The following is a 72,089-nucleotide window of genomic DNA, read 5'->3' on the forward strand; positions in this document are numbered from 1 at the left end:
TTGCTATCTTGTTTGGTTAGTTGTGTTTTTCAACTTGTCCTTTTTTATTTTTTGTTTTGAGAGGTGTTATATTCATAATCACTTTTACTATTTTCATATAAATTATTCTACCGTACAATGTATTAATGTACAGTTACGATGGATGTTATTAAAAAATATAGTGAATATCTCAATGCTTATTTGTTTTGCGTCTTTCATCTTTGAAATAAAAGTGAAAAGAAAATGATTATGAAGGAACCTTCGTGTGGTATGTCCGACAAAACTGGTACCGATTCAATTGAAGAGGATAGAAATATTGGGTTTTTTAATAGTTTCAGGAAGGATGACTCGTTTCCTACCCCGGTAACGGGCGTGAGGATTGGGATTTGGGCGTCAAAGGTTTCTTCTTTTGCAATCGAGAATCGGGGGAGGGGGTAGAAGCTTAATCAGTTGAAGCTTGATGGCGTGGTTGTTAAACCAATTGCTAAGACTCGGAAAGGTAAAGTTAAAGCGGTAGATGGGTAATTTTAGCGTGACTTGGTTACTTTCTATTTTCTTAGTTTTGGTGTATTTTACCTTTTGTTTTGTATGTGGTGGATGTTTATTTCACGTGCACGCTTGTTTCGTGTTTTCCGGTTTTCTAATGCTCGTGCTTAGTTAGCTTAGGACATTTGTTTAGTTTTAGAGATTGTTTACTGTCCTGAGCCTTGGGTTGAATTTTGATCAGTTGTATTGTGTTAGTCTTTTTCATCGATTGATGAAAAGGCTTGGTTTAATGTTAGCGTTATTTTAGCAAAAAAAAGAAGGGAACTTTCGCGTGACTTGAGGCCAGATTGGACGGCTAAGATCTCTCTAGTTGGCTACTATGCACCACTTAAATTCCATTTCATCAATTTACCATATTTTCATTATACTTAAAATACTACTCGTTATATTATTTGAAATAACCCGTCTCACATTGACTACATATTGAAAGTATTGGTCCCTTATAAGCTTAGAGTTGTGATTAATTAGTATCTCACGCCATGGTTTTAGTTGTTAACCCAAGAGACAATTGCCCCTCACAAGCTAAAGCAGTGGACTAACCGGATATATCCAGGTTTCAACTAAAAACCATGGTAGGAGATATTAATTAGCCATAACTTTGAGCTTATAAGGGACCAATACTTTCTTACAATATCCGATGTGGGATGAGGTTGCTACAAACTCCCCCACTTAAATTCCTGACGTCCTCGTCAGGCTGAATCATCATCAATACCCAGGATCCATACCCCATGAGATGTAACGACCCAACCCGTTAATCCTTCCAAAAACGTGACATAAATTTTTTTTCCTGAAACAACATATCTGGACGGCGTCCAGTTATCTAGACGGGGTCCAGCTCTGAAGGACTGGACGGCGTCCAAATGTACTAAAATATTCTGATCAGTTTTTCAAACACGCGCGAGCGGTAAACCCGCTTCCCGACACTTTTAAACCAAAACACTTTCACAATATGTTATAATAATTAAACCTAAGAGTTTTCCACAATAAAACCGAGTTTTACAACACTGGGCCCACATCGACCCATCTTACTACAAAGTGACCATTTCGACCCATTAAGTTTAATTCAAAACATAGACCGAGCATGGTGATTGGGGATACGCTACCCAATCCTAATCGAATCCAAAAGCAAGTCTTCTAAAGCAAACTACGCGAGTCCACTAGTCCCACGCTTACCCGAGCCACCACATCCATGCAATCTATAGAAATGTAAACAACGAGAGGGTAAGCTAACGCTTAGTGAGTGAGAATATGCTACATACATATATATGCATAAAATGGACACGCTACAACAATAAACAAATAACGCATACCGGAGCATCCAAATATAAGGCAAGCTAATCTAAGCATACCGTACGATCACTAAGCAACAAGATAAACAAAAAGTAAGTTCACCAACGACGATGTGAACAACGCCAATAAGCTACACCCGGAGGGTTAGCTACATCACAACAATACATTAATATATATATATATATATATATATATATATATATATATATATATATATATATATATATATATATATATATATATATATATATATATATATATATATATATATATATATATAAACAAAATACAAACGTCCAAGGTTAACCCCTTAACCCAATACCAAAACCGATTACCAATTACCAAAATGAAGATTGGCCGAACTACACGAGCCTTAGTAAATCCGCATCCACACGAGACTACTATCTTCATTACCACAACAACATCGAGGTTGGCCGAACTACACGAGCCTTAGTGAATCCGAACTACACGAGATCACTACCTCAATAAAATGACCGAACTACACGCGTCACCGTGAATCCGCATCCACACGTGATCCACTTCACAACTCAATAAGATGACTGAAAACTACACGCATCATCGTGAATCCACATCCACACGTGACTCACTTCTCAATATCAAAACCCTTCGCCATTGGGGTTATATCATCCACATCACAAACACGTGTGATATCGTACACACAAAGTATGCACCTCGTCAAGGGTGGTCAACGAAAATGCACAACCGTGCCAATTGGACCTATACACAAGTCCACCAAATCCACCTATATGTGAAGTGAGCTCTATAACCGAGAACCACTTCACCCGACCCGCACCCATCCTACACATACATATGCACATAGGATATTAACATTCACCTTGTCGCCTTGATGAACGCAACCGAATAATCCGCAACTCGCCGATGGAATGTACCTATTCCATTATCACAACACAACAACACAATTAGGGTTGACTTACAAACCAACCCAAATGACACTTAGTGCAATTTCAACCCAAATGCACATCCAAGCACAAAACGCGCTCAAACTAACCAATAATCACTAACACAAGTGAAAATGGTCCTAACACACCAATTAAACCCGAACACGAGTGTTAAACACGGGTCTCGCCCATTTTGACACCAAAACCCTAATTTTGACCCATTTCAAAATTAGTCAACCAAATACACCCAAAAGGGTTCCAACACTTCCATAATCACTATACCTAGTGATTAAACCCATTATCAAAGCCTAATCAAGGCCAAATCGTCAACCAACCCAAAACCTGCCAAGTGACAAGAATAACTAGTCACCATAAACCCATTTCATCATCTAAGAGGGTTTCACAACAAACTAGCTCAAAATCCTAAATTGAATATCAAATCTAACAAATGAAATTCGGAGTTTGAGCTTAACAATACTACCACAACGTAGCTAGGAGCGAGATGAACAACTTTAGAACCCGAGCTTTGGTGAGAATCCGACTCCTTCCTCTCCAAATCAAGCTTTCTCTCTCTAAACTCTTACTCTCTCACTAGAACAAGATGAGAGGGTTTGTGTTGGTGAAGATAAGGTTGAATGAGCTCAACCTTTGCCCATTTGTGGCTTAAAACCAGCCACCAAGTGAAAAGACCAACATACCCCTTATTAAAAACTAAAATATCACAGCTGGCCCGACAGACCAACTGGACGGCGTCCCAAATATTGGACGGCGTCCAGATCTTCTTTGCTGGACGGCGTCCCGAATCCTGGACGGCGTCCCGATCAACAGAAATGGAAACAGGGTCTTACAACTCTCCCCCACTTAGAATCGATCACGTCCTCGTGATCTTCGTCACCTACCCAAACGGACCTCACTCAACGGTCCTCAAACACAAGTCCCAATCCGACTTTCCTAGACAACTCTTCCCAATGACTCACCTTTAACAACTAAAATCATCACATGCGATTTATTAAATCACAATTCGAGCACTAAAACCTTCCTCATTCCCTCACATCGGGAAAACTCAACCAATCTCGAACCGAGATAGCAACCCCTAGCATACCATACCAAGTACACCGTTAGTAACCACTGCTCATCAAAATAAAGTCAACCATCTAAACCGACAAAGACCGAATAGAAACGAATCCTTACAGATAACACTCACCACTTAACGTCCCTTGTAGTGCACAACACGACCCATACGCAACTACCGTAACATCATAATCCAACGGCTAAAACCGATTGCGCCCAACAACTATGGCAACGCTAATCCCAAGGTGTACAACATCGACTATTGTCACACCCGTGACAACATGTGAGCAAAACACGGCTATCGCATGACTACTTCCACAACATGGTCCTTACGACCCCACCATTGGCGTATAAAACAACCAATAGATCAAAAAACATGGTCCTTACGACCCCACCATCGGTGTATAAAACAACCGATAGATCAAACAAAATGGTCCTTACGACCCCACCATCGGTGTATAAAACAACCGATAGATCACATATCCAACAACATGAAGGCTGGCCGAAAACTACACGCGCCTTAGTGAATCCGCAACCACACGCGACTCACTACCTCCACTACACAACATTCGAGATTGGCCGAACTACACGCACCCTAGTGAATCCGAACTACACGAGAGTCACTATCCCAAAAGAATGACCGAAACCACACGCGTCACTTGTGAATCCGAACTATATGAGACTCACTCCTCAATACAATGACCGAAACCACACAAGTTATTTGTGAATCCGAACTACACGCGACTCACTTCCACAATACAATGACCGAAACCACACGAGTCATTTGTGAATCCGAACTACACGCGACTCACTTCCACAACAAGATGACCGAAACCACACGCGTCATCGTGAATCCGCAAACACACGCGATCCACTTCCCAATCTCAACACCGGATGAAGTCAGCGGACCCCGACAACGGTCATGCTTCACCGATATAACACCACTCCGATGATGAAGTCAGCGGACCCCGAAGGTCATGCTTCACCAATATAACACTACTCCCATGATGAAGTCAGCGGACCCCGAAGGTCATGCTTCACCAATATAACACTACTCCCATGATGAAGTCAGCGGACCCCGAAGGTCATGCTTCACCAATATAACACTACTCCCATGATGAAGTCAGCGAACCCCGAAGGTCATGCTTCACCAATCAACGCCCTTTTGGCCTCGAACAACGAGTAGCGTAACATCGCGCTCTGTTACGCTATAGTGAATCCTAACGGATACCACTAACCATTCACACAATCGAGCAAGAACTACCTATATCAAACATAGGTACGAAACAATAATTCTCTAGAAGAGAATCCGACACACACATCCCTTAACCGAGGGATTTCACCTTGCTCGCCAAACACGTCCATTATCTCTCAACGAGATTTACCATGTTACCACTTTGGTAATAATTCATATCCAAGATCATAAGTATAATTTAACCGAAATTGTACTCTACCACTAATCGACCAAAACTAGGTTCCAACACAAATTTCGGATCAACTAAAAGCGTCATCCGAAATCTCACACTAAAACCTCCTCGTGCGGGAGTGTAACTCCCCCACTTGGAACTACGTTCCATAACCGCATCTAGTACAACTGTGATAATGCTAAAAATGAATATATATTTCATAGCATTATCCCTCAAGAAAGACAAGCTTTTAGTTGCAATTTTCCTATTTACAAGTGATATTCGTTTAAATAATAAAAGGTGAAGACAAAAGGCAGATTCGACGAATTGAAGACGCAAATGACCAAAAGCTAAAAAGTACAAAGTACAATCAAAGAGGTTCAAATTATTGATGAGAAACGTCTCAAAAGTACAAGAGTACGAGCCACAAAACGCAAAGTTCAAATTATTAAATCGTACAAAAGGACGTTCGAAAAACCGGAACCAGGACATGAACCAACTAATAATGTACGACGCAACGGACTGAAAGTTACAAATTAATTATGTATATAAATATAATATAATATATAATTAATTATGTAAATTATATATATATTATATTTATATATTATAAAAATAAACGTCGGCAGCCTAGGATCCAATTTGTGTGAGCTGGAATGCGAACCTCCGCACTCGCGAAGTTTAGAAGGGTAAAAACTCCACACTCGCGGAGCTGCACAATAAAATGTGGGCCTATAAAAGGCAACGAATTCTGCACAACTAAAACACATCTTTTTATTTTCCTTACTCTATCTCTCAATATATATATTTATATTTATAATTTAATTTTAATTTTAATTTAATTTTAATAATAAGGGTATGTTAGCGAATGTTTTAAGTTTGTAAGTCGAAATTCTGTCCATGTAACGCTACGCTATTATTAATCATTGTTAGTTATGTTCAACCTTTTTAAATTAATGTCTCGTAGCTAAGTTATTATTATGCTTATTTAATGCCGAAGTAATCATGATGTTGGGCTAAATATTAAAATTGGGTAACTGGGCTTTGGACCATAATTGGGGTTTGGATAAAAGAACGACACTTGTGAAAATTAGATTATGGGCTATTAATAGGTTTTATATTAACTTAACGATACCTCGTTAATTTAATATAAAGGTTATAATTTGACGTATCTATAAATAACCACATACGCTTAATCGGGTACGGTGGGCGGGATATCTACAAATACCAATAATTGTTCATTTTACCGGACACGGAACTGGATTAATAGTTAATGGACTAGTTGAAATAAGGGTGGATTACATTCAAGGGTAATTGGTGTAATTGTTAACAAAGTAATAAAACCTTGGATTACACGCAGTCGATAACCTGGTGTATTCATTAAACAAAATATTAAGACCTTGTTACAATTCAAATCCCCAATTACTTAGAATATTTGACTTCGGGTATAAGGATAATTTGACAAAGACTCTCGCACTTTATATTTATGACTGATGGACTATTATGGATAAAATCGTATGGACATATCAAATAATCCAGGACAAAGGACAATTAACCCATGGTACTAAACTAAAAACAACACGTCGAACATCATGATTACGGAATTTTAAATAAGTATAATTCCTTTATTTCATATTTAATTGCACTTATAATTATCGCACTTTAATTTATTGTCATTTTAATTATCGTACTTTTTAATTATCGCAATTTTATTTACCGTCATTTTAATTATCGCACTTTAATTTATTGTCATTTTAATTATCGTACTTTTTAATTATCGCAATTTTATTTACTGTCATTTTATTTATCGCACTTTAATTTATCGCACTTTAATTATTGTCATTTACTTTACGCTTTAAATTAAGTTATATTTATTTTTAATATTTTACATTAGGTTTTAACTGCGACTAAAGTTTTAAAATCGACAAACCGGTCATTAAACGGTAAAAACCCCCTTTTATAATAATAATAATACTTCTTATTTTTATATATATATTTATATACAAATATAGTTTTTAAAAATATAGCGTTAAACTTGGCTAGTTCCCTGTGGACGAACCGAACTTACTAAAAACTACACTACTCTACGATTAGTTACACTGCCTATAAGTGTTGTAGCAAGGTTTAGGTATATCCACTCTATAAATAAATAAATAACTTGTGTAAAATTTTATCGTATTTAATAGTATTTACTAGTAAAATATTATAGTATTTAGTACCCCTTCGCTTTAACATCAAGTATTTTTGGCGCCGCTGCCGGGGAACAACACTTAACGCCGAAGCGAGACGCTATTAAATATAGTTTTTAAGTTATTTTTGTAAAAATATATTTACATAAGTTTTAAATATCATAAATATAAAAAATATAAAAATATATATATATATCTTTAAGTCTTTAAAAAAAAGTATTTTTAGTTATAAAATACTAATAAGTAATTTTTATTCAAAATATAAGTTTTAGTTATATTATAAAACATTTTCTATAAAATAAAAAGAGAAAATTAAAAACAAAACAAAAAAGTAAAATAAGAAAAAAAATAATAAAACATTTGAACCTGCAAATTTTCGATCTGCACCTCATTTAAAACTGTAATCTCCACAATCGCGGAGTTCGGGGGTATCGAAAATCTGCACTCGCGGAGCCCCTCTGACACACATGACCTGGTACAGCATTAATTACAATTTAGGGTTTATAATTATATATAATTAATTATAATTAGGTTTTGGTTTAATATTAATTAGTTTTAAGTTTATTTAATTTTATATTTTTAGTTTTAATTAGTTTTATTAATTTATAAACTTATTACTTTTATAAAATAAAAAAAAATATATATAAAAATAATATTTTTATAAAAATTGTATTTTTTACAACTTTAAGTTTTATTTTTATTTCGTACCTTCTTAATCGTTTATTCGTAATTTGTATTTTTATCGCTTGTAACTAGTTTTAAGATATTGTATTTACCGTAGTTATTTTTAATTCTAGATTTTTAGCCTTTGCTCACGCAATTACTCAACCAGACATTAATGCGCCAGAATATGAAATTAAAGGATAAATCCTACAAATAGTAACTAATCAATGCCAATTTAGTGGTACGCCGAAGGAAGATCCAAATGAACATCTTCGTACCTTTAATTGGATTTGTACTTTATTCAAAATAAGAGAAGTGGAGGATGAACAGATCTATCTCATGTTATTTCCCTGGACTTTAAAGGGAGAAGCCAAAGATTGGTTAAAATCGTTACCTGAAGGGGCGATTGATACATGGGATGTTTTAGTTGAAAAATTTCTTAAACAATTCTTTCGGGCATCTAAAGCCGTAAGACTTCAAGGGGAAATTGTTACGTTCACACAAAAACCGAATGAAACTCTATATAAGGCGTGGACAAGATTTGGAAAGTTGTTAAGAGGATGTCCGCAACATGGTTTAGATACTTATCAAATTGTACAAATATTCTACCAAGGATGTGACATCACTACAAGAAAAGACATCGATATAGCAGCTGGTGGTTCCATTATGAAGAAAACCGCAACTGACGCTTACAAAATTATTGATAACACTGCTTCCCACTCACATGAGTGGCACCAAGAAAAAGATATTGTTAGATCATCTAAAGCAGCTAGAGCCGATTCTAGCCATGACTTTGATTCCATTTCTGCAAAGATAGATGCTGTCGAAAGACGAATGGAAAAGATGACTAAAGATATTCACTCAATACGAATTAGTTGTGAGCAGTGTGGAGGACCACATTTGACAAAAGATTGTCTCAGTATTGAACAAACAATGGAACAAAGAGAGAATGTTTCATACATGAACTAAAGGCCTGGAAATAATTATCAGAATAATTATCAACCGCCAAGACCAATCTACAATCAAAACCAGAATTATAACCGAAATGTTAAACCATACCAATCACCACTTCCTTACCCGAGTAAAATGAGAAAAGAAAGACTTGAAGCCTAGCAATCCAAATTCTTGGATATGTTTAAACAAATAAATGTCAATCTTGCTTTCATTGATGTGATTTCAGGAATGCCTAGATATGCCAAATTCTTGAAAGATCTAATCACAAATAGAAAGAAAATGGAAGAACTCTCGGCTGTTACTATGAATGCTAATTGTTCTGCAGTACTATTAAATAAGATACCAGAAAAACTTTCAGATCCAGGAAGTTTCACAATTCCATATTTTTTGGGTAGTCTAAGTTCAATAGAAGCATTGGCAGACTTAGGTGCTAGTATAAATATAATGCCATATTCACTATACGCTAAACTAGACCTTGGAGAATTGAAACCAACACGAATAAGCATACAACTAGCCGATCGATCAGTAAAAAATTCTATAGGAATAATGGAGAACATGCTAGTTAAAGTTGGTAATTTAGTATTTCCAGTAGATTTTGTTATTCTAGACATGGAGGAAGATTCTCGAGTTCCTCTCATATTAGGAAGACCATTCTTAAATACGGCTAAAGCAATAATAGACGTGTTCGGTAAGAAACTGACCCTAAGTATAGAGGACGAGAGTGTTACCTTTTCTGTTGATAGAGCCATGCAACAACCGCAATCTACAGATGATACATGTTATTATATTCAAACTATAGATTCACATGCAGAATTGTTAGAAGAATTTCCAGAATTACAAGGAACAGGAGAATGTTCTTTAGGAGAAGGAACTGAACCAATTGATAAAACTGAAATGTTAGCCGCACTCATGGCTAATGGATACGAACCAACAACAGAAGAAATTCAAATGCTAAAAGAGGAAGACAGATATCGATATAAATCATTGTAACGACCCTACTCTTTTCGTTATCTTTTACCGTTAATTATTTAATGACCGTTAACTGTTATTCGTGCCACGTCATTTCTATGATATATATTATTATTTTTGTAATAATATATTAATTATTATGTGTTAAATGAATATTTGTATTCATATTTTAAATTGTACGTTTCTACGTGTCGTGGATTTCTATCCGGCGAATCTTTTCGGTTTTCAAACCAACGGTCAAGCTTTTGGGGTTTTTAAGTCCTAATTATTTTAAATATTATATTTTAGTGTCATATGATTATATATAGTGTTTATATATTTTATTCGTCGCGTATTTGTTATCTCTCCGAAAAATCAATCGCGTAGTAGCGTTTTCGCGTTTCGGGCTTCGTTCGAGCATTCGGGCCATAAGGAATTTATCATTGGACAAAATTGGCCCACTAAGGGGCCCACCCTACCCCCATTCAGCTGAAATATCCCAAGGGAGGGGTGTATAGCCTCACTTTTCTCTCATTTTTGTAATTACACTCACTTTTAGCAATTTGTCACAAAACCTAGTTACTAGTTTTCTCTCAAAGTTTTTTCTTCCTCCTCTTTTCTCCCATTCATGGCTGCCACCATCATCATCATATACATCATCATCTTCCATTAAAATCAAGCTTGGAATTTAGGGCTTTTAACATCAACGGATTTCTCTCGTTCTACTTTACACGTTCATATCATTTGATTATTGATTAGGGTATAAACCCTAACCCTAAATTTTTGATTTTTCTTTAATTTTTCTGTTTTTGTATGTTATTTTGATAGTATGATACTTATATGTTATTGTATTGTTGATTGTATGCATAGAATTACTCATAAACACATGTTTTCGGTTTGATTTAATTGGGACAGCAGCTATTTCGTTCTTTTCTGGTATTTTAACTGATATAAAAGTGAAAATAAAGTATCTATATGAGTTCCTCTCATCAAGACATTAATTTTAGACTCCAGATTCATGTCGTTTCGATTCCCGGAGCCCTAGATATGATCAAAGTGGTATTTTGTTAAGATTGAAATGTGATTTTGGTATGAACCTGGTTTGGTCCGACTTTGTGACCATCTTTGGTGACTTTAGGGTGTGTTAGTGTGTTAGGACTGATGGTGGGGCGAACTTTCATGTTCGGGTCATCTCAATCCGAGCCACGAATCACCCGTTACGTCTAAAACACGATTTTGAGTGAATTGAAGTTCCAAGTAGTGTAATGGCTGTACATCACGACTTGTGGACTGTTCTTAGGGTGTTCTTGAGTGTATCAAAGTGTCGGGTGGTTTGCTTAGGCGGATATATATGTAAGGCTCGCCGAAAACCGACACCCGGGGCTCAGGATACGACCCGATGAACTTTTGATTTAAAACTTGTGACTAATTATTAAACTTATGATATAAGTAATGGATTTCATTATCATTTAATTACTTATGATAAAAAAGGGTAATTATTATTATTTACAACTTATGATATATATTTATTATATCATTTAATTAATACTTATGATTTAATTAACATTTTAATTAAACATATGATTAATAATACTTCATTATTAATGGAAAATACTTATGATAAGTATTAAACTTATGTTATAAGATTATTATAATAAGACTTATAATAAGGATTAATTAATTATTTAATTATTATAAGTCTTAGTTATTATTTAATTATAATTTAATTATTAAATACTTATGATTTAATAATTATAATTAGAAACTTATGATGTGATTAATAATTCATTATTAATTAATAATACTTATGATATGATTTAAAATTTATTATTAATTAATAATACTTATATTATGACTAATATTTAATTAATTAGTTAAATACTTATGTTATATTAATTATATCATTTAAACTTATATTAACTTTAATAAATCATTTTAATTTAATTAAACTTATGTTATGACATAATTAGACATATTTAACTTTAATAAACGTTATAACTTATATTATTATTATAACTTACACTTTTAAAATTAACGTTGACTATGTTTGACCAAGGTTGACTTTTGAGTTAACTTTCGGTTGACTTTGACTTTTAGTTGACTTTTGTTGACTTTCTAATTAAGGAAACTTCCCTAACCTAAAAACTTTCCAAAAGTAGAAACTTTCCAAAAATAGAAACTTTCCAAAAATAGAAACTTTCCTAAAATAGGAACTTTCCAAAAATGGAAACCTGCTAAAAATAGAAACTTTCTAAAAATAGAAAGTGTGTGTCCGTCCGCTGTTCCGATCAAACCGATGCATGTTGAGTATTATTCTATGACTACTTGCAACATGTACAATAGCTATCATACTAAGACTTGACCTAAGTTAGTTATTTATATCGACCTGCTTTATTTTTAGGTCGGCGTTGTGATCATTCCTTATCACTTTACTTCATTTGCTGTTCGCATATTTGTGTGGTTACTTCGTTTGCTATTAAGGTGAGTTATAGTCCCATTTTCCTATTTTAAATCTTTTGGGATGAGAATACATGCAATTTATTTTATATTTTGGACAAGTGGAAGTTGGTTTAAATTATTCATTGTGAGTTGAACAAAAATATTTTAACGACCGGTCCTATTCCTCCCGGACGGAGTCATCAACAGTTGGTTCCATTGCGATGATCGACTCCAAATAATCTTCTTATAATGAGCAAATGCACAGCGGAAGACTTAATTCGTACCTGAGAATAACATGCTTTAAAATGTCAACATAAAGTTGGTGAGATATATAGGTTTGATGCTAGCAGCGTTATAACTATGGACCACAAGATTTCATATTTAAAAACATAATACACTCGCAAGTGTATGAAAAGCATTCCAAGCAGTGGGCACCCGGTAACTAGCCTTAACAAGAGTGTGTACCCCTGAGTTATAATAATATGTGCACCGAATCAAGTGCGTTCCGTTAACCTCGAAGTACTAAACACCCGTTCTTCTAGTTTAGTAGTGACTAGAACAACATCTGGGTGGGGGTGTAAAACCCGATAGATCTATCTTTAGGATTCGCGCCTACCAGTTCATAAACCAATAGTTAAAGTTACCAAGCTAGGGGATTTTTGATTCAAACCCATGTAGAACGTAATTTTAGTCACTTGTGTCCATAACATAAATCATTTATAAAAATAGCGCATGTATTCTCAGCGCAAAAATATTTAAAGTTTAAAAAGGGACTATATACTCACCATAATGTATTTTGTAGTAAAAATACATATAACATCATTGAATACGTATAAGGTTGGCCTTGGATTCACGAACCTATATCATTTATATATATTAACACATATAATTGCAATCAAACAAATTTATGAGTAATAATAATTTATTAATTATATTATTAATAACCTATATGTTTCATATATTTATTTTATATATGAAAATATATTAATTTTGTTAGGCAGTATGTATTTAATACATTTTTGTATATATATATATATATCTTTTGTTTATAAAATAATAGTTATAGTAATGCTATAGTAATATTAATAATCAAAATGATATTAATTTTAATACTTAATACTATTTATTAAGATATGAATGGTTATGATTTCATTAATGATAGAAATAATAATAATAATAATAATAATAATATATTTATATTAGTAATAAAAGTTCTAATTTTTATAAAATGATAATATTTATAAGCCGGGTAATAATAATACTTATAATTATAATAATATTATTAACTAATAATCATAAAAAAAATAATAGTGTTAATAATCTTAATAATGAATTTTAATGATGATAACAAGATTAAAAGTAAAGGTGTATATCCTCTTATTACCTTGTCTAAAAAGAATTGTCTCAAATGAGACTCGAACCCGTGACCTCTCGCTAACTCGACACCAAACCACTCAACAGTTTTGGTTTATCTTTTATTTCTCGGATAAGAATTCATTTAACCCTCCATAGCATCATTAGCTAGTTCTTGACCCAACAGAATGAGAGTGGACCTCGGCCCACATTCCTTTCGGCCCAATCTATCACTAAATAAAAAAAAATACACGCTTGGAACCGGGATTGAACCCCATACCTCACGTTCCCTTATACACTCCTCAACCAGTCAAGCTGTCAGTCTTTTCTATTTTATATCTATACTCATTTAAATTTAAACTGTAGCTTATTTGTTTCATAGTTCATCTTCTTCATTCAAGTGTTAATCGACCCATTTCATTAAACTTGTGCTAATATTTATAAAAATAACTTTAGGACTGAATATCCAATACAGAAAACGATTTCTTGTGATTAATCGATTTAAAAAAAAAAATAACATAAATAAGTGGCTGTATCTGCTGCTCGACGCAGCTAGGGAAAAAAAAATAAGTTTTCGATTTTCATTGAGTTTTAAGAAATTGTTATAACATGAATTTATTTGTAAATTGATTATAAAAACTAACGGAATCATCCATTGAACTTAAATCATCAAAACGAGTTCCAATTTCATCAAGAATCGTCCTGTTGACTTTTATTTCATAAACCCTTGACTTCGAAATTATGAATCGATTGAATGAACTTGAACACAAAAATTTGCATATAGTTCAACTACAAGTATCCTAACATATCTGCACTTTTGGATTTTGATAACTGATTCAGCTTTTGATTTTGGCCAAAAAGGATGCGTGACAGGAACCATCGGTTCTTTTTTTTCCATTTATTTCTATATATATATATTTTTTTAAGCTGCAAGAGACACAGATCCTAAAATAGGGTTGCTGAATGGTTTAAGTAAAAGAAAAGATTCGAATTTTTGGAGGAGATTGGGATCCTGGGGACAATAAATCACGAGTGGAGCTAAGAAACAAAAACCAGTTATATCATATCCCTAAAATTAAGCATAAAATATCTAGTTTTCTTTCTTATGAAATAAATAAATAAATATATTAATAATAATAATAATTAATAATAATATTAATAATTAATAATAACAATATCTAATAATAATAATAATAATAATAATATCATAACATTAATAAATTGCATTATTATTTTAGTTTTTTTTTTAAATAATAAATATTAATACTTTTATAAATCTATTATTAAATATAATATTTATGTTAGTAATATTTATTTATAATGATACAAATAATTATTATAATTATGTTGATAATGATAACAGATTGTAAAAATTTCTAATATTTAATACTATAATAATACCAATTATACAACCTTAATATTTAATATAAAATAAAATGAAATAACAATACTGATAATAATATTAATAATTGTGTTAATAATAATATTAAATAGTAGTGATACTAAAAATTATAAGATTGAATATTTAATAATTTTTCTAGTAGCAATAAAATGATAACAATAATAAATTGTAAAATCATAATTTTTATAAATATAATAATTTTTAAGTAACATTATTATTAGTATTATTAATGATTAAAGATAATAACTCTAATAGTAATATTAATAATATAACTATATATATATATATATATAGTATATCTATCTATATACACGCAATGTTCGTGAATCGTTAGGCATGGTCAAAAGGGTAAATAGTTATTCAAATATAGATTTCAAACTTTCTAGACTCAACATTAAGGTTTTTGCTTATCGTGTCGGAGACATATAGAGAATAAGGTTTAAATTTGGTCGAAAATTTCCGGGTCGTTACAGTACCCTCCCGTTAAAGAAATTTCGTCCCCGAAATTTGGTAGAGGTTGTCATAAATAACAATAGGAATGTTTTCATGACGAATACGAGGTAATAATAAAGTTTTGTTATTATTGGAAGATATGAATAAAACGATTCGATCATGTGAAGCGCACGAATGAAGCTATCACAAAAGAATGAAATGAGGGAATATGGAATTGTTTTAACCGATGACGTGAATAGGATCGACTTCCAGAATTTAAGGGATTTAAAGAAAATCTTACGTAATAAGATTTGTTTCTTCGGTGATTTAGGAAACAGGATCTCCTTTGATTTAATGCAGCAAATCTGTTGTGATTTCTTTGTCGGATATTTCACTTATAAAACTACTTCCTTCGTTTCTTCTTCCCATCCTTGAGTCAAGCGAGCAATAGTCCGGAATTCATAAGTATGAGATTTGGAATGAACATAGTTAATGCTCTAAGAAAGAAAAGATATTGGCATGGTTTTGATTTGTTAAATTACCAGAATACCTTGGAAAAGATAGAACTATCAAGACGATATGTTCCTAATACGTTTGGGAATTGGACAGAATGTAAGAGCCATGTAACATGGCACATGATGACGGTACTGTAAATCATCACATTCCATTAGAAACTTAACATGACTTACCGTAATATAATGAAGTTGATCAAGTTTCATTATATTATACTAATTCATGCATCAGTTCCTAACACTACTTCAAAACATTCATATTTTAAATTCGGAGGTTTCAGAATTTAGAAACTAACACAGTTTCTTTTATGATGTGATACAAATAGCGCGAGAAGATAGATGATTTCCGATAAGAATAGTTATAAAAATATCTTCAAAAACATTGAGGATATTTATAATGAAAGATATGATAATATCTTGGAACTTCTAATGCCGAAGGATGATGATGAAGAATAGTGTCAACAAAGGTTTTAGAGTAAGGAGTATGGTATGTACTAAGGATTTCGGCAGGCACTGAATCTTTTAAATTCTTTGAAGTCAAACTTATTCTTTGTGATTTGTCCACGGCTTACTTCATATTTTCGCATAATCCGCTTTTTGGTACAAAATTTTCTATTGAGTGTTTCCAATACTCCGTTCTTTATCATCAACTTTTGGCTATTAAGACCATCTACAACATGCTGCTTCGTCAGCATTCTCAAAGTTAACGGATATGGGTCATCGGTTATCAAACTGAGGTGGTTTCAGGAGAGTTGTGTTTTTAGATGGTTAAACGCTGATGATGGAATATAAAAGATTCTCCGATAACGACAGCGAAAGAATAACGTGTATATATATCGAAACTAACCTTTCTAAGAAGTCGAGGTTAACTTGCTGGAGCTGTGACAAAATTGGCTAATTTGAAAAGGGATTGCAAAGTTATTTTAGGTAATAATAACACTAAAGAAATTAACACTGCTGCGTGTTAAACGTTGACTCAGTCTCCGAGAGTCTTACAGGAGCATAAGTCTTTTCTTCCGTAGATGAAACGCGGTTGGTTCATCCTCTCGATTGAGGGGTTTTCAAGAATCATGAACGATTTGAACACGCATTGTAATTGTCGAGATACAAATGAGGTTTAAGATGAAATCAAGTGGCAAACTTGAAAAATTGTTTAGTTTCATATGTTATTATCAATATTTTAATTCATTTACTTGTCCAAAGCTAGCAGTCTAATAGTCTGATTGTCCAATGATTCAATAGATTCATATATAAATTAGATATATATAATATTCGAATTACTTAATACGTATCGTGACCCGTGTACCGGTCTCGGTGTCGATCATAACTCAAAGTATATATATATTTTGGAATCAACTCCGACCCTGTATAGCCAACTCCCACCTTCACATATAGAGTGTCTACGGTTGTTCCGAAATATTATATAGATGGGTCGATATGATAAGTCGAAACCTTGCATACGTGTCCCGTTATTTATAGTGCGTAAAAGTAAATAACAGAAATTAAATGACGATAAATAAAATTGCGAGAATGTAAATTGCGATAATATAAATGTTAATCAGTTAGCTGGGAACAGTTAGCCGGAACAGTTAGCGTGTAATCCTATCACAATTTCAATTAATTAATTCGTTTGTTTCTAACAAATTTTATTCTGTCCAATGTTTTTTTCATTATGCCACTTGTTGGATTCTGATAGGTCAAAACCCAATATGAAATTTTGAATGGAAATGGTTATTTTGTGGTGAATGGATACATATATTGATGATTGTAAGTAGGATAGTAAATGACCGTTGAATCAGATTTGAAGAATGTACAGTGTAACTTGTTAATGTGAATTTTAAATATTCCTTGGGTACTACCCACCCGTTAAAATATTCTCATCATTAACAGTTTGTACGAAAGAAGTTTTAATTACAATCTTTATGAAAATATACTTGCATATATATTTTCTTCGGATGTAATTATGAATTTAATGAGTCAATAGATTATTATACTCATTTGATTTATTGTTAGAACTTGATTACATGATCTCTAAAACATTAGAGATTACATAACTGCCATGTCGAACGAAGGTAAATAAGGTAGAACAATACGTAGAACGAAATTAATCGATGTAGAACAATATGTAGAACGAAAATCATACTCGATGTACAGATGGTAATATTGAGGCGTGTGATGTTGGTATCCAAGATACAGATCGTAACGTTGAGATTTATGACGTGATTGTGGTTGAGGTGATAAGAGTATTGTCGGCGTTGATGATGATGGTACGGATTATGCTGCTGGTGCTGCTGCTGGTGTCTCCACACCAGATTTTCCAAAGCCATCACTCGATCACGTAGTTCGTTAACTTCTTATATTATGTCGGGATGATTGACGATTGAAACGAGCGGGTGAGTAGATTCGACATATAGGATAATATATAATTGTAACGGGATATTTCTAGAAATGAGAGGTTAAATGGTTTCTCGAACAGGTTCGCCGGTAAGTGCTTTCAGGTTCATCGTCAAACGAGCAGTTTGGTGGATGGAAGGGATCGTCGATGTGAAATGATTTTCGAATATCGGATGATATTCTAGCTATATAGAATATCTATAATACCAAAGATTTCGTAGACTACAGAAGAACCTACGGCATACATCAGGCAAGTCTACAGATGCGCTAAGATATGAATTTTGTCTATACACTATCGATGCACTAAATGCAGTAAGACGTGTCTAGACTTAAGATGATAAGCATGGCTTCCGACAAGATATGATAAGCAAAACTTTTGACATGTAGACACGGTCAAAGTCCAGACTCATTAATGTATTCTAACAACTACTAGTCAGACACACTAATGCAAGACCTGGTTCGCTAAGACCAACGCTCTGATACCAACTTTAACGACCGGTCCTATTCCTCCCGGACGGAGTCATCAACAGTTGGTTCCATTGCGATGATCGACTCCAAATAATCTTCTTATAATGAGCAAATGCACAGCGGAAGACTTAATTCGTACCTGAGAATAACATGCTTTAAAATGTCAACATAAAGTTGGTGAGATATATAGGTTTGATGCTAGCAGCGTTATAACTATGGACCACAAGATTTCATATTTAAAAACATAATACACTCGCAAGTGTATGAAAAGCATTCCAAGCAGTGGGCACCCGGTAACTAGCCTTAACAAGAGTGTGTACCCCTGAGTTATAATAATATGTGCACCGAATCAAGTGCGTTCCGTTAACCTCGAAGTACTAAACACCCGTTCTTCTAGTTTAGTAGTGACTAGAACAACATCTGGGTGGGGGTGTAAAACCCGATAGATCTATCTTTAGGATTCGCGCCTACCAGTTCATAAACCAATAGTTAAAGTTACCAAGCTAGGGGATTTTTGATTCAAACCCATGTAGAACGTAATTTTAGTCACTTGTGTCCATAACATAAATCATTTATAAAAATAGCGCATGTATTCTCAGCGCAAAAATATTTAAAGTTTAAAAAGGGACTATATACTCACCATAATGTATTTTGTAGTAAAAATACATATAACATCATTGAATACGTATAAGGTTGGCCTTGGATTCACGAACCTATATCATTTATATATATTAACACATATAATTGCAATCAAACAAATTTATGAGTAATAATAATTTATTAATTATATTATTAATAACCTATATGTTTCATATATTTATTTTATATATGAAAATATATTAATTTTGTTAGGCAGTATGTATTTAATACATTTTTGTATATATATATATATATCTTTTGTTTATAAAATAATAGTTATAGTAATGCTATAGTAATATTAATAATCAAAATGATATTAATTTTAATACTTAATACTATTTATTAAGATATGAATGGTTATGATTTCATTAATGATAGAAATAATAATAATAATAATAATAATAATATATTTATATTAGTAATAAAAGTTCTAATTTTTATAAAATGATAATATTTATAAGCCGGGTAATAATAATACTTATAATTATAATAATATTATTAACTAATAATCATAAAAAAAATAATAGTGTTAATAATCTTAATAATGAATTTTAATGATGATAACAAGATTAAAAGTAAAGGTGTATATCCTCTTATTACCTTGTCTAAAAAGAATTGTCTCAAATGAGACTCGAACCCGTGACCTCTCGCTAACTCGACACCAAACCACTCAACAGTTTTGGTTTATCTTTTATTTCTCGGATAAGAATTCATTTAACCCTCCATAGCATCATTAGCTAGTTCTTGACCCAACAGAATGAGAGTGGACCTCGGCCCACATTCCTTTCGGCCCAATCTATCACTAAATAAAAAAAAATACACGCTTGGAACCGGGATTGAACCCCATACCTCACGTTCCCTTATACACTCCTCAACCAGTCAAGCTGTCAGTCTTTTCTATTTTATATCTATACTCATTTAAATTTAAACTGTAGCTTATTTGTTTCATAGTTCATCTTCTTCATTCAAGTGTTAATCGACCCATTTCATTAAACTTGTGCTAATATTTATAAAAATAACTTTAGGACTGAATATCCAATACAGAAAACGATTTCTTGTGATTAATCGATTTAAAAAAAAAAATAACATAAATAAGTGGCTGTATCTGCTGCTCGACGCAGCTAGGGAAAAAAAAATAAGTTTTCGATTTTCATTGAGTTTTAAGAAATTGTTATAACATGAATTTATTTGTAAATTGATTATAAAAACTAACGGAATCATCCATTGAACTTAAATCATCAAAACGAGTTCCAATTTCATCAAGAATCGTCCTGTTGACTTTTATTTCATAAACCCTTGACTTCGAAATTATGAATCGATTGAATGAACTTGAACACAAAAATTTGCAGATAGTTCAACTACAAGTATCCTAACATATCTGCACTTTTGGATTTTGATAACTGATTCAGCTTTTGATTTTGGCCAAAAAGGATGCGTGACAGGAACCATCGGTTCTTTTTTTTCCATTTATTTCTATATATATATATTTTTTTAAGCTGCAAGAGACACAGATCCTAAAATAGGGTTGCTGAATGGTTTAAGTAAAAGAAAAGATTCGAATTTTTGGAGGAGATTGGGATCCTGGGGACAATAAATCACGAGTGGAGCTAAGAAACAAAAACCAGTTATATCATATCCCTAAAATTAAGCATAAAATATCTAGTTTTCTTTCTTATGAAATAAATAAATAAATATATTAATAATAATAATAATTAATAATAATATTAATAATTAATAATAACAATATCTAATAATAATAATAATAATATCATAACATTAATAAATTGCATTATTATTTTAGTTTTTTTTTTAAATAATAAATATTAATACTTTTATAAATCTATTATTAAATATAATATTTATGTTAGTAATATTTATTTATAATGATACAAATAATTATTATAATTATGTTGATAATGATAACAGATTGTAAAAATTTCTAATATTTAATACTATAATAATACCAATTATACAACCTTAATATTTAATATAAAATAAAATGAAATAACAATACTGATAATAATATTAATAATTGTGTTAATAATAATATTAAATAGTAGTGATACTAAAAATTATAAGATTGAATATTTAATAATTTTTCTAGTAGCAATAAAATGATAACAATAATAAATTGTAAAATCATAATTTTTATAAATATAATAATTTTTAAGTAACATTATTATTAGTATTATTAATGATTAAAGATAATAACTCTAATAGTAATATTAATAATATAACTATATATATATATATATATATATATATATATATATATATATATATATATAGTATATCTATCTATATACACGCAATGTTCGTGAATCGTTAGGCATGGTCAAAAGGGTAAATAGTTATTCAAATATAGATTTCAAACTTTCTAGACTCAACATTAAGGTTTTTGCTTATCGTGTCGGAGACATATAGAGAATAAGGTTTAAATTTGGTCGAAAATTTCTGGGTCGTTACAAATATTCCCTAGTCTGGTAACTGTAATCACTGGTTTCTACTGGTGAACGCGAATCCTACGGATAGATCTATCAGGTTTGACAACCCCATTTCGAGCTAGTCGCGCTAGCAATTTATAATCGGAATGTTTAGTACTTCGTATTTTGTTGTAGATACACTTGTTCGGTGTATATTATTTATTGTGTTTGGCAAGGGTAAATAAATGGTTAAGTGGTTACCAGGTGGCTCACGGAAAATAGAATACTATTTTTATATGTTTTCTAGCATATAATTTTGTGGTCCAAAAAGAGTTTTTATGTTTTCAAACATAAAATTTTATGGTTTTTATTAAATATTGTTTGCAATATTAAACCTATAATTCACTCAATATTTTTGTTGACAGTTACTCACATGTTTTATTCTCAGGTTCATGATTGATTGCTTCCGCTGTGCTTAGAGAGTCTGCATATTTATGATGGCAACTTTTGTTAAACAATAACTTGCATTCTATTTTGATACATTTAATAGTGGATGTTGTTAACTTTGTTTTGGTCAACTCTTGGTTAAGTATTAATATATGGTTTTTCTAAACTTACATATTTTGGTAGATTTCTTTTATAGGAAATCATTTTTAAATAAAGAATGCAAGGTTATTTATTAAATTCATATAGAGTTATGATCAAGATGTGGGACCAAGATAACGATGGTCGTCAAGTGTACTTTGATGGATCGTTAAAGTTGGTATCAGAGCGTTGGTTGTAGGGAATTAGGCTGCATTGATGGCGTTACCCGAGTCAATAGGGTGCATTAGTGAGTCTAGTCTACAGCCCGACCTATTATATATTATTATATGTGATTATTTGTATCGTATTGCCATGTATATTGTTATCATACATACATCTCTGTTATGTTCTGAATCCGGGAGGAACTCTCGTTCCGATTTAAACGTATTCTCCGACTCATGCGAGTTTATCTTTTATAAGAACACCTCGGATAGTGAAACCGAGGGATGTCATTCTTGACTTTTGAAATTCTCGACATTCCTATGTCATCTATTATGGTTATGTGTTTGACGTTTGAGTTATGTTACGCGAGATGTCATTCTTGACTTCTAAATGCTCGACATTTCAATGTCAGCTATTATGTTTAGGTATATAACATTCTTGTTATATTACGTGCCTTTGTGCCGTTGTGCCTATGTGATTTGGTTTTTGAACCGGAAAATGTCATTCTTGACTTTTAGAGATTCTTGGTACCTCGAAGACATTTTTATGTCATCGTTACTCCTATTCATTACTTTTGATGTTTTGTCTCTTGTGCTATCCTTAGCACATTGTTTAAGAAATCGTTTTAGAGAAATTGTGTGGAAATTTGAGGTTGATCGCGTGTCCTGACCTCATGTAGTGCTATTGGAATGGAACTATGAATTAGTGAAATATAATGGCGTCAGGCCAACGTGATTATATTACGTTAATTCATAAAGAAGTCCCAATATTGTGACATGAGGAATAGAAAGCGAGTATAGAAAATTTTTACACCACTCATTCAGAAATTCCAATGTTACTACATGGGTAAATACTCATTTTCTTATTTGTTGATATACGAGGAGCTCGTTTTAACCAACTACCTATCTCATGCTTTAACCTTTATACCTCACTTGTTAGCAACAACTTCGCACGTGGACAGTTTTGGCCCAAGGACTTGTGTCCTGTTGGTAGTCAAAACCACATTTAACTCATTGGTTTCATGACCTCGTAACATTTGTCTGTCAAATGTCGCACGACGATTCAAGTCCTTTACTCGATCTTCCACGATCTTACTTCAACTTGTAACCTCTAAAATACAGATACTCTGTTTATCATCGGGCGTTTTACACATTTGTTTAATTGGGCGGTTCTCACGAGATTTATGGGCGAGCAGAAGTAATGAAATATTTTGTCATGTATAAAATTTATAAAATCATATATGTACGTATGGATTCAAATGAATAAATTTACCCTTACCTATTTTGGCTAGTATATACTAAATTATACCTACAAAATTATTTTAAGACTACTCATCTATTGAGCTGTTTAACTAAGTCAATTTGTTTTATATAAAATGGTACACGGTGTACATACTTCTAAATTTACTAAGAACTTCGTTCCGTTTATGTTGTCACATCAAACGTTTACAGCCTTTTCAAAACTCCTTTGATTGATTTTATCAAATTTTCGCATTACTCTACAGAGTGTTTGGATCACAGTTCTTCTCAACCTCCGTTTAAGGATGAAACTTACCATTAAGTTCATTGATAGAAACTCTTACACCACTTTGGATGCCGGTTTTATAAAATTTGTTGGAAAGTCTTTGCGCTCATAAAATTTTCCCTCTTATGGTTGGACATGGCCGAAACGCGGACCGGTAAATCAATTTTTTGGGGTACACTCGGTGGTCACCCTATTGTAGAAAAGGCACTAGGTGGGTTTCTACCCCAACTGTTGTTATGGTGGGTATTATGGATATATATTACACTAGACTGTTTGAGGAGTTTCTACTCTCAATATTCGCTGTCAACCGCAACACCCTCGTAAACATCAATCCTAGGATTCAATACTTTGAGATGCACGAAATTATTTTTGGAGATTCATCTCACCTGGAGTCGGCCATTCTTTATAGTCCACGATTCACGTTTCCTTTCATCCGCATATAAGTTTAAGAATATGGATGAATCTTAGATTTCCTCGCTCATTGTAGAAGGAAGTTCACTCTCGTTGAAATATCACACCTTTCGTACGTCTTCCTTTCGAAAATGTAATGAAAATTTACTTTGAAGTCCATGATCCTCGTTATCTCCCTTGAGAGAATTGCCTTATATATCTATGCCACCGATGTGACTACTCTATATATTTCTTCCTTCATTGTTGCAACTATATTTCATTCATCCCAGTTCGTCCCCTTGGGGAGCTCCTGTTTTGTTTATTAAGAAGAAAGATGGTTCGTTCCGGATGTGCATTGATTATCGTGAATTGAACAAGCTTACGGTTAAGAATCGTTGCCCTCTTCCGAGAATTGATGATCTGTTTGATCAACTTCAAGGTTCGTCCGTTTATTCTAAGATTGATCTTCGTTCCGGTTATCACCAACTGCGGGCTAAAGAAACTGATATTCCGAAAGCCGCTTTCCGTACCTGTTATAGTCACTATGAATTTCTTGTTATGTCGTTCGGATTAACCAACGCACCTGCTGTGTTCATAGACCTCATGAACCGTGTGTGTATACCCTATCTGGACAAATTCGTTATTGTTTTCATCGACGACATCCTTATTTATTCCAAGAGTGATGAAGAGCACGAGGAAAATTTGAAGTTAGTGCTTGATTTATTTAGAAAAGAAGAGTTGTACGCTAAGTTCTCTAAGTGTGCTTTCTGGTTAAGAGAAGTTTAATTCCTTGGACATATTGTTAGTAAACAGGAAATACAAGTTGATCCTGCCAAGATTGAGGCAATTGAAAAGTGGGGAATTCCAAAAACTCCTACTCAAATTCGTCAGTTCCTAGGTTTGGCAGGCTACTATAGAAGATTCATTCAAGATTTTTCACGAGTAGCGAAACCTCTGACTGCTTTAACGCATAAGGGGAAGAAGTACGAGTGGAAGAGTGAACAAGAGTCTGCTCTCCAAACTCTGAAGAAGAAGTTAACTTCTGCACCGATATTATCACTACCTGAGGGTAATGATGACTTTTCTTTATCTATTGTGATGCATCGCGCCAGGGCTTTGGTTGCGTTTTGATGCAAAGAAAGGAAGTCATCGCTTACACGTCACGTCAGTTAAAGATCCATGAACAGAATTATACAACCCATGATTTAGAATTGGGAGCTGTTGTGTTCGCACTTAAGAATTGGAGACATTACTTATATGGGGTCAAAATTACTGTGTACACTGATCACAAAAGTCTTCAACATATCCTTGATCAGAAACAGTTGAATATGAGGCAACGAAGATGGATTGAGACGTTGAATGATTATGATTGTGAACTTTTATATCATTCGAGAAAGGCCAACGTTGTGGCGATGTGTTAATTCGTAAAGAAAGGGCTGAACCTCGCAGGTTTAGAGCCTTGAATATGACAATTCGAACAAACCTCGCAAGGCAGATTCTTGAGGCAGAACAAGAAGCCTTGAAGGAGGAGAATTTTGTAACGGGAAGGTTCGAGGCTTGAGTAAACAGTTAAAGGTACGAACCGATGGTACTCGGTATTTTACCGGACGCCTTTGGGTTCCGAAGTTTGGTGATCTGCGACAACTTGTTTTAGATGAGGCTCATAAATCTAGGTACTCTATTCATCCTGGTTCAGGAAAGATGTATCATGATCTTAAGGAGCTGTATTAGTGGTCTAATTTGAAAGCTGATGTGGCTACGTATGTGGCTAAGTGTTTGACCTGTGCCAAGGTTAAAGCTGAACATCAAAAACCGTCTGGGCTTTTGGTGCAACCTGAGATTCCCGAGTGGAAGTGAGAAGGTATTACGATGGACTTATTGCGAAATTACCGAGAGTTGTGGGTGGTTATGATACCATTTAGGGTGATTGTTGACTGACTCACTAAGTCAGCTCACTTTTTGCCGATTAAGGAAACGGATTCGATGGAGAAGCTTACTCGTTTGTATTTGATGGAGATTGTTTCTAGACATGGTGTTCCTGTATCTATTATTTCAGACAGAAACAGCCAATTTGTATCGAGGTTTTGGCGATCCTTACAGGAAGCTTTGGGAACTAAGTTAGATATGAGCACTGCTTATCATCCGCAGACGGATGGTCAGAGTGAAAGGACCATTCAAACATTAGAAGACATGTTGCGAGCGTGTGTTATTGATCTTGGTAATGGGTGGGATAGATATTTGTTGCTAGCTGAATTTTCTTATAACAACAGTTATCATGCAAGTATTAAAGCCGCACCGTTTGATGCTCTATATGGTAGAAAGTGTAGGTCTCCTATCTGTTGGAATGAGGTTGGGGATGCTCAACTCACAGGTCCAGAAATTATTCATGAGACTACCGAGAAGATCGTATAGATCAAAGGAAGGTTAAGAATCGCCAGGAGTCGGCAAAAGAGTTATGCCGAGGTTAGAAGAAAAGATTTAGAATTTCAAGTTGGTGATCTTCTCATGTTAAAGGTATCACTCTGGAAGGGTGTGGTACAATTTGGTAAGAGAGGAAAGTTGAATCCTCGTTTTGTTGGACCGTTTGAGGTTTTTGAGAGAGTTGGACCCGTGGCTTATCGTTTGAAATTGCCACAAGAACTTAGTGCTGTTCATGACGTTTTTCATGTATCGAATTTAAAGAAGTGTTTGGCTGAGGCCGATAAGACTATTCCTCTGGAGGAACTTCATGTTGATAAGCAACTACATTTTATTGAGGAACCTATTGAAATTATAGATCGAGAGGTTAAGACTCTTAAGCAGAGTAGAATTCCTATTGTTTGAGTTAGATGGAATGCCAGACGCGGTCCCGAGTTCACTTGGGAGTGTGAAGAGCAGATGAAGCAGAAGTACCCACATTTGTTCCCAGATGCTGAGTCAACCCCTGCACCTGCTTAAATTTTGGGACGAAATTTCCCTAACGGGAAGGTACTGTAACGACCCTACTCTTTCCGTTATCTTTTACCGTTAATTATTTAACGACCGTTAACTGTTATTCGTGCCACGTCATTTCTATGATATATATTATTATTTTTGTAATAATATATTAATTATTATGTGTTAAATGAATATTTGTATTCATATTTTAAATTGTACGTTTCTACGTGTCGCGGATTTCTATCCGGCGAATCTTTTCGGTTTTCAAACCAACGGTCAAGCTTTTGAGTTTTTAAGTCCTAATTATTTTAAATATGATATTTTAATGTCATATGATTATATATAGTGTTTATATATTTTATTCGTCGCGTATTTGTTATCTCTCCGAAAAATCAATCGCGTAGTAGCGTTTTCGCGTTTCGGGCTTCGTTCGGGCATTCGGGCCATAAATTGGCCCACTAAGGGGCCCACCCTACCCCCGTTCAGCCGAAATATCCCAAGGGAGGGGTGTATAGCCTCACTTTTCTCTCATTTTTGTAATTACACTCACTTTTAGCAATTTGTCACAAAACCTAGTTACTAGTTTTCTCTCAAAGTTTTTCTTCCACCTTTTTTCTCCCATTCATGGCTGCCACCATCATCATCATATACATCATCATTTTCCATTAAAATTAAGCTTGGAATTTAGGGCTTTTAACATCAACGAATTTCTCTCGTTCTCCTCTACACGTTCATATCATTTGATTATTGATTAGGGTATAAACCCTAACCCTAACTTTTTGATTTTTCTTTAATTTTTCTGTTTTTGTATGTTATTTTGATAGTATGATACTTATATGTTATTGTATTGTTGATTGTATGCATAGAATTACTCATAAACACATGTTTTCGGTTTGATTTAATTGGGACAGCAGCTATTTCGTTCTTTTCTGGTATTTTAACTGATATAAAAGTGTAAATAAAGTATCTATATGAGTTCCTCTCATCAAGACATTAATTTTAGACTCCGGATTCATGTCGTTTCGATTCCCGGAGCCCTAGATATGATCAAAGTGGTATTTTGTTAAGATTGAAATGTGATTTTGGTATGAACCAGGTTTGGTCCGACTATGTGACCATCTTTGGTGACTTTAGGGTGTGTTAGTGTGTTAGGACTGATGGTGGGGCGAACTTTCATGTTTGGGTCATCTCAATCCGAGCCACGAATCACCCGTTACGTCTAAAACACGATTTTGAGTGAATTGAAGTTCCAAGTAGTGTAATGGCTGTACATCATGACTTGTGGACTGTTCTTAGGGTGTTCTTGAGTGTGTCAAAGTGTTGGGTGGTTTGCTTAGGCGGAGATATATGTAAGGCTCGCCAAAAACCGACACCCGGGGCTCAGGATACGACCCGATGAACTTTTGATTTAAAACTTGTGACTAATTATTAAACTTATGATATAAGTAATGCATTTCATTATCATTTAATTACTTATGATAAAAAAGGGGTAATTATTATTATTTACAACTTATGATATATATTTATTATATCATTTAATTAATACTTATGATTTAATTAACATTTTAATTAAACATATGATTAATAATACTTCATTATTAATGGAAAATACTTATGATAAGTATTAAACTTATAATATAAGATTATTATAATAAGACTTATAATAAGGATTAATTAATTATTTAATTGTTATAAGGCTTAGTTATTATTTAATTATAATTTAATTATTAAATACTTATGATTTAATAATTATAATTAGAAACTTATGATGTGATTAATAATTCATTATTAATTAATAATACTTATGATCTGATTTAAAATTTATTATTAATTAATAATACTTATATTATGACTAATATTTAATTAATTAATTAAATACTTATGTTATATTAATTATATCATTTAAACTTATGTTAACTTTAATAAATCATTTTAATTTAATTAAACTTATGTTATGACATAATTAGACATATTTAACTTTAATAAACATTATAACCAAGGTTGACTTTTGAGTTGACTTTCGGTTGACTTTGACTTTCAGTTGACTTTTGTTGACTTTCTAATTAAGGAAACTTTCCTAACCTAAAAACTTTCCAAAAATAGAAACTTTCTAAAACTAGAAACTTTCCAAAAATAGAAACTTTCCTAAAATAGGAACTTTCCAAAAATGGAAACCTGCTAAAAATAGAAACTTTCTAAAAATAGAAAGTGTGTGTCCGTCCGCTGTTCCGATCAAACCGATGCATGTTGAGTATTGTTCTATGACTACTTGCAACATGTACACTAGCTATCATACTAAGACTTGACCTAAGTTAGTTATTTATATCGACCTGCTTTATTTTTAGGTCGGCGTTGTGATCTTTCCTGATCACTTTACTTCATTTGCTGTTCGCATATTTGTGTGGTTACTTCGTTTGCTATTAAGGTGAGTTATAGTCCCATTTTCCTATTTTAAATCTTTTGGGATGAGAATACATGCAATTTATTTTATATTTTGAACAAGTGGAAGTTGGTTTAAATTATTCATTGTGAGTTGAACAAAAATATTCTCTAGTCTGGTAACTGTAATCACTGGTTTCTACTGGTGAACGCGAATCCTACGGATAGATCTATCGGGTTTGACAACCCCGTTTCGAGATCGGAATGTTTAGTACTTCGTATTTTGTTGTAGATACACTTGTTCGGTGTATATTATTTATTGTGTTTGGCAAGGGTAAATAAATGGTTAAGTGGTTACCAGGTGGCTCACGGAAAATGGAATAATATTTTTATATATTTTCTTGCATATAATTTTGTGGTCCAAAAAGAGTTTTTATGTTTTCAAACATAAATTTTTATGGTTTTTATTAAATATTGTTTGCAATATTAAACCTATAATTCACTCAATATTTTTGTTGACAGTTACTCGCATGTTTTATTCTCAGGTTCATGATTGATTGCTTCCGCTGTGCTTAGAGAGTCTGCATATTTATGATGGCAGCTTTTGTTAAACAATAACTTGCATTCTATTTTGATACATTTAATAGTGGATGTTGTTGACTTTATTTTGGTCAACTCTTGGTTAAGTATTAATATATGGTTTTTCTAAACTTACATATTTTGGTAGATTTCTTTTATAGGAAATCATTTTTAAACAAAGAATGCAAGGTTATTTATTAAATTCATATAGAGTTATGATCAAGCTGTGGGACCAAGATAACGATGGTCGTCAAGTGTACTTTGATGGGTCGTTAAAATCATCGATAGAAGAACCACCGACATTAGAGTTAAAGCCACTTCCAAACCATTTAGAATATGCTTATTTACATGGTGAATCTGAATTACCTGTAATAATATCGTCTTCTCTTACGGAAAATGAAAAATCTCGACTCATTTCTGTGCTAAAAGCTCATAAACCAGCTATTGCATGAAAGATTCATGACATTAAAGGCATAAGTCCTTCGTATTGCACACATAAAATCCTTATGGAAGAAGGTCATAAAACGTATGTGCAACGCCAACGAAGACTAAATCCTAATATGCAAGATGTTATTAAGAAAGAAATTATTAAACTGCTTGATGCAGAATTAATTTATCCAATCTCTGATGGTCCATGGGTAAGCCCAGTTCAATGTGTACCTAAGAAGGGTGGCATGACTGTCATCACAAATGAGAAAAATGAACTTATTCCTACTAGGACTGTAACAGGATGGCGTGTTCGTATTGATTATAGAAAATTAAATGACGCCACCAGAAAAGATCACTTTCCCTTACCTTTCATTGATCAAATGTTGGAAAGATTAGCCGGGAATAGTTACTATTGTTTTCTTGACGGTTTCTCCGGATACTTTCAAATTCCAATAGCACCCGAGGACCATGAGAAAACCACATTCACGTGCCCTTATGGTACTTTTGCTTACAAACGCATGCCATTTGGACTTTGCAACGCCCCTGCAACCTCTCAAAGATGCATGATGGCGATTTTTCACGACATGATAGAAGAATGCATGGAAGTTTTCATGGATGACTTTTCAGTCTTCGGTGATACTTTTGAATCATGTCTAGTTAATCTTGAACGAATGCTTATTAGATGCGAACAATCAAATCTAGTACTTAATTTGGAGAAATGCCATTTCATGGTTAAAGAAGGCATCGTCCTCGGTCATAAAATTTTAAAAGAAGGAATTGAAGTGGATAGAGGTAAAGTAGATGTAATTGCTAAACTTCCACATCGCACCAATGTTAGAGGAGTTAGGAGTTTTCTAGGGCATGCCGATTTTTACCGACGTTTCATAAAAGATTTTTCTAAAATTGCCACTCCTATGAATAAACTCCTAGAAAAGGATGCTCCATTCATCTTTTCGGATGAATGCATCAAATCTTTTAATATTCTTAAATAAAAACTCACTAATGCTCCGATCATGATAACTCCAAATTGGAATCTAGCATTTGAACTTATGTGCGATGCAAGTGATTTTGCAATTGGAGCCGTTTTAGGTCAAAGGATTGAAAAACGATTTTAACCTATATATTATGCTAGTAAGACATTACAAGGAGCACAAACAAATTACACAACTACTGAAAAAGAACTCCTTGCTATTGTCTTTGCTTTCGACAAATTTCGTTCATATCTCATTCTAGCTAAAACGGTGGTCTATACTGACCATTCTGCTCTTAGATACCTATTTTCGAAACAAGATGCCAAACCACGATTAATCCATTGGATCTTACTCTTACAAGAGTTCGATATTGAAATCTGAGATAAAAAGGGAGCAGAAAATCTCGCCGCTGATCATCTTTCTCATCTTGAAAATCCTGAATTAGAAGTTCTAAATGAATCGGCCATACAAGATAACTTTTATGATGAATATCTATTGAAGATAGATTATAGTGAAATTCCATGGTTTGCAGACTATGCAAACTACTTAGTATGTGGATTCCTTGAAAAAGGGTTGTCGTACCAAAAACGAAAGAAATTCTTTAGTGATATAAAACACTATTTTTGGGAAGATCCACATTTGTTTAAAAGTTGTCCCGATGGAATAATACGCCGATGTGTATTCGGGGATGAAGCTAGTCAAATCTTAAACCGTTGTCACACAGGACCAACAGGAGGGCATTATGGGCCTCAACTCACAGCAAAAAAAGTTTACGACGCTGGATTCTACTGGCCTACAATTTTCAAAGACGCACACCTTCTTTGCAAATCCTGTGATGCTTGTCAAAGGGCCGGAAAAATAAGTCAACGTGATGAAATGCCACAAAATGTCATTCAAGTATGTGAAGTATTTGACGTTTGGGGTATTGACTTTATGGGTCCATTTCCAAAATCTCATAATAATCTCTACATTCTCATTGCTATTGATTACAAGCTCTCCCGACTAATGATGCATGAGTTGTAGTCAACTTTTTAAAACGTCTTTTTGCTAGGTTCGGAACACCGAAAGCTTTAATAAGTGATCGGGGTACTCATTTTTGTAATAATCAACTTGAGAAAGTTCTCAAAAGATATGGAGTAACTCATAAAATCTCAACCGCTTATCATCCACAAACAAGTGGACAAGTTGAAAATACCAACCGAGCTTTAAAACATATTCTAGAGAAAACCGTAGGATCAAATCCGAAGGAATGGTCTATGAAATTGGAGGATGAACTCTGGGATTTTAGAACAGCCTACAAAACTCCAATTGGAAGCACACCTTTTAAACTCGTTTATGAAAAAGCATACCATCTTCCAGTAGAAATTGAACACAAAGTATTTTGGGCTTTGAAGACAAGTAATCTTGATTTACATGAAGCCGGACGTCTACGATTAAGTCAACTAAACGAATTAGAAGAATTAAGACTTAAGGCATATGAAAATTCCTTAATCTATAAGGAAAGAACAAAGAAATGGCATGATAAAAGAATCAGAAGTTCAAAAGAATTTAAGGAAGGAGATAAAGTTCTTCTTTTCAATTCACGATTCAAGTTATTTCCTGGAAAATTGAAATCAAGATGGTCTGGACCATTTATAGTCAAAAGAGTTTTCCCATACGGAACAATAGAGTTAATAAATTCAAATAGTATTGAATTTAAAGTTAATGGTCACAGAGTTAAACATTACATACATGGTCCGATGGAAGTTGTCAATGAAGTCAATCATAATTTCACCACCCAAGAAAACCTTCAAAATGAAAACATAAATATGTTATCAACAACATATGAAGAATCAAAATTGAAAAATGGGGAGGATTCAAATTGGAGTGATGAAGAAGAATTTCTATACAAACCTCCCATTCCAAGAAATGAAGAAAAAGAAGTTCAAATAGAAGTGAAAGAACCAAGAAAAGAACACTCGAAAAAGGTTAACAAACCAACTCGATTTACTAAAGTAGGAGACCCGGGTGAATTTATCATTTCTTGCTTGCTTACTGATGGTGCTATGTATAATGGACTCGCAGATTTAGGAGCAAGTGCAAATATTATGCCTCTTTCCTTATACAAAAGATTAGGTATGGGTAAATTAAAACCAACCAAAATAGGTGTTCAATCATTTGACCTAACCATTAAACACCCGGTTGGAATAGCAAATAATTTACTTGTTAAAGTGGGAAGTTTGACCTTTATTGCAAACTTCATAGTTATTAATATGGAGGAAAACCTTGATATTCTTCTAATTTTAGGTCGCCCATTTTTAGCAACCACCGAGGCATTCATTGATGTAAAAGAAGGTAGAATGACACTTAGGGATGGTGATAAATTGGTCACCTTTATGAACCGAAAGTTTAGATCTCCACCAACCAAAACTGTTGAACCAATAAAAACGCATAAGTGTGGGGAAGATGAAGAAACATTTAATGATGATCCGATAACAAAGAACCCCGTTGATGATACGAAATTAGATGAACCCGTTTTTAACAGTTCAACGAAGAAACTTTATAAACGGATTCACGATGCTAGGATTAAGGGAAATTTTAAGTTATGTAACCGATTAGTATCCAATTTATCGCCAAAAGAAAAGGTAATGTTAGTTGAATTTGTGAAAGTTACAGAGGAAATCAACAATTGACTTGAAGTAAAAGTCAAAGATATACAAGTTGTTGATAATCCAATTGAAAACGAAGTTAATCACAATTTTGACACCAAATCTAACTAAGTGTGGGGAGAATCGAATCTATTTAGGGTTATTTATATTTCTGTTAGAATTAGATTTTCTGTTTTCATGTAGTTTCCAAAAATGGAATCCGTATGGTCTTTCCCTAGCAGACCCTAAAGAACTAGTCTTCTCCCCCCATTTTGAATTTTTATTTTTTTTGGTTTTACGAGATGAAGAATTCCTTTGATCTGAACCATGGTCTAATGCTACACGCTATGATTACTAAACGTAATAATGACACACTTCCGAGTGAACTGGTATCATTCATAAGAGAAAAAATGGACGGAGTAAGAAAAGAACTTAGAAAAGATCATCATAAGATACATTTTGGTAAAGGAAAATCAAAATCCGCAACAAAAAGAAGAGCACGACACCTTGAAAGATGTTATAAATGCGGAAAATGGTCACACGAAGGTAAATGTTCGAACAATCAAACATATTCAAATACCGAATTTGTTACACTATGCAGAGAAGGACCGTTTATATGTTTAGAAGAAAAGATATTGAAGAATCGAGGTTACGCTTATGTAGCTATGGAGAACCAAATAATACGACTCTCCTATGAGTCGGCTAAAACAGGTCTCTGAGAATTCTTTCTCACAGGTAAGAATGTACAGTTTTTATTTTTTTTATTGCTTTTAACCTTTTGATAATAAACGTTGAATCGTTCGCTATAAAGTATTAAATTGGCATTCAATAAAATTAGGTATGCGTAACCGAAATTATTGATATCATATAAAAATTTAGTACATCACTGCGAAATTTACCGTTTATTCATAAGGTATAAATATCTTTAATCAATCAACCCAAAATATTTCAAAAATTCGTCAGGAGTAAAACTAGGTAATATAGCCGAAATTACTTTACCCAAAAGAGGGGCGTATATTTTTGATAATATTTGATTGATTAAAGTGGGATAAAAGACCAAAAAAATTTTTAATTTTATTTTTACCTTGTTTTTAAAATTAATATATAAATATTAAATTAATATTGTAAATCTTTTTAAATCAATATATTTAAGTTTTTAAGTATTTTTAAAAAAATTAATATTTTTTAATATAAGTTTGTATGTATAAAAACAAAAATATAATATAAGTTTGGTGTGAATTTTTAATAATATGAATTTTTAATTTTATGCATTTTAAATTTAAGTTTGGTGTGAATTTAAAAACAAAAATTTACTTTATTTCATTAAGTTAAAAATTTGATATTTAAAATTCGTAGTGAGTTGAAAACTAGGTCGTTGAACTGAAATTGCTTTACCCGAGAGAGGGACGAGAAATTTTATTATCATTATTTTTAATCTTATTGAATTAAAGTATGCCAAAAACATTAAAAAAACTAAAAATCTTTGCTTTTAAAACAAACGCCAATATGTTTGGAAACTTTGGTAAAATTTAATCATTTTTCTACACTAATCACCCTCAATAATTTAAATTGTTACTGATTTCTTGCAAATGAGGGCATTGCAAGATCTTAAGTGTGGGAAGGGGTTAAATTCTATCGGATTTTTAAATTTTTTAACTTATACATTTGGTTACCATTAAAAATACTAGCAACGCAGTAGTTGTATTAGAATCTAGTGCTCTCTGATAATAAAGAACAGCCCTAGTCTTATATACTGACTACCCAATTCTAGTAAAATTTTTCAAAATTTTCAAATAAATGAATTCAAAATCATGTTTATACATATTTATGAGCGATAAAACTAGGTGTTAACACCGAAATTATTGTTACCTCGGAAAGGACATAAATTGAGAAACAACCCAAAATATTAGAATTCATTTAAAATAGAATAGAGGAAAATAAAAAGGAAAAGAAAGGAAAATAAAAGCCAAGTGTGGGAAAAATTTACCAAGTTATTTAAAACATATATCACATATTTTTGTACAAATAATTGAAGATACTTGTTTTGGACAAAAATAACCGTTTTACCCGGTAAATTGTAATTTATTTGAAAGAAAGATGGATCTACACGATGAATCAATTCCATCATTAAAAGGAAGTAAAGTCTTCTGAAAAAGACACGCGCTTCTTGATTTAGTTTAGGAAGTTGTCGCCCAGACCAGTTGTAGAGTCTACGAAAAACCTTGAAAAGTTTTCTCGAAAATCAGCTGAAAATCTATGGACCTCAGCATCAAACAGGGTCGCCAAGTGGCCAGACTTATCCTAACCATGAGAGGATCTGTCTCGTAAAATAGGGAGGGCGCCGTGCAAATTAGCTTGATAAGACTAATGAATCAGATCCCCATAAAGGATAATCTCCTTAAAAGATCAAAAATCAGCTTTTAAGAATGATATTACTCAATCCTTGAGATTGACTTTTAAAGATTGAGAATTCAAACTCATGGAATTCGATGATATCTAAACTCAAGCTTGAACGAGAAAATATTTTGATCAAAATTACAAACCGATTTGTTTTCTGAAAACCCATTTTCAATGCGTTCATTACCATTGAACGTAAAATCCTAGGAATTCACCTAGAATTCATTAGGTCACCTGAACCAAATCGGGTGTCAACCGTAAGAACGGTGGTTGTATAGCATGGTCGAAGACAGGACCTTGTGCCAGACTGAAAAACCATAAGAGCGAACTTTACTATTGCTCCTACAAAGGATAGTAATTGCATCTGACACGATATAGACCATAATCAAAAGCATGTCATTAGACATTGCCTTAACAGTTGCTTGTTCAACGCTTTCCTTTATAACCGGACGGTAGTTTACCGAAAGGTAATATACGGAGCAAGTATACTGGACGTGTTACTTTCCCAATACAAGGTTAGCAAGTGGGAGACACAAAACCGCAAGTTTTGAGCTAAAATTTTTAAATATGAAACCCACACAACCCACAAAAACAATTTGCAAACACCAGTGAAGGGTTATTCCGGAAAACTTATCTAGGGTAAAAGCTAGATTGAATTTTCAAAAGATCAAATGTTTTCATAAAGATCTAATTTCCTAAAGGATCTAAATTTTCATAGTCATGTGGGACTGTAAACCACATCGTTACTATCATTGTTCATATTGCCGTATTGAAATCACTGATATACAAAGTGTGAAGAATGAAGAAGTGATTCAAGTATGTTTTTATTCAAAGTACTATATTGCTTGAGGACAAGCAACGCTCAAGTGTGGGAATATTTGATAATTCTAAAAACGAACATATATTTCATAGCATTATCCCTCAAGAAAGACAAGCTTTTAGTTGCAATTGTCCTATTTAAATAATAAAAGGTGAAGACAAAAGGCAGATTCGACGAATTGAAGACGCAAACGACTAAAAAGCTAAAAAGTACAAAGTACAATCAAAGAGGTTCAAATTATTGATGAGAAACGTCTCAAAAGTACAAGAGTACGAGCCGCAAAACGCAAAGTTCAAATTATTAAATCGTACAAAAGGACGTTCGAAAAACCGGAACCAGGACATCAACCAACTAATAACGCACGACGCAACGGACCGAAAGTTACAAATTAATTATGTATATAAATATAATATAATATATAATTAATTATGTAAATTATATATATATATTATATTTATATATTATAAAAATAAACGTCGGCAGCCTAGGATCCAATTTGTGTGAGCTGGAATGCGAACCTCCGCACTCGCGAAGTTTAGAAGGGTAAAAACTCCACACTCGCGGAGCTGCACAGTAAAATGTGGGCCTATAAAAGGCAACGAATTCTGCACAACGAAAACACATCTTTTTCTTTTACTTACTCTATCTCTCAATATATATATTTATATTTATAATTTATAATTTTAATTTTAATTTAATTTTAATAATAAGGGTATGTTAGCGAATGTTTTAAGTTTGTAAGTCGAAATTCTGTCCGTGTAACGCTACGCTATTATTAATCATTGTAAGTTATGTTCAACCTTTTTAAATTAATGTGTCGTAGCTAAGTTATTATTATGCTTATTTAATGCCGAAGTAATCGTGATGTTGGGCTAAATATTAAAATTGGGTAATTGGGCTTTGGACCATAATTGGGGTTTGGATAAAAGAACGACACTTGTGAAAATTAGACTATGAGCTATTAATAGGTTTTATATTAACTTAACGATACCTCGTTAATTTAATATAAAGGTTATAATTTGACGTATCTATAAATAACCACATACGCTTAATCGGGTACGGTGGGCGGGATATCTACAAATACCAATAATTGTTCATTTTACCGGACACGGAACTGGATTAATAGTTAATGGACTAGTTGAAACATGGATGGATTACATTCAAGGGTAATTGGTGTAATTGTTAACAAAGTAATAAAACCTTGGATTACACGCAGTCGATAAAGGACAATTAACCCATGGTACTAAACTAAAAACAACACGTCGAACATCATGATTACGGAAGTTTAAATAAGCATAATTCCTTTATTTCATATTTAATTGCACTTTTAATTATCGCACTTTAATTTATTGTCATTTTAATTATCGTACTTTTTAATTATCGCAATTTTATTTACCGTCATTTTAATTATCGCACTTTAATTTATTGTCATTTTAATTATCGTACTTTTTAATTATCGCAATTTTATTTACCGTCATTTTATTTATCGCACTTTAATTTATCGCACTTTAATTTATCGCACTTTAATTATTATCATTTACTTTACGCTTTAAATTAAGTTATATTTATTTTTAATATTTTACATTAGGTTTTAACTGCGATTAAAGTTTTAAAATCGACAAACCGGTCATTAAACGGTAAAAACCCTCTTTTATAATAATAATAATACTTCTTATTTTTATATATATATTTATATATAAATATAGTTTTTAAAAATATAGCGTTAAACTTGGCTAGTTCCCTGTGGACGAACCGGACTTACTAAAAACTACACTACTCTACGATTAGGTACACTGCCTATAAGTGTTGTAGCAAGGTTCAGGTATATCCACTCTATAAATAAATAAATAACTTGTGTAAAATTGTATCGTATTTAATAGTATTTACTAGTTAAATATTATAGTATTTAGTACCCCTTCGCTTTAACATCAAGTATTTTTGGCGCCGCTGCCGGGGAATAACACTTAACGCCGAAGCGAGACGCTATTAAATATAGTTTTTAAGTTATTTTTGTAAAAATATATTTACATAAGTTTTAAATATCATAAATATAAAAAATATAAAAATATATATATATATATCTTTAAGTCTTTAAAAAAAAGTATTTTTAGTTATAAAATACTAATAAGTAATTTTTATTCAAAATATAAGTTTTAGTTATATTATAAAACATTTTCTATAAAATAAAAACAGAAAATTAAAAACAAAACAAAAAAGTAAAAAAAATAATAATATTAAAACATTTGAACCTGCAAATTTTCGATCTGCACCTCATTTGAAACTGTAATCTCCACACTCGCGGAGTTCGGGGGAATCAAAAATCCGCACTCGCGGAGCCCCTCTGACACACCTGACCTGGTACAGCATTAATTACGATTTTGGGTTTATAATTATATATAATTAATTATAATTAGGTTTTGGTTTAATATTATTTAGTTTTAAGTTTATTTAATTTTATATTTTTAGTTTTAATTAGTTTTATTAATTTATAAACTTATTACTTTTATAATAAAAAAAATATATATATTTAAATAATATTTTTATAAAAATTGTAATTTTTTTACAACTTTAAGTTTTATTTTTATTTCGTACCTTCTTAATCGTTTATTCGTAATTTGTATTTTTATCCCTTGTAACTAGTTTTAAGATATAGTATTTGCCGTAGTTATTTTTATTTCTAGATTTTTAGCCTTTGCCGTAAAATCCCTTAAGTGCTTTGTCTTTAGACTAAGATTTAAGTGCTTTAGAATTTTACGACGCCATTTTAAGATTTTAGTACTTTTTAAGTTATTACCGTTTTGGATATAGAATTCCTTTTAAGCTTTAATACATTTAGACGTAACTTTTAATTGTAAGTTTTTAGACTTTTTAAGTTTCAACGCGCTACGTTCTTTTTATTATTTTTTTTCGACCTTTTATTTTTCGCCGTTTTTCGACGCACTCTTTTTCTTTCTTATTTTTCGACGTTCTAGTTTTTAGGATATAGAATTTTCTATTTCTTCTCTAAAATTTCTTTAAATTTCGACGAAAAATTATTTTAAACGGTTAAATTGATAGACATCCAAAATTTTCTGGTTCGTAGTAATAGTTGGATTTGTTAGTGGCTTGGTATAAACACTCTACAAATATCAAGGAATGCTTGGTTGCACCAAGTCTAACGCTCTTAGCCCGACAATCAAAACGTCACCCTAGGGTACTTCCATTAGGAACGTCACCCATAACCATAACATGCACAACACAATGCATTTAATAAACCCGAATTCAAACGGCACATAATAAATAATCAAAGGATATATTTATTAAAACGAAACGTACCTTAACGTCTCCTTGCCGCACTCGTCCCCACTAACTCGGGACATTCCAACTTACGATGTCCTTCTTCTTGGCAATTGAAGCACACCGTGCCATCAGCCTTTAGTACTGAACATTCCCAAGACTTGTGACCCCTCACGCCACAATTGTAACACCTAGACGCACTAGAATCCGATATATCCGTCAGTGTACCACCCGTGCTCACGTTCGGACCCTTAGTCCTCTTACTTGGAGCACCATAAGAAACAACCCTTCTCTCACTTGAAGGTTCACTCATCTTCGATCGTGAATACGACTCGAAACCTCTAGCCATGGTGAATAATTCCGCAAACGATTTCTTGTAACCCCGGCTAATCTTATTCTTCAAGTCATCATTCAAGGTTCGATAGAAATCTTGCATCAACAAATTATCATTCCCCAAATACTCCGGGCAAAAATGAGCCTTCGCCATAAAGGTCGTCTTGAGAGTATTTAAATCTATAGAACCTTGTTGCAAATTCCGCAACTCATTACGCATTTCCGACAAATCGGCTGAAGTTCTGAACTCCTCGAAGAATTCTTTCTTAAACTCGTCCCACGATAATGCCATAAACGTTTCGCCACCGACAAGATCAATCTTACCATCCAACCAATCCTTCGCCCTACCCCGCAACAAACTAGTAGCGAGTCTTGTCCTCTTCTCGGGAGGGCATTCAATAGTACGAAATCACCATTCGACATCCGAGATCTAAGTTGTGCTTATCAAAGGATCCGGTTTCCCGTCATATATAGGGGTTTAGTCCTCATGAAGCTCTTAAGACAACGCTCCATTTCACCACTACGCACTCATTTGCTCCGCAACGGCGGCCGCAACTCTAGCGTTAAACTCCAAATCGTTCGTCTCGATCCCGTTTCTCGTCGCCATTCTAAGGAATGCAAAGCGATTAGATCACGAACGTATAAAGCACACACACAATACCGCCCCATCTTGCTAAACACTCGTCGTACATCACTTGCTAGACACGATTTGCACCCGTAATAAGGTTTGCAAGTCCTTATTACGCACACACGCCGTATCAACTCGTTAGTACAACGACCGCCTCGCTCGATGATATAAACAAACACAAACAAAATTCTACGCGATATAAACACACGCGAGAATTATTATCACAACACAATAATATATTAATAATATCCGCATTACTAATATAACGTTAGTCCACCTACAAAGAAGGCACTAACTATAACCTATTCCAACCCATACTCCTACAAGTCCCGCAACAAATAAGCACACACAAAAGTCTAAGTCTAGGCACCTATCTCAAGTCACCTAAATCCCTTAGACCATGCTCTGATACCCCTTGTAACGACCCAACCCGTTAATCCTTCCAAAAATGTGCCATAAATTTTTTTTTCCTGAAACAACACATCTGAACGGAGTCCAGTTATCTGGACGGGGTCCAGCTCTGAAGGACTGGACGGCGTCCAGCCATCTGGGACGGCGTCCAAATGTACTAAAATATTCTGATCAGTTTTTCAAACACACGCGAGCGGTAAACCCGCTTCCCGACACTTTTAAACCAAAACACTTTCACAATATGTTATAATAATTAAACCTAAGAGTTTTCCACAATAAAACCGAGTTTTACAACACTGGGCCCACATCGACCCATCTTACTACAAAGTGACCATTTCGACCCATTTAGTTTAATTAAAAACATAGACCGAGCATGGTGATTGGGGATACGCTACCCAATCCTAATCGAATCCAAAAGCAAGTCTTCTAAAGCAAACTACGCGAGTCCACTAGTCCCACGCTTACCCGAGCCACCGCATCCATGCAATCTATAGAAATGTAAACAACGAGAGGGTAAGCTAACGCTTAGTTAGTGAGAATATGCTACATACATATATATGCATAAAATGGACACGCCACAACAATAAACAAATAACGCATACCGGAGCATCTAAATATAAGGCAAGCTAATCTAAGCATACCGTACGATCACTAAGCAACAAGCTAAACAAAAAGTAAGTTCACCAACGACGATGTGAACAATGTCAATAAGCTATACCCAGAGGGTTAGCTACATCACAACAATACATTAATATATATATATATATATATATATATATATATATATATATATATATATATATATATATATATATATATATATATATATATATATATATATATATATATATATAACAATATGTAAACAAAATACAAACGTCCAAGGTTAACCCCTTAACCCAATACCAAAACCGATTACCAATTACCAAAATGAAGATTGGCCGAACTACACGAGCCTTAGTAAATCCGCATCCACACGAGACTACTATTTTCATTACCACAACAACATCGAGGTTGGCCGAACTACACGAGCCTTAGTGAATCCGAACTACACGAGATTACTACCTCAATAAGATGACCGAACTACACGCGTCACCGTGAATCCGCATCCACACGTGATCCACTTCACAACTCAATAAGATGACCACAAACTACACGCGTCATCGTGAATCCGCATCCACACGTGACTCACTTCTCAATATCAAAACCCTTCGCCATTGGGGTTATATCATCCACATCACAAACACGTGTGATATCGTACACACAAAGTATGCACCTTGTCAAGGGTGGTCAACCAAGACGCAAACCGTGCCAATTGGACCTATATACAAGTCCACCAAATCCACCTATATGTGAAGTAAGCTCTATAATCGAGAACCACTTCACCCGACCTGCACCCATCCTACACATACATATGCATATAGGATATTAACACTCACCTTGTCGCCTTGATGAATGCAACCGAATAATCCGCAACTCGCCGATGGAATGTACCTATTCCATTATCACAACACAACAACACAATTAGGGTTGACTTACAAACCAACCCAAATGACACTTAGTGCAATTTCGACCCAAATGCACATCCAAGCACAAAACGCGCCCAAACTAACCATTAATCACTAACACAAGTGAAAATGGTCCTAACATACCAATTAAACCCGAACACGAGTGTTAAACACGGGTCTCGCCCATTTTGACACCAAAACCCTAATTTTGACCCATTTCAAAATTAGTCAACCAAATACACCCAAAAGAGTTCCAACACTTCCATAATCACTATACCTAGTGATTAAACCCATTATCGAAGCCTAATCAAGGACAAATCGTCAACCAACCCAAAACCCGCTAAGTGACAAGAATAACTAGTCACCATAAACCCATTTCATCATCTAAGAGGGTTTCACAACAAACTAGCTCAAAACCCTAACTTGAATATCAAATCTAACAAATTAAATTTGGAGTTTGAGCTTAACAATACTACCACAACGTAGCTAGGAGCGAGATGAACAACTTTAGAACCCGAGCTTTGGTGAGAATCCGACTTCTTCCTCTCCAAATCAAGCTTTCTCTCTCTAAACTCTTACTCTCTCACTAGAACAAGATGAGAGGATTTGTGTTGGTGAAGATAAGGTTGAATGAGCTTAACCTTTGCCTATTTGTGGCTTAAAACCGGCCACCAAGTGAAAAGACCAACATACCCCTTATTAAAAACTAAAATATCACAGCTGGCCCGACAGACCAACTGGACGGCGTCCCAAATATTGGACGGCGTCCAGATCTTCTTTGCTGGACGACGTCCCGAATCCTGGACGGTGTCCCGATCAACTGAAATGGAAACAGGGTCTTACATGAGATGCACGGACATTGTGCCCGTCACACCCCGTGAGGATACCCCAAGAGATGCACGAACCGAGTGTCCGTCACACCCTAAGAGGCCTATGGCTCTAATATAAGATGAAATGACCCACAAAGCGGCCCCAAAAGATGCATGAGCCGAATGCCCATCGTAACCCGAGAGACAGTCGCCCCTCACAAGCTAGAGCAGTGGACTAACCGGGTATCTCCAGGTTTCAACTAAAAATCATGGTAGGAGATATTAATTAGCCACAACTTTGACCTTATAAGGAACCAATACTTTCTTACAATATTCGATGTTGGATGAGGTTGTTACATTATTGCTCTCGATCCAATGTTCTTTAATGATTTTCTCCTCGAACATTTATAAAATTGCACGCGTAGGAATTGTGTTTGTCTGTATGTATTTGTCGTACACCGTATATTTATGTCTGTTTCATTTTAGTACTCTCCCCATCTATTCCATATTATTTGTCTCTAGATAAAAAAAAAATACAAAGTTGTTTTTTTAATTTACAATTTTGTTTATTACTTTTTACCTATTTTTTCAGATGTATAAAGTAAAGGTATGGAACGTTATCTTATTATTCTTATCTATTTATGAAAGTGAACAATTAATTTGAGACAAACCGAAAAAGAAGATTGGACAATAAAATAGTGACAAATAAAGTATCATTTATTTTAATTAAATTTTTTTTTACCTCAACGTTCACACATATACCACATGTATGCATAATATATACATATATTTTGAATTTAGACATTATTTATATACTTTTCCGTGACGTTTAAAACAAACATTTTAAGTATGTTTTATTTGAAATTAATTTATTACATCTTGATATTTATTAAATGAGTTTTGCTTTGCCCCGTCATGTGTGGTAAAACATTTTGAGTGCGTAAGACGTGAATTTTTTTAGGACGGGTCGAAGAGTGAGACCAAAATTGTGTGGGTTAAGTGGGATGACGTTATTCGTCCCTTTGATGTGGGCGGGATAAATTTGGGTACTTTAAAGGGCAAATATATGGTATTAATCAGAAAGTGGTGGTGGATGTTCAAAACTGAAACTACTTCCTTGTGGGTTAAGGTCATTAAAAGCATTTATGGGGATTCGGGTTTAATGGATTCGTGTGGTCAAACCCACAATTTTTCTACTAACTCTACTTGGCATAATATCAGTAAAACAGGTGAAAGTTTAGACTCTATCGGGGTTCAATTCAAGTCTTCCTTCGTCAAAGTAATTGGTAATGTCAAGAGCACGTCATTTTGGAATGATTCTTGGCTAACCGAGGTTCCTATAAAGATCAAGTTGGTAGATTGGCACGTTTAGTGACTGATTTACAAGGCCTGGTTCGTGATCGTGTTAGATGTGATTGCTCAAAATGTAAAGGTTCGTGGATGTGGTCAAGGATGCCAAGCAGGAATAAAGGATGAATTGAAGAGCTCAAAAACTTGTTGGATGTGGTCGTGATCAATCCCGACAACGGAGATTTGTGGCATTGGTCATTGAGTGGTAATGGGAAATTTACAACCAAATTTCTTTCGAACGAGATAAACACATGCCTTTTAGGTTCCGGATACAATAATTCCGAAACGATGCGGAATAATTTGGTGCCAAAAAAAGATGGAGGTATTTGTGTGGAGGGTGAAACGGAGGAGATTGCCCGTGTTGTCGAAACTTGATAAACACGGTATTGATCTTCACTCCGTTCGTTGCCCGATCCTTGATGATGGTTGTAATATAAGCCTAAGAGCCCATCCTTTTTCTAAAACCAATTGGTTATATAATGACTTTCCCTTAGACTTATATACATACATTAGTTTTGTCACATGACCGATGTGGGACTTTGGTTTGCACCTTTACAAACCTCCCCTCATACCCAAGTCCATCTGGGCCTCCCCTCTGATGATAGTCTGGATCCAACCTTTACTATCGCCTCGGAAGGCTTCCAGGATCAACTGATCGTGCTAGGGTCCCCTCGAACGATAGATGGGTCAAATCATCTCTGCATATAATCGAGGGTGCGCCACGTCGCTGCATGCGATCGGGGTGTGCCCATTGCACCGTCTACCACATCGGGGCTATAGCCTAGCTCCGATACCAGTTGTAAGGATCGTATAGCCCAAACACAATGTGTCACGACCCTACTTTTTCCGTTATCTTTTACCGTTTATTATTTAACGTCCGTTAATTGCTTTTCGTGCCACGTCATTTCTATGACATATATTATTATTTTTGTAATAATATATTATTTATTATGTGTTATGTGAATATTTGTATTCCTATTTTAAATTATACGTTTCTACATGTCGTGGATTTCTATCCGGCGAATCTTTTCGATTTTCAAACCAACGGTCAAACTTTTGGGATTTTTAAATCCAAATTATTTTAAATATGATATTTTGATATCATATAATTATATATAGTGTTTATATGTTTTATTCATCGCGTATTTATTATCTCTCCGAAAAATTAATCGCGTAGTAGCGTTTTCGTGTTTCGGGCTTCGATCGGGCGTTCGGGCTAAAAGCAATTCACCTTTTATCAAAGTTGGCCCACTAGTGAGGCTCACCCTACCCCATTCGGCTGAACCCCTTTGTAGGGGGGAGTGCCTTGTTTTATTTTCATTTTTGCTATTCCATTTCAAAATCACATTTTATTTTATCAAACCCTTATTTCTTTTTCTCATTTTTCCTCTCCCCTTTTCCTTGTTATAGCCATCGCCTAACACAACCCAAAACATCATCATCATCAATTGATTTCTAGCTTGGATCATTCAATTGTTCATACATCTGGATTGCTCTCTTCATCCTCTACGCGTTCATACCATTCGTTTCTTGTTTAGGGTATAAACCATAACCCTAAATTTTTGATTTTTACATTATTTTACTAATTTTGATGTTTAATATGATAGTATAGTGCTTGTATGTTGTTGGATTATTGATTGTATGCATAGAATCACTCGTTATCGCATGTTTTCGGTTTGATTGATTGTGGACAGCAGAATAATCGACCATTTCAGTGATCCTAACTGATTTTTTTTGTTGAATTAAAGTGTCTATATGTGTTCCTATCATCAAGACATTGATTTTAGACTCCGGATTCATGTTATTTCGATTCCCGGAACTCAAGTTATGATTAAAATGGTGTTTTCATGAAATTAAAATGTAAAAACGAATGTGTTCAGGTTTGGTCCAACTTTGTGACCATTTTTGGAGTCTCTAGGGTGTATTAGCATGTTAGGATTGATTATTTGATGAACTTTCATGTTCGGGTCATCGAAATTCGAGCCACGGATCACCCGGTATGACTAAAACATGTTTTTGATCGGATTAAAGCTTCAAGTTGATTTGGCTGTAGGTCACGACTTGGGGACTGTTTTTAGGGTGTTCTTGAGTTCACTAATGTGTCGGGTGGTTTGGTTAGACGAGGATATATATAAGACTCGTCGAAAACCGACACCCGAGGCTCAAGTTACGACCCGACGAACGTTTTAATTAAAACTTATGATTATAACATTTAACTTATGTATAAATAATGACTTTCATTATTATTAAATTACTTATGATATAAAAGTAATTATTTTAATTTGAGACTTATGATATATATATATATATATATATATATATATATATATATATATATATATATATATATATATATATATATATATATATATATATATATATATATATATATATTATATCATTTATTAATTACTTTATGATTTAATTAAACTTTTAATTAAACTTATGATTAATAATACTTTTATTATTAATGAAAAATACTTATTATAATTATTAAACTTATGTTATGAGATTATTATTATAAGACTTATAATAAAGATTAAATAATTATTTAATTATTATAAGGCTTAGTTATTATTTAATTATAATTTAATTATTAAATACTTATGGTTTAATAAATTATAATTAAATACTTATGATATGTGTAAGACCCTAAACTCAAGTGTACAGGTGTACATAAACGTTCGATAATCAAACTAAAGTAAACTGAAAGTGACAGACTGTGAGTGAGCTTGTGCGCGTCGCGCACAGGCAGTGGTGCGCACCGCGCACCTAACCTGCGACAGAATTCTGCTTTTTACTATTTTGAGTTAAATGAAGGGCATTTTGGTCTTTTCACTTGAGGCCGGATGTGTAGCCATATTATCAGCCTGGGATCCAATTTTGGATCATATTTCACATCCACAAACACTCCCATTTCATCTAGAGAGAGAGAGAGAGAGAGAGATTTCTAGAGAGAGATTTAGAGATTTGGGGAAGAAGGATCATAAATCGATTAAAAGCTCGAGTGTTAAAGTTGTTCATCTCGCTCCTAGATATGTTGTGGTAGTATTGGTAAGTTTTAACTCCGAGTTTTCATAGTTTGATTATTGTTCATAAGTGGGGTTTTGATTTGAGTGTTCTTGAGTAAACCCACTAGTTGATAATTCGGTGATTGAGCAAGTAAATGGTGTTGATAACCATTTTTGGTGGGTTTTGGGTTGGATGATGAAATTGATTAGTTGATAATCATGTTTAAATGTTGAAATCACTAGTTAACTAAGGTTATAAGTGATTAAAAGCATAACTTGCAAAATGGGTGTTTTGACTTGAGATTAGGTCAAAATGGGTTTTATGTCAAATGATGCAAGTAATGTGTTTTGATGATGAAACCTTGAGTAAAATGAGTTGTTGGAACATAATCACTAGTCGATTGTGGTTAAGGGTGTTTCGGGTGAGATTTGACTTAGTCAAATTGGAGGTAAGTGCTAATGGGTCGAAATTGCACTTATGGTGTTTTGGGCATAAGCTAGAGTGTTTAGCTTATTTGTTTGTGAATTACTTAGGTGATTTACATTTGGACGTTTAGGAGCTTAAGTTGGAGTGCCTTTCTCATAACCGAGGTGAGTGGAATATTTATACGCGTATGTATATAATTTCGTTGTTTGCGTGCAACGTGCCAAGTGTTATCCAGTAGGATACGCTTTTCGTGGGCCACATTTAGGTTGAGAGAAATATAGTGGGTGATATCAGTATAGGTAGCTCTTCGTTGGCTATATTTGGTTTGCGTTATGTGGTTAGTGATATCCGGAAGGAATGACTTTTTGTCGACCACTATTGGAGGTGAGGCATGTGGCAAGTGGTTAATGTTTGACCTATCACTCTTCATCGGTCACATGTGTGTGTTTGGTTATGTGGCGAATGATTAATGTTTGACCTATCACTCTTCGTCGGCCACATGTGTGTGTTGGGGTAAGTGGTGAGTGATATCCGTTTGGGGATCCGCTCTACGTTGGCCACTTATCGTAGGATTGTAAGCGGTTTCGATTTTCGTCTGCCATCCTTGTGATTGAGGTAAGTGTTAACGTTTCGGTTGCACTTTCGTTGGCCTCATGGTGCGTAGTGGTGAGTGGTTAATGATTTTGACCTACCGCTCTTCGTCGGCCACGTACGCGTTGCGATGGGTGGTGAGTGGTTAACGTATTTGACCTACCGCTCTTCGTCGGCCACCATCGAGTCGAATGTCGACATTGTGTATTTTGGGGTGTGTATGTTTTTATTAGCACTGTACTGTACGTTGATTATTCGTTTATTGCGTTTTGCTAATGATATTGCGTTGTTTGTGTAGGTGTATGCAAGTGAGTGAATTATGTATGTATGCGTGTAAGTATTGCATTCACTAAGCATTAGCTTACCCTCTCGTTGTTTACATTTTTAGGTTCGGAGTCGGACGTGGTAAGGGTATGCTCGGGATTAGATGATTTCCCCTTTTGATGCTTGCTTGGTTTACTTTTGGATTCGACTTAGGATTTGGGTAGTTTATCCCCAAACATCATGCTCGTAGTTTTGTTTGGAACTTAAACTCATATGGTCGAAATTGTAATTTTGTACGAAAGTCCTAAAACGGCCGATGTGGGCCCGATGGCGTAAAACTTGTTTTATTATTGAATCGTGTTAGTTTTACTTATTATATTGTGTTGTGAAAAGCGTTTCGTCTAAAATTGTCGGGAAGTGGTAGATCTTTAATATAAAAAATGGAAATTTCGGACAGAACTGATCAGACTCTGTGCGCGCCGCGCACAGAGGGGGTTGCGCGCTGCGCACCCTGTCTGTTATAAAAAAAAAAAAGCTTTTGCTGCCTATTTGGTTTTTGATAACGGGTTGGGTTGTTACAAGTGGTATCAAAGCATGGTCTAAGGGATTTAGGTGACTTGAGATAGGGGCCTAGACTTAGACTTTTTGTGTGTGCTTATTTGTTGCGGGACTTGTAGGATTACGGGTCGGTTCGGGTTTTAGTTAGTGCCTTAGAGAATATGTGAACTAGCTATGTATTGGTTATGTTTTTACTAATCATGTTGTTTTGTGTTGAACATCTAGCGAGATGGTTGTTGTATTCATGAACTCGGCATGGCGTGTGAGCGTAATAATGCTTCGCAACCATTATTACGGTTGCAAGCCAAGTCAAGTAAGTGATGTACAACAAGTATTGAACTAGATGGGATGTGCGAACGGTGGTGTATTTATATGATTGTGAATATTGTTCGTGACGGTGTATGTAATTTATTCATGTTGCGTTCCTAACCGAGTTCATTTCTTAGAATGAAGACGAGGAACGGACATGATAACGAAGATCAAAGCGAAGACTCCGAGTTCACGGCCAAGGTTGAGGCCATTATACAAAGGCATTGTGCGGCTCTTTTAGAGGACGTTAGGAAGATGTTCCTAGATTCGATTAACGAGGAAGTAGTAGATCTAGTCAAGGAACAAGTTAAGATTGTCCTTCACGAAGATAATACAGGAAGGCGAGACTTCTACTACAAAAACTTCAAGGATGCACAACCTCCCACTTTTGATGGCGAACGAGACCCACTCAAGAGTGCTCGATGGATCTTCGATATGGAGGGGGCCTTTCGTACTAGTGAGTGCCCTCTCGATAAGAAGACGAGGTATGGTAGTAGTATGCTAAGGGGTGACGCCAAGTTGTGGTGGGATGCGAAAATCCAACTCTATGGTGAGGAACAATGTATGGAGTTCACATGCGATGAGTTCAAAGCGGAATTTTTCAAGGAATACCGAATTTCGGCCGATCTTTCTAAGCTTAAGGACGAGTTGCGTACTTCGAGGCAAGGGTAAATGGATTTAAAGACTCTCAAATACGTTTTCTTATCGAAGACCCAATTTTTCCCGAAATATGTCGGGAATAACCACATGTTGAAGGAAGACTTTTACCGAACCTTGAACGATCATTACCAAGAGAAGATTAGTAGGAACTCGGTGAAAACTTTTGACGAGTTGTTTGACATGGCGAAGGGTTTTGAGACGCTTGTTTTGAAAAAGAGTGGTTCCGATGTTAGTAAGCGGAAGTCCGAAACTACGATGCTTTCGAACAAAAAGAGTAAGAGTATTTTCGAGGGTGTCGGAAGCATGAAGAATGGTGGTACCAGTGGTTTTATACCCACGTGTTATAATTGCGGACAATGGGGTCATTTGTTGCGCGAATGTACGAATACGAAGTCTAACAAGGTTACGTGTTTTAATTATCGAAAGGAGGGACACCGAAAGTCGGCGTGTCCGGAACTAGTTGGTGATGCATGAGAACCTGACAACGCTGTTCAAGTACTTTTCGATATTTCTTTTGAAAAGTACTTATGATTTTGTTTGATGCATTTTGTGTTAGTGCATAGAGTGATGAGGGGTAGCGTTCCTTTTGGAATTACCCTATGATGATGGTTGGATTGACGGGCGAAGGGCGTAAGACTTGGTGTTTCCAAGCATTCCATAGTGTTGGGCGAAAGATTTTACCAAGCCATGAGAATGGGCTTTGGTGTTGTTTTGGTAGCGCGTAGTCGCTTTTGTGTCGTAATTGATGAAACATAAGTTTCGTCGGGTGCGGATGACTTAAGGTCACTTTCGTATTGTGGTGGGTGACAAGGGATGAATGGAACCCACGAAGTCGAGTCTTTCGGTCTCGATGAATGTTGGTAGTGGAGTCTACGTGACGCGTGGTCAGGTGCCTCTTTGATACCTGCAAGCGTAATGTTCGACTCCGACGATGTTGTGGTTACATTGTACTTAGGGTACCGGAGAGAAACCCTTAGGTACATGAGTGACTAGGTGGAACTTTAACAAGCTATGGCAATCGGAGGATTGCAAGAATAAAGTTTGTGTATTATGTATCGTTCGAAGTGATTAAGGATAGGTTAAGACCATTTGTATGCTCAAGGTTAGAGCAAGATGTGGTGATGGGTCGTGTGAACCCAATGGTTAGAAAAGTCTACCTTTTGGTAGCCTTGTACGGTTGTACAAGGTGCGTGTTGCGTTAGCTATTTGTCGTTGTTTAAATGACGCCAACGGGTGACGGTGAACATAAATTTCTAGTGTGCGAAATGAATTTTTGAGAACTCGGGTACTACGACCGAGGGATAGATTGGTTACGTATTTTGAAAAGTGACAACTATCACGGGATGATGTTACCATGGCGATGTGGTTATGGAACGAAGTTCCAAGTGGGGGAGTTACACTCCCACACGAGGAGGTTTTAGTGCGAAACTTCAGATGATGCTCATGGTAGATCCGGAGTTAGTGTCGGGACCTAGATTGGTCGATTTGTGGTAGAGTACAATTTTGGTTAAATTGTATTTATTTGGTTTGGACGTGAATTACTACTTGAGGTGGTAATAGAGTTAAGCTCATTAAGAGACAAATGGGAGGGCTCGTTGAGCAAGGTAGGGTCCCGTAATCGAGGGATGGTATGCCAATTTCTCTTTTAGAGAAATGTATTCTTGAACCTATGCGTAATATAGGTTATGATTTGCGCGATTGTGGTAGAGATGTTTGTGCATACGTATGGTTCGTGTGCGGGAGATTCCAAGTTGAGTGGAATGATTCTAAGTATGCGTATATACCTAGCTTGTTGTGTGTATTGTAGCAAGTGCTATCCAATTGTGAGGATTTACTTTTCGTTGGCCATGGTTGGAGTGTGATAAGTAGTAAGTGTTATCCGTTAGGATTCACTTTTCATTGGCTACTTATTGGTGTGTGGCATGCGTTTTCCGTTAGGAATCGCCTTTGTTTGGCCATGTGTGAGGAGAGGTAAGTGTGATCCGTAAGGATGCGCTTTTTGTCGGCCTCTTGTTGCGTAGTGGTAAGTGGTTAACGTTTGATCTACCGCTTTTCGTCGGCCACGTACGCGTGAGGATGTGGGGCAAGTGGTATCCAATCGTGAGGATTCACTTTTCGTCGGCTCCATTGTGATGTTTGTTGGCCATATTATTGGTGCGTTGTTACTTTAGCGATGTACATGATAAGGGTACGCTAAAGGGATTACTAACTCGGTACGAGATTTGAAATGTTAGCATGTGTTTGTCATGCGGTCGAGGCGTGAGTTCGTTACGGTTTGGGAATGAAGCGAGACTTAGTGCTCGGTTTGGTAGATTTGGTAAATCACGGATGATGATTTAAATTGGAAGGGTAACTTTTGAGTAAAGTCGCCTAAAGGAGTTGTGCGAAATCTTCGGATTAGTGGAAATTGTTGTGGACATCGAATTTGGACGTATGTCGAAGGACCATAGAGTGTGGTTCCTGGTAGTTAAGTGGCGAGGATCACGGGGAAGTGATCCAATTTAAGTGGGGGAGAGTTGTAAGACCCTAAACCCAAGTGTACAGGTGTACATAAACGATGGATAATCAAACTAAAGTAAACTGAAAGTGACAGACTGTGAGTGAGCTTTTGCGCGCCGCGCACCTAACGTGTGACAGAATTCTTCTTTTTGCTATTTTGAGTTAAATGAAGGGCATTTTGGTCTTTTCACTTGAGGCCGGATGTGTAGCCATATTATCAGTTTGGGATCCAATTTTGGATCATATTTCACATCCACAAACACTCCCATTTCATCTAGAGAGAGAGAGATTTCTAGAGAGAGATTTGGAGATTTGGGGAAGAAGGAGCTTGAATCGATCAAAAGATCGAGTGTTAAAGTTGTTCATCTCGCTCCTAGCTACGTTATGGTAGTATTGGTAAGTTTTAACTCCGAGTTTTCATAGTTTGATTATTGTTCATAAGTGGGGTTTTGATTTGGGTGTTCTTGAGTAAACCCACTAGTTGATAATTGGGTGATTGAGCTAGTAAATGGTGTTGATAACCATTGTTGGTGGGTTTTGGGTTGGATGATGAAATTGATTAGTTGATAATCATGTTTGAATGTTGAAATCACTAGTTAACTAAGGTTATAAGTGATTAAAGGTGCAACTTGCAAAATGGGTGTTTTGACTTGAGATTAGGTCAAAATGGGTTTTGTGTCAAATGATGCAAGTAATATGTTTTGATGATGAAACCTTGAGTAAAATGAGTTGTTGGAACATAATCACTAGTCGATTGTGGTTAAGGGTGTTTCGGGTGAGATTTGACTTAGTCAAATTTGAGGTAAGTGCTAATGGGTCGAAATTGCACTTATGGTGTTTTAGGCATAAGCTAGAGTGTTTAGCTTATTTGTTTGTGAATTACTTAGGTGATTTACATTTGGACATTTAGGAGCTCAAGCGGGAGTTTCCTTTCTCATAACCGAGGTGAGTGGAATATTTATACGCGTATGTATATAATTTGGTTATTTGCGTGCAACGTGGCAAGTGTTATCCGGTAGGATACGCTTTTCGCGGGCCACATTTGGGTTGAGAGAAATATAGTGAGTGATATCCGTATGGATAGCTCTTCGTTAGCTATATTTGGTTTGCGTTATGTGGTGAGTGATATCCGGAAGGAATGACTCTTTGTCGACCACGATTGGAGGTGAGGCATGTGGCGAGTGGTTAATGTTTGACCTATCACTCTTCGTCGGTCACATGTGTGTGTTTGGTTATGTGGTGAGTGATTAATGTTTGACCTATCACTCTTCGTCGGCCACATGTGTGTGTTGGGGTAAGTGGTGAGTGCTATCCGTTTGGGGATCCGCTCTTCGTTGGCCACTTATCGTAGGATGGTAAGCGGTTTCACTTTTCGTCTGCCATCCTTGTGATTGAGGTAAGTGTTAACGTTTCGGTTGCACTTTTCGTCGACCTCATGGTGCGTAGTGGTGAGTGGTTAATGATTTTGACCTACCGCTCTTCGTCGGCCACGTACGCGTTGCGATGGGTGGTGAGTGGTCAGCGTATTTGACCTACCGCTCTTCGTCGGCCACCATCGAGTCGAATGTCGACATTGTGTATTTTGGGGTGTGTATGTTTTTATTAGCACTGTACTGTACGTTGATTATTCGTTTATTGCGTTTTGCTAATGATATTGCGTTGTTTGTGTAGGTGTATGCAAGTGATTGAATTATGTATGTATGCGTGTAAGTATTGCATTCACTAAGCATTAGCTTACCCTCTCGTTGTTTACATTTTTAGGTTCGGAGGCGGACGTGGCAAGGGTATGCTCGGGATCAGATGATTTCCCCTTTTGATGCTTGCTTGGTTTACTTTTGGATTCGACTTAGGATTTGGGTAGTTTATCCCCAAACATCATGCTCGTAGTTTTGTTTGGAACTTAAACTCATATGGTCGAAATTGTAATTTTGTACGAAAGTCGTAAAACGGCCGATGTGGGCCCGATGTCGTAAAACTTTGTTTTATTATTGAATCGTGTTAGTTTTACTTATTATATTGTGTTATGAAAAGCGTTTCGTCTAAAAGTGTCGGGAAGTGGGAGATCTTTAATAAAAAAAAATGGAAATTTCAGACAGAACTGATCAGACTCTGTGCGTACCGCGCACAGAGGGGGTTGCGCGCCGCACACCCTATCTGTTATAAAAAAAAAAAAAAAAACTTTTGGTGCGTATTCGGTTGGATAACGGGTTGCGTTGTTACAATATGATTAATAATTCATTATTAATTAATAATACTTATGATATGATTAAAAATTTATTATTAATTATTAATACTTATGTTATGACTAATATTTAATTAATTAATTAAATACTTATGTTATATTAATTATATCTTTTAAACTTATGTTAACGTTAATAATTCAATTTAATTTAATTAAACTTATGTTATGACATAATTATACATATATGACTTTAAATAACATTATAACTTATATTATCATTATAACTTATACTTTAAAAATTAATGTTGACTATGTTTGACCAAGGTTGACTTTTGAGTTGACTTTCAGTTGACTTTGACTTTTAGTTGACTTTTGTTGACTTTCTAATTAAGAAAACTTTCCTAAGTTATAAACTTTCCAAAAATAGCAACTTTCTAAATATGAAAACTTTTCAAAAATAGAAACTTTCTAAAAATAGAAACTTTCCTAAAATAGAAACTTTCCTAAAATAAAAACTTTCCTAAAATAGAAACTTTTCAAAAATAAAAACCTGCTAAAAATAGAAACTTTCTAAAAATAGAAAGTACGTGTCCTTACGCTGTCCTGATCAAACCGAAGCATACTGAGTGTTGTTCTATGTCTACTTGCAACAAGTACTATCGCTATCATACTAAGACTTAACCTAAGTTAGTTATTTATATCGACCTGCTTTATTTATAGGTCGGCGTTGTGATCATTCTTGATCAATTTACTTCGTGCAGTTCACGTTTTCTGCGTTACTATTTCGTTTACGTTAAGGTGAGTTATAGTCCCGTTTTTATACTATTTTAAAGTATTTTGGGATGTGATTACATGCATTTTATTTACGTTTAGTCACAAGTGGCAATTAATTTAAATTATTCATTATGAGTTGAACGAAAATATTCCCTAGTCTGGTAACTGTAATCACTGGTTTCTACTGGTGAACGTGAATCCTATGGATAGATCTATCGGGCTTGACAGTCCCATTTCGAGCTAGTCGCGCTAGCAATTTATAATCGGAATGTATTAGTACTTCGTATTTATTTGAAGATACACCTGTTCAGTGTATATATTGTGTTTGGTAAGGGTATGGAAATGGCTAAGTGGTTACCAGGTGAATCATAGATAATGGAATAATATTTTAATGTTTTCTAACTTATTTAAATCTTGTGGTCTAAAGTTTATACGTTTATTTAAACCTATAATTCACTCAACATTTTTGTTAACAGTTTACTCGCATGTTTTCACAGGTACTTGATTTGTTTGGGTTTCCGCTGTGTTAGAGAGTCTGCATGCATTTTTGCAGATTTTGATAAACATTAAAACTTTGCATTCTTTTTAGTTATTTAAACTTGTGGGTATTGTTGACATGTTTTGGTCAACTTTGAATATTATAATAAGATGAGTTGTTTAGAACTACTTATTTGGATAAATTTCCTTTTTGGGAAACTTTTTGGTTAAAGAATGCAATGTTGTTTAATAAATTCATTTAAAGTTCTATCAAGCTGTGAGACCAAGTGACGGAGCCGTTAAGGGTACTTGACGGGGTCATCACACAATGTCCTACAATATAAGCTCAATAGTCCATCCTTATTCTAAAATCAATTAGTGATAGAATGACTTTTCCTTAGACTTATATACATACATTTTTTTGTCCCTTGACCGATGTGGAACTTTGGTGTGAACCCTTACAAACCTCCCGTCAAACCTAAGTCTATCTGGGTCTCCCCTCCAACGATAATTCGGATCCAACATTTACCGCCGACAACTCGGAATTATCCACCTGATTGGGTCCAGGATCAGGAAGATTTCAATACAAGGCTTCCAGGATCAACTCATCTTGCCAGGATCCCCTCGAACGATAGCTGGGTCCACTCATCCTTAGGTAACACCGAATGTGCGTCACATCATTGCATGCGATCGGGGTGTGCCCATTGCACCGTTCACCAGATCGGGGCTATATCCTAGCTCTGATACCAGTTGTAAGGATCTTATAGCCCAAACACAATGTCCTACAATATAAGGCCAAGAGATACTGATCGCACCCGGAGCCTACCCCGGAGCCACCTCTGCCTGTTGATGGACACTGCGCTGATCTATGACCTTCCTCATGACAATTCCGACATGCTGATGTTGTAAAACCACACTTAAAATTAATGTACTAAACTAAACAGGTTTTATCACACAAATCGAGCAACTATCCCGATCAATGCAGTAAAGATTCAGTAAGTACATATTCCTTTCACATAGAGCGGTTGTTTCAGAATTAAAAACTATTAATTATTCTAAAGACCGAATTGTAAAAGGGGGAGTTTTATAATAATACTAATAACCAAAGGTAAAATAAACGAATAAATAGATGGACAAAACATTGTTCACTCAGATGATTCACTAATGACGTGGATTGTTATTTCAATTAAAACCAATTAAAAGTCTGATAAATTATAACTCAATCATCCAAAATTGACTAATTCACATTAATCTCATTTAAACAATCAAATAATAACGGATTAAACTATTGTGATTCAATCTAGGTCAAATTCACATAAAACCTTAATTACTACGATCTCTCGAAGCAATTACACGACTGTGCTATCTAGTTACCAATTAATCACCATTCACACTCACATGTAAATGTCTAGATCTCCTAAGAGTTGAAAAATAATCTCTTTATCACTAATGAACTCACGTAAACTAGGTGACAAGTTATATAATTAAAGTAAAGTAACCAATTCACACAACAATGGATCTTTTGATTAAACATAATAATTATAAATCATCAAGATAAAGCTATTAAGATTTGGTCCAGATTAAAATCACTCAAAATCCTAACTACAAAGATCACTCAATGTAATTACATGATTATGAGGCCAAACTACCATTCAATTACATCATAAACATTCAATTCAATCACTTGAAATCAAATACTTTCACGTCTAGATCACTTAAAGTGTTGAAGTACACATTATCTAACACTATTTATCTCACAATAACTAGTTGATAACATGTATAATAGAATTAAAGGAGAAAAGCATGCATCATAATGGGTCTTTGACCAAACTTAATAAAACTGAATCAAACAAACATTAAAATTCATAAACATAATATAATCCATAGTCAAAAGCTATTACATCTGACCAACCACTAAGGGTTTTAGCCTAACATGCTAGAAAAATAAACCAAACACAAGATAACAAAAGTATTCATAATTAAATTCACTAATAAAGATGAATAAACAATTGTACCAATGATATAGATGATTAAAACAACGTCTTGGATGATTAACCCTCTTCAAGATGATAAAAATAGGCTTTGGAACCCCTAAAATTGCCTGGAAATTGCCCAAAGCCGGATGGAATTCTTAATAATTCAAAACAGAAAAACTGCTCGATTTAAATAGGGGCTGGTCTGGCTGACCAAGACTCGCGATCGTGAGGCCTTTTACACTGTCATTCTCGCAATCGCGAGAACAGGTATTCTGGCTTTCGCAGTCGCTTCTGTAATTTTTGGTTTGTGTATATGTACTCAACTTGCACCTCGCGAAAGCGAGGATGATTTTCGCAAAACCGAGTCCTGAAACTCCATTTTTTATTTTGAAAAATCACTTTAAAGAATGGCGTTGACTCGGGTTCTGATGATGCAGCGCAGGGTATGAAATACTATTATGGTTTACTAAGAAATACGATACAAGTTATACAAGTTTTATTATTTATTTACAGATGAGATATACCTAAACCTTGCTACAATACTATAGGCAGTGTACCTAATCGTAGAGTAGTGTAGTTTTTAGTAAGTCCGGTTCGTTCCACATGGAGACGGCTTATTTTACACAATATTTTAAACAACTATATTTGTATAAATATAAATATATATATTACAATTATTATTATTATAAAAGGGGGTTTTACCGTTTAATGACTGGTTTGTCGATTTTATATTTTAAGCGTAAAGATAAATGACGATAATTAAAGTGCGTAAAATAAATAACGATATTTAAATGACGATATATAAAATTGCGAATAATAAAATGACAATAATTAAAAGTATGATGAGAAATACAATAAAAGAATTATGCTTATTTAAACTTCTGTAATCATGATTTTTGACGTTTTGATATTAATTTATTACTCTGGGTTAATTGTCCTTTGTCCTGAATTTATTTGATACCTATCTGGTTTTTGCCCATAATAGTCCATCGTTCATAATTATAAAATGCTCGTCAAATTAACCTTATTTCCGAAGTTAAATATTCCAACTAATTAGGGATTTAAACTGTAACAAGGTTTTAATACTTTGTTAATAATTACACTAGGTTATCGACTGCGTGTAATCCAAGGTTTTAATACTTTGTTAACAATTACACCAATTACCCTTGTATGTAATACACCCCTATTTTAATGAGTCCATTGACTATTAATCCATCCCCGTTTCTGGTCAAATGAACAATTATTAGTATTTATAAATATCCCGCCCACCGTACCCGATCAAGCGTATGTGGCTATTTATAAATACATCAAATTGTAAATCTCTATATTAATCAAATATAAATCCATTAATAACCCATAGTCCAATTTCCACAAGTGTCGGTCTTTTGTCCAAACCCCAATTATGGTCCAAAGCCCAATAACCCCGTCTTAATATTTAGTCAAACATCACGATTACTTTGGCTCAAATAAGCATAATAATAACTTAGTTACGAGACATTAATTTAAAAAGGGAGAACATAACTTACAATGATTATTTATCGCGTAGTGTTACATGGACAGAACTTTGACTTCAAAACCCGTAAAATAACCGTTACATTACCTAATCTAAACTAATATAAAACTAAACTAATTTATATTATATATATATATATATATATATATATATATATATATATATATATATATATATATATATATATATATATTATACAGAGAGAGAGAGATTGAATTGGTGTAATGGATTCGGCAGAAGCTCGTGCCTTTTATAGGCAAATTCTGATTTTGGCTACTCCGTGATCGTGGAGGTTTTACCCTCTGCAGATCCGCGATCGTGGAGGTCTAGATTCCAGCTCACAAACTTTTGGTCACTAGCTTTGTTGACATAATATTTATATTTTTATATATATATATATATATAATATAATTTATATAATTATATATATATATTATATTATATTCTTGTGCATAGTTGAGTTGTACTTTTAGGTCCGTTATCTCGTACGTTGATACTCGGTTTATGTTTCGGTTCCGGATTTTCGAACGTCTTTTCGTACGCTTAGATATCTTGTATTTTGCGTTCCGCGACTTGTACTCTTGTCATTTTTAGACGTTATTCATTAATAAATTGAATCACTTGGATTGTATCTTGTACATTTGAGCATTTTGGACGTTTGCTTCTTCAAATCTTCGTTTTCTTCTTTTGTCTTCGCACTTATTTAATATAAATGATTACAACTTAAAAATAGAACAATTACAACTAAAAACTTTACATATTGGAAGGATATTACGACTAAATATATGATCATTTGGAGCACTATCAGGTTCGAACCTGGAACTTCATATATGACTATTTGGACCCGAAACACTCTAAAATCATCAAAGATAATCAAATAACACCATGATACAAATTCGCGTTAAACTTCAACCTATTCTTCATAAACTCTTCATTATAATGCTCAAAATTAACCGAAATGGAACCTGATATTGCGAGATAAAGATGTATAAACCAAGCTATATCCACATACATTGCTTCTGAAAGAACATTGCGGACCCTCATGTACCACCATGCCACACCTTAGACACCTTTTCATAGATGGAGAATACTGTCCACTATGGTAAGATCTGCACGAGTTACACATTCTTTCTATACGGAACCCGACCCACTCGTACTCGAAATTTCTCTCGTACCTGACCCGATTGACTTTCTTGATTTCGGACTGGACTGATAACTGTATTGACCTTCTGACCATTTCCCACATGAACCACTCCCCACTTCCGCACTCCTTACGACTTTAACATCGCCCTCTGTCGCTTTAGCCATCTCAAAAACTTGTGATAAAGAAGAAGCAAATCTAACCATTGAACGATATTCTGGCTTAATAACTCTAATAAAGTTCATGCGATACCCACTATTGATAAAACCTTAGCTTAGAGGTAAAGTCTTGATGTGTGCAGCGGTGTAGTACGAAATACTATTATTTTTACTACTAAATACTACGAAATATTACACAAGTTTTATTAATTTACGTATGGGATATACTTAAACCTTGCTACAACAGTTACAGGCAGTGTACCTAATCGTAGAGTAGTGTACTTTTTAGTAAGTCCGGTTCGTTCCACAGGGAGACGGCTTATTGCGTACACTATATTTTTAAACAATTATATTTATATATATATATATATATACATATATATATATATATATATATATATATATATATATATATATATATATATATATATATATATATATATATATATATATATATATATATATATATATTAGTAATATAGTAGTATTATTATTATTATAAAAGGGGGGGTTTTACCGTTTAATGACCGGTTTGTCGATTTTAATTAAAGCGTAAAGATAAATGACGATAATATAAATGACAGAATTTAAATTGCGATAAAGTAAATTGCAGTAATTAAAATGACAGTAAATAAAGGTACGATGAAATATGAAATAAAAGTATTATGTTTATTTAAACTTCCGTAATCATGATGTTTGACGTTTTGATTTTAATTAATTATTACCCACGTTAATTGTCCTTTGTCCTGGTTTATTTGATACCTATCTGGTTTTTGTCAATAATAGTCCATCGGTCATAATTATAAAATGCTCATCAAATTAACCTTATTCCCGAAGTCAAATATTCCAACTAATTAGGGATTCGAACTGTAACAAGGTTTTAATACTTTGTTTAATAATTACATCAGGTTATCGACTGTGTGTAATCCAAGATTTTAATACTTTGTTAACAATTACACCAATTATCCTTGTATGTAATCCACCCCTGTTTTAATGAGATATGAATATTAATTTACCCACTTGATCAGAATGAATAATCAATTATCCAACCCGAATAATTAATTAAATGATCGTTAAAAGATGTCGTATAAACGTCACTAAATAGAACATACATAATCATTTTAATAATTATTAGATTAACTAATTTGAAGATAGGTTCGACAGGTTCCAATGAGTTGTCGCTCAATTAGACAATATCCCCTATCTATTAATAGTCATAGTCCAATGTCCACAAGTGTCGGTCTTTTGTCCAAACCCAAATTATGGTACAAAATCCAATAACTCTGTCTTAATATTTAGTCTAACATCACGATTACTTTGGCTCAAATAAGCATAATAATAACTTAGTTATGAGACATTACATTAAAAAGGAAGAACATAGCTTACAGTGGTGATTAATCGCGTAGCGTTGCACGGACAGAATTTTGACTTAAAACCCGTAAAACATTCTTACAATAACCTTATTATTATTAAATTAAATTAAAATTAAAATTTTAATTATAAATATATATATTACATGTAAAGAGAAAGAAAGAAGAAAAAGTGTACATAACTCGCCCGAAAATTGCTCAATTTTTAGACTTGGCCAACTACAGCATCCCATACGATCGCTTGGCTTTTGTGCCTTCTGGCCATGCGATCGCATGGCCTCCTGATCCAGCTCATATACTTGCCAAAAACGTGGGCGGCTCTTGATTTGTTTATTATATTATATAATATATAATTTTATATAATTATATATATATATATATATATATTATATTATATTCTTGTGTATAGTTGACTCGTAATTTTAGCTCCATTGACTCGTACGTTTCTTCTCGGTTTATGTCTCGGTTTCGGATTTTTGAACGTCCTTTCGGATGCTGAGATATTTTGTACTTTGCGTTCCGCGGCTCGTACTCTTGTAATTTTTAGACGTTTCTCATCAATAATTCGAACCACTTGGATTGTACTTTATACTTTTTAGCTTTTTGGTCATTTGCGTCTTCAAATCGTTGTTTTCTTCTTTTGTCTTCGCACTTATTTATTTAAACGAATATTACATAAAAATAGAACAATTGCAACTAAAAGCTTTACATATTGGAAGGATATTGATACTAAATATATGTTCATTTAGAGCATTATCTAGTCTACAATAACATCATCAATCGTCATTATAAGTCATTCTCATCCCTAAGAACTCGGTTTTCAATTTCTCCAAATCGTATTCTGAACAATAGTGCTCGCGAACCTTAGCATGAAACTGCTCCGATGACACTTGAATTAGTTGTTCCTTTGATAGATAACATGTGATAGAGTCTCGCCACTAATAGCTCGTCCCCTGAACAATTGACTAGCATATAACACCCTCAACTCTGGCTCACACTGGCATGCATCTAATGCTCTTTCCACTTCCCTGAGCCAATATAAGGTTTTAGTCGGGTCGGTTTTACCAGTATACTCCGAAATTCGACAATTGAGAAAATCTTTATACGAGCATTTCTTCTTTTCAAACATCGGCGGTTGAAAGAAGGGCATCTTAAACGAATACATCGCTTGATTCGGAAAAGGTAGATTGAACTGAGAAGGCATATGTAATTGCGTAGGAATCTGATACTAAGGTGGTAGAAACTGTTGCTGAGAAGTGTTTCCAAACTTTTAGTAGAGACCCAGAGGAAAAGTTGGACTAAAGGCTGTTGTGTTAGAATGTGATTGTACTTGTTATTGTTCAATTTCTTTGATCCTGTCTTAAGCTTCCTTTAACTGACTCTGAAGTTCTAACATCTCTTCTGGTATTTCTTCTTCTTATACATGGCAATCTTCATCGAGAGCTAAAGGTTCCGAGGGCATTTGGGGAAGGGTCTTGATTACCTGACATATCTGCACTACCACAACATCTCACACAAAAGTTTAGTAGATAATCGGTTAGTACCTATAAACTAACACACAAAGCTCCTACATTTACTTAACCCACCCCATGTGTTATGTTTGTCAAGATCCTCTCAAGCTTTGGGTACATGACATTCAATCAAAATGTCAATGCGGCCAAACTTATGGCCCGATACCAAGTTGAAACTCCGAGTTTTTTTTAAAACACAGCGGAAGGCGAACACATATTATATTATACATTAAATAGTACAAATACATTACCCAACATAAGTGTTATTAAATACAAACCATGACAAAGACCGGTGTTACGTTAAACAACCAATTTCCTTAATTAACAAAATGACATCAGAGTTCCGGACTCGTCAAACATAACCAAACATAACCATCTTCTCCCACTCATAGCATGCAAAATACCTACAACCTGCAAGGGGACGATGGAGGGGATAGCATAAAGCTAAGTGAATGAAATAATCTATCAAGCTAACGCATACAATCACAAGCTATACAACAGTCATAGTCAAATAGAGCATACATCAATAACCACTCAAGCAACCACAACAAAGTAACCTTAAGAGACTCGGCAGTCTGGCCGGACACGCAACCACTAGTTGATCGGACTACGATTTACCGAAAACTCGTGTTACTGAATCTTAGTATAAGGCCTCCACATGCAGGAGATGCGTTATTCAGAATTATACCCTCAATCAGCAACCATCGAGCCCAACCTGATCAAAACCGAGGTTGAAAAGCATGGTTGTTGGTCTCCAGCCTTAACAAAAGCAAGCTTGGTCACCAACATGATAAATTGCAAGGTCGGCCTAACACGTGCACAAAACCACAACAAACAGGCAACCTACAATAATACAACTGTAACGGAAACTACTAAACAAATCATGCAACAGTAGCATATCTTGCTACTCTATACGATAACCCATAGATTATCTCAATCACCGAATGTGACGCCCCGTACTAAATCAACATGTACGGACCATCAACAACATGATCATTATAAGGTCAAACACTATATGCGTTTTCAAAACAAGTTTGCATTCATGATAAAAGCTGACATCATAACCAACGTCAATTGTTTTACAACCAAAAGTATACTTCTATGAATAGAAGCAAATAATAAATGTACGTGACCCCAATGGTCATTACAAATCATAGTTTCAAAAGTAATAATATTTATGAATGCAAGATAAACGTTCATGCGGTGACATCTCTAAAGCAGCGGGTGTCTACAGCAAGACTAGTACAACAGCGGAAGCGGCTAACCTTAAGCACCTGAGAAAAACATGCTTAAAAACGTCAACACAAAGGTTGGTGAGCTATAGTTTAAGTATAACAGTAATGTAAGGTAGGCCACGAGATTTCAGTGCTACAAAGAGCGTTTCAAAACAGTATGATAAAGTATATGTTTAACCATGGGCACTTGGTAACTAACTTAACGTTTATAACCCCCTGAAAGTACACTTGGCAAGTGCGTATGTATATGAAGTATTAAACACCCGTTAAATGCTAGCGCTACTAGTGAAATGTCCCGTTCTTATTGATTAAAAACGTTCCATATTAATTGATTTCGTTGCGAGGTTTTGACCTCTATATGAGACGTTTTTCAAAGACTGCATTCATTTTTAAAACAAACCATAACCTTTATTTCATAAATAAAGGTTTAAAAAGCTTTACGTAGATTATCAAATAATGATAATCTAAAATATCCTGTTTACACACGACCATTACATAATGGTTTACAATACAAATATGTTACATCGAAATCAGTTTCTTGAATGCAGTTTTTACACAATATCATACAAACATGGACTCCAAATCTTGTCCTTATTTTAGTATGCAACAGCGGAAGCTCTTAGTATTCACCTGAGAATAAACATGCTTTAAACGTCAACAAAAATGTTGGTGAGTTATAGGTTTAACCTATATATATCAAATCGTAACAATAGACCACAAGATTTCATATTTCAATACACATCCCATACATAGAGATAAAAATCATTCATATGGTGAACACCTGGTAACCAACATTAACAAGATGCATATATATAAGAATATCCCCATCATTCCGGGATACCCTTCGGATATGATATAAATTTCGAAGTACTAAAGCATCCGGTACTTTGGATGGGGTTTGTTAGGCCCAATAGATCTATCTTTAGAATTCGCGTCAATTAGGGTGTCTGTTCCCTAATTCTTAGATTACCAGACTTAATAAAAAGGGGCATATTCGATTTCGATAATTCAACCATAGAATGTAGTTTCACGTACTTGTGTCTATTTTGTAAATCATTTATAAAACCTGCATGTATTCTCATCCCAAAAATATTAGATTTTAAAAGTGGGACTATAACTCACTTTCACAGATTTTTACTTCGTCGGGAAGTAAGACTTGGCCACTGGATGATTCACGAACCTATAACAATATATACATATATATCAAAGTATGTTTAAAATATATTTACAACACTTTTAATATATTTTGATGTTTTAAGTTTATTAAGTCAGCTGTCCTCGTTAGTAACCTACAACTAGTTGTTCACAGTTAGATGTACAGAAATAAATCGATAAATATTATCTTGAATCAATCCACGACCCAGTGTATACGTATCTCAGTATTGATCACAACTCAAACTATATATATTTTGGAATCAACCTCAACCCTGTATAGCTAACTCCAACATTCACATATAGAGTGTCTATGGTTGTTCCGAAATATATATAGATGTGTCGACATGATAGGTCGAAACATTGTATACGTGTCTATGGTATCTCAAGATTACATAATATACAATACAAGTTGATTAAGTTATGGTTGGAATAGATTTGTTACCAATTTTCACGTAGCTAAAATGAGAAAAATTATCCAATCTTGTTTTACCCATAACTTCTTCATTTTAAATCCGTTTTGAGTGAATCAAATTGCTATGGTTTTATATTGAACTCTATTTTATGAATCTAAACAGAAAAGTATAGGTTTATAGTCAAAAAAATAAGTTACAAGTCGTTTTTGTAAAGGTAGTCATTTCAGTCGAAAGAACGACGTCTAGATGACCATTTTAGAAAACATACTTCCACTTTGAGTTTAACCATAATTTTTAGATATAGTTTAATGTTCATAATAAAAATCATTTTCTCAGAATAACAACTTTTAAATCAAAGTTTATCATAGTTTTTAATTAACTAACCCAAAACAGCCCGCGGTGTTACTACGACGGCGTAAATTCGGTTTTACGGTATTTTTCGTGTTTCCAGGTTTTAAATCATTAAGTTAGCATATCATATAGATATAGAACATGTGTGTAGTTAATTTTAAAAGTCAAGTTAGAAGGATTAACTTTTGTTTGCGAACAAGTTTAGAATTAACTAAACTATGTTCTAGTGATTACGAGTTTAAACCTTCGAATAAGATAGTTTTATATATATGAATCGAATGATGTTATGAACATCATTACTACCTCAAGTTTAGTAGGTAAACCTACTGGAAGTGACAAGAAATGATCTAGCTTCAAAGGATCTTGGATGGCTTGAAAGTTCTTGAAGTAGGATCATGACACAAAAACAAGTTCAAGTAAGATTTTTACTCGAATTAAGATAGTTTATAGTTATAGAAATTGAATCAAAGTTTGAATATGAATATAACCTTGAATAATAAAGATAACCTACTGTATATAACAAAGGTTTCTTGATCTTAGATGATTACTTGGAATGGATTAGAAAGCTTGGAAGTAAATTAGTAAACTTGAAGGGATTTTTGAAGTGTTCTTGAAGTGTTCTTCCTATGATGATTATAGCTTGATTCTTGAAGTGATTTTTGATGAAGATGATGATTAACTACTGGAAAAATACGTTCATAATAGTGTGTGTGTGTTGAGAGAGAATTAGAAAGAGAATTGGAAGTGAAATGGAGTGAATGATGAGTGGTAATTGGTGAGTGGTGAGTGGGGTTAAAAGGAGTTCTAGTTAGTTGACTAGCTCATGGTAGAAGTTAAAATTGATTAGTCATACATGACATAATCAAGAGTGGAATCCCATGCTAGTTGCTATTGGTATATACTCATAGTAAGTATGTTTTGAAGCTGTGTATAATACGGGTAAGAATACGACTAGAATTCTTGATGAAAGAAAAGAATGGAAAAGTAACTGTAACCATTTTCGTTAAGTATGAGTGTTTTGATATATGTCTTGAAGTCTTCCAAAAGTATTTTAATACATCTAAATACACTACATGTATATACATTTTAACTGAGTCGTTAAGTCATCGTTAGTCGTTACATGTAAGTGTTGTTTTGAAACCTTTAAGTTAACGATCTCAATTAATGTTGTTAACCCATTGTTTATTATATCTAATGAGATGTTAAATTATTATATTATCATGATATTATGATATATTAATATATCTTAATATGATATATATACATTTAAATGTCGTTACAACGATAATCGTTACATATATGTCTCGTTTCGAAATCCTTAAGTTAGTAGTCATGTTTATATGTATATAACTCATTGTTAATATACTTATGAAGATACTTACTTATCATAATCTCATGTTAACCATATGTATACCCATATATATATCGTCATGTCGTTTTTACAAGTTTTAACGTTCGTGAATCGCCGGTCAACTTGGGTGGTCAATTGTCTATATGAAACATATTTCAATTAATCAAGTCTTAACAAGTTTGATTGCTTAACATGTTGGAAACATTTAATCATGTAAATATCAATCTCAATTAATATATATAAACATGGAAAAGTTCGGGTCACTACAGTGCCTACCCGTTAAATAAATTTCGTCCCGAAATTTTAAGCTGTTGAAGGTGTTGACGAATCTTCTGGAAATAGATGCGGGTATTTCTTCTTCATCTGATATTCACTCTCCCAGGTGAACTCGGGTCCTCTACGAGCATTCCATCGAACCTTAACAATTGGTATCTTGTTTTGCTTAAGTCTTTTAACCTCACGATCCATTATTTCGACGGGTTCTTCGATGAATTGGAGTTTTTCGTTGATTTGGATTTCATCTAATGGAATAGTGAGATCTTATTTAGCAAAACATTTCTTCAAATTCGAGATGTGGAAAGTGTTATGTACAGCCGCGAGTTGTTGAGGTAACTCAAGTCGGTAAGCTACTGGTCCGACACGATCAATAATCTTGAATGGTCCAATATACCTTGGATTTAATTTACCTCGTTTACCAAATCGAACAACGCCTTTCCAAGGTGCAACTTTAAGCATGACCATCTTTCCAATTTCAAATTCTATATCTTTTCTTTTAATGTCAGCGTAGCTCTTTTGTCGACTTTGGGCGGTTTTCAACCGTTGTTGAATTTGGATGATCTTCTCGGTAGTTTCTTGTATAATCTCCGGACCCGTAATCTGTCTATCCCCCACTTCACTCCAACAAATCGGAGACCTGCACTTTCTACCATAAAGTGCTTCAAAAGGCGCCATCTCAATGCTTGAATGGTAGCTGTTGTTGTAGGAAAATTCTGCTAATGGTAGATGTCGATCCCAACTGTTTCCGAAATCAATAACACATGCTCGTAGCATGTCTTCAAGCGTTTGTATCGTCCTTTCACTCTGCCCATCAGTTTGTGGATGATAGGCAGTACCCATGTCTAGACGAGTTCCTAATGCTTGCTGTAATGTCTGCCAGAATCTTGAAATAAATCTGCCATCCCTATCAGAGATAATAGAGATTGGTATTCCATGTCTGGAGACGACTTCCTTCAAATACAGTCGTGCTAACTTCTCCATCTTGTCATCTTCTCTTATTGGCAGGAAATGTGCTGATTTGGTGAGACGATCAACAATTACCCAAATAGTATCAAAACCACTTGCAGTCCTTGGCAATTTAGTGATGAAATCCATGGTAATGTTTTCCCATTTCCATTCCGGGATTTCGGGTTGTTGAAGTAGACCTGATGGTTTCTGATGCTCAGCTTTAACCTTAGAACACGTCAAACATTCTCCTACGTATTTAGCAACATCGTCTTTCATACCCGGCCACCAAAAATATTTCCTGAGATCCTTGTACATCTTCCCCGTTCTAGGATGTATTGAGTATCTGGTTTTATGAGCTTCTCTAAGTACCATTTCTCTCATATCTCCAAATTTTGGTACCCAAATCCTTTCAGCCCTATACCGGGTTCCGTCTTCCCGAATATTAAGATGTTTCTCCGATCCTTTGGGTATTTCATCCTTTAAATTTCCCTCTTTTAAAACTCCTTGTTGCGCCTCCTTTATTTGAGTAGTAAGGTTATTATGAATCATTATATTCATAGATTTTACTCGAATGGGTTCTCTGTCCTTCCTGCTCAAGGCATCGGCTACCACATTTGCCTTCCCCGGGTGGTAACGAATTTCAAAGTCGTAATCATTCAATAATTTAATCCACCTACGCTGCCTCATATTCAGTTGTTTCTGATTAAATATGTGTTGAAGACTTTTGTGGTCGGTATATATAATACTTTTGACCCCATATAAGTAGTGCCTCCAAGTCTTTAATGCAAAAACAACCGCGCCTAATTCCAAATCATGC

The sequence above is a fragment of the Rutidosis leptorrhynchoides genome, chromosome 8, assembly GCF_046630445.1.
Source record: "Rutidosis leptorrhynchoides isolate AG116_Rl617_1_P2 chromosome 8, CSIRO_AGI_Rlap_v1, whole genome shotgun sequence".
Classification (NCBI taxonomy): domain Eukaryota; kingdom Viridiplantae; phylum Streptophyta; class Magnoliopsida; order Asterales; family Asteraceae; genus Rutidosis; species Rutidosis leptorrhynchoides.